The sequence below is a fragment of the Monodelphis domestica genome, chromosome 5 (genome assembly GCF_027887165.1).
Source record: "Monodelphis domestica isolate mMonDom1 chromosome 5, mMonDom1.pri, whole genome shotgun sequence".
Taxonomy (NCBI): domain Eukaryota; kingdom Metazoa; phylum Chordata; class Mammalia; order Didelphimorphia; family Didelphidae; genus Monodelphis; species Monodelphis domestica.
In genome coordinates, this window is record NC_077231.1 from 118,235,692 (window position 1) to 118,307,780 (window position 72,089).

The 72,089-nt window shown below is 37.3% G+C and overlaps 2 protein-coding genes across 5 annotated transcripts in view; both read right to left on the reverse strand.

Annotated features, from left to right (window-relative positions):
- GPRC5D (G protein-coupled receptor class C group 5 member D) overlaps window positions 1-7,478 on the reverse strand; it is an 11,254-nt gene extending 3,776 nt beyond the window's left edge. For 2 of the 4 annotated variants that reach the window (XM_056799167.1, XM_056799166.1), the window contains exon 1: window positions 4,263-7,477. In XM_056799167.1, the coding sequence (XP_056655145.1) occupies window positions 4,263-5,142 (880 nt within the window). In that variant the 5' untranslated portion in view covers window positions 5,143-7,477. Of the gene's footprint in view, window positions 1-638; window positions 777-4,262 lie in introns of all 4 variants that reach the window. The other 2 variants (XR_008912179.1, XM_001371150.3) reach the window with 2 other exon arrangements.
- Window positions 7,479-27,110: 19,632 nt separating this feature from the next.
- Window positions 27,111-57,286, reverse strand: HEBP1 (heme binding protein 1). The gene is made up of 4 exons (XM_056799168.1): window positions 56,953-57,286; window positions 47,798-47,936; window positions 45,832-46,012; window positions 27,111-27,532 (listed from the first exon to the last, which is right to left on the reverse strand). The coding sequence occupies exons 1-4, from the start codon at window positions 57,028-57,030 to the stop codon at window positions 27,361-27,363; spliced, it is 570 nt and encodes a 189-aa protein (XP_056655146.1). The 5' UTR covers window positions 57,031-57,286; the 3' UTR covers window positions 27,111-27,360.
- Window positions 57,287-72,089: the final 14,803 nt, after the last annotated feature.

The window sequence follows — 72,089 nt, forward strand, 5'->3', positions numbered from 1 at the left end:
TGGCCATTTGATAATATGGGGCTCTCCTTCTTGCCAACATTGGTGAGTTTGACAAATAGTTTTACTATTACCATATATTGTATAGTACACCAGAATCTTACCCTTAACTCCAGATAACAAGTTGAATATTGGACTCACCATGAAAGAATTATCTCATGGTAGTAAGTTTTTATTTTGGACCAGATTTCATCAGATCAGACCATGAATCATGCCATCCCAGTTCTTTCACCTCTAATAATAAATTTGTTCCAATTTATAAGAAGTTGGGAATTTTCTCCTTTCAAAATCAAATGAAGAACACAACTTCAGCCTGCCATGGAACTTTTTTATATATTTATCTTTTTCTAGCTTATATTTGTCTTATTAGTTGCACTGAACATTAATTACCATGAGAACAAAGACTTCACAGATCTTCCCCAGAACCCAGAACAGTGGCTTGAAAGGTCTTTAATAAATATTTTTGAATACTAAATGAACAAAGTTTGATTCATTTCATGGTGTCTGACTCATATTAAATTCAATTTAGCAAGTATTTATTAGATACAAGGTCTCATCCCTCCAAGCTGTCCTATACTGCCAATCTCCAGGCTCTATCTGAGCTTAGTAAAAGAAGTACAAATCTTCCTGATTTCTCATACCTTTGGTTGTTCCCTTCCCTGCTTTATCTTCAATCCTCTCACTGCACTTTTTCTGTGTTCTTTCATAAGTCCAAAGTTCTTAATCCATTGTAATCATGCAAGAAGTTGCTTCAACTATTTTAGTCTCAGTTACCTCATCTGTAAAATGAGGCAAATAGTAGCAACTACTTCAGAGAGGTTTCTGTAAAGATCAAACAGGATAATCTATGAAAAGTATTTTGCAAACCTTAGAGTACTACATAAATCCTATTATTAAATTAATAGTTATTTGACTGAATGTTGAATTGAAATTTATGAAACAGAACTTTACGAGACCCTAATAAATAACTTTCCTATTAATAATGTTTTATACAAATAGATAATCAACAGTGCTTGTTAAGCTTTTACTTTGTGTCAGGCACCATGCTATGCGATAGATAAAAAAGAAAGGCCAGTTCATGCCCAATGGAAGAAACAGCAGGTAAATAAGTATATAATATATATATATCCAGGAAAGTAACTTCAGAAGGGAAGACTAAAATAGCCAGGGAAAGGGGAGACTGGGAAGATCTGCAGAAGAAGACCTTTGAACTGAATCTTGATAAAAATCTGGGATGTCAAGAGATAGAGATGTGAAGAGAGTATTCTAGGCATTGGGGAGAGCCAATGTAAAGGCACAAGGATGATTGGTACTGCTGGACTATAAAGTGCATGGATGGTTGGGGAAGGGTGTGAAAAGAATGGAAATATAGGAATAAGTCAGACCATGAAGGGTTTTAAATGCCAGGGGACTTTTATTTGAATCCTGGGGAGAACAGGGACTTCAGAGCACAGAGAGTAACATGAGTGGGCCTATGGGAAAATCATTTTGGCACTTGTGTGGTGTTAAGATTGGCTTGGGGAGAGATTTGATGTAGGAACATTTCAAGTGAGAGGTGATAAGGCCCTCAACTATGGTGGTGGCTGTGAGTGGAGAGAAGGGACACACATATTGGAAAGATGTTGAAAAGAAAGAAAAGGCAGGATTTGGCAACAGATTTGATATGTGGAGTGAGTGATTGGGAGGAATCAAGTTCGATGCTGAGATTGTGAACCTGAGAACCTGGGATGATGGTAGTGACATCCACAGTAAGAGAGAATTATACAGTGGGAGAAAGTATTTTTCAGAGGGAATAATCTATTTTGAGGGAGAAGAGATTCCTTAAAGTTTATAACCACAAACATGACTGTATGATAATATGTCAAGACAGTTTTCACCTAGTCAGGAAGAAAAATGTTTTGGGAATCATAAAGTTGTTATAAATTTTGACTAGCACTAGTTGGCCCTTGCTAAATTGTATAATGATAATTATCCCATGGGGCTTGTGTTTTGCAGGAACACTTTAAATATTAGTTCATCTGACTTCTAAACTAATGTATGTTCTGGAACCAGGCCACTATGTATAGTATCTCCACCATGGACTCACTCAAACTATCTCAACCTGTCCAGAAACTAGGATACCATTCCTGATTCCCCTAGCCCTGACAAGCAGAGCCTTTTGCTTTCTCTAGATACAACTAGGCCACTAAGCTATTTCTTGTACTTTTCCCAACATGCCCCCATTGGTATCCTTCCTTTCTCTCTGCCCCACTTCCCACTACCTTTCTGGCACTTCTTTTATGTGATGTCTTCTCCCATTAGAATATCAACTCCTTAAAGGTAGAGATTGTCTTGTTTGTGATGTAGCCTCAGCACTTAGTATGGTACATGGAACATAGTAAGTACTTAGTAAATGCTCCTTATATCTATTTATTATCTACCCTAAATACAATAAAATCTTAATTTAGAAATGGAATTTTGAAGAGCAGATTGCATTTGAAAGTGTCCTGTGCTACTTAAGATTCCATTTCTAAGGTTTATTGCCTTAACCATTCTTCACAGGTGTCTTGGTCTGTCCCTTTAGTCATCTTTATGATTTCCTTTAAACTCTCTCCAAGTTTCCCAAGCATCTCATTAGCAGGGCCTAAAACTGGACCAAGTAGTTTTGTATGGGACTGTCCAGGGCTAAACACAATGGGAAGATTGTGTGTTATCACTCCCATTTGTGTGCTTAATTTAAAGAAAACAAAAGCAAACAAGTCAGTGCTATGTAGCTTTCTCATCAGGAGTTTATCCATCATGAACTTCAGATTTTTTTTCTGTACTTGGATATATTAAAGCTCTTTCTTTACCTTGTCACACTAGAGTTACACCATAAATGAACAATGTATAGTATTAGTGTTGGAGGCTTATTAAATTGACCTGATACTAATTAATAGGAAAATGCAAATAGGGTTTATTTTGAAGTCATATTTATAATTAGCTATGGATTTAAAACAATTTTAGGAAGCATCACCTGCAATTTCATAAATTGGTGCCTCTATGTGTTCAAGGGAAGGTTTTTATTAGTCATTGTTTGGATGTGATGAGCCTACCTTGAGCTGTACAAAATTAAGCAATTAAATTAGATGTCTTGGAGGCTTACATTCTATAAACTCACCTATAATAAATGGATTTCCCATTGAGAAATGAATGGGACAAAGTGGTAGCATTTAATACTATGAATAATCAGCCCCCAATTCCCAAAGAAGCCATAGTACTACAGGATTTTTGGGCAAATATCTTAAGCAATCTTGCTCTTGAGTCTCAAATTGTTATTCTTAGCATCAAAGGGCTAGGTCTGGAAAGTATATTAAAGGTCATCAAGTCAAATACTCTCAATTTTAAAGGTGAGAATTCTAAGACTCAAGGGGATATCATGTGACTTACCTAAGGTCCCATTGGCAGAAAACATAGGAGATGAGATTTGAACCCAGGTCCTTTGACTCCAGAGCCTAGTACCTTTTTCACTGTACTATATTCTGGACTTGTCCTTTAGTAGAAAGATGAACAAGGAGCTTGTTCTTGAATTAAAAGACAGCAACTAATCCTCTGGCATAGAAAGAAAATGTGACCCAAACGAAGGTATTTTTTTTTCCACTAAGGTTTACTTATTGGAGTTTCTATGCATGAACTCTATTTAAACTTTCTTCTTCCCTCTTAGGATAAATTTACAAGGTTAGAAATGCCAAATGTCTTCTCACAAACTTCTTTTAAAAAGATCAGATATAAAGAAGTTTCCTGGGTCTTGTGATGTTAATGAAGGTATATTGATTATTAAGTGATGAAAAAGGTTATAACCAACATAGGTTTATTACATCTTATTTGGGTCAATTTACTCTATGATTAACTGAAGGAATATCCAGAGTTATTTTTAGGTTTGATTTTTTGCAGTTAGCCAAAGCAGCTCGCTCAACCATTATATATCACAGTAGTTGCATAGCTCAAACCTGATATGACATTTGGTAAGAGTAGCTGCTTTAAACAGTTAGCCATGCACACACTCAGAGTCAAATTGTCCTAATCTGGTGCCAGTGATTCATTTCCTTTTTGGTTCCTCCATATAATACTCTATATTTTAAGGGGATTAGTTTTTTATTTACATTCTCTAAATGATCCCAAACATCTCCACTTCTATGACTGCTCTGCTGGATCTCACCTCACCTCAAATCTGCCCATTCCTTAAAACCAATCAGCTTGTTTCACTCTATTGCTCCTTGTTGTACAAAGGTCTATATGCTATTTACCTCGAGTAAGATCCTGGGTCTCCAGTTTGAAGCTCTGCTGGAAGGTTGGAGCTTGGAAGGCATTGTCATTATTACATGATCTGTAGAGATCATAGAACTCGGGCACAATGTATGTCAGCAAGAAGACCCAGGCATTGGTGACCAGGGCAATGCAGATGACAGGATCATCCCATCTGGGCTGCTGTTGTAGTTGGGGGTTGCCTCTTAGGAGCATGGTGATCCATATTACCCAGATAATGATTGAGAAGACCATAGTGATGAAGATATATGTACCATGGCACCTCCAGGCTTCACAAGGGCCACAGAAGATGGCCTTGGATACAAAGAAGGTTAGGGCCATCAGGAAGAGGACATAGGTTAAAAGCACAACAAAGTCTACATTAAGTTGATTTATGGTCATATGTATAAACATTGGACCTCGGTTCATCATGAGGGTGACATACTCGATTGCAATGATGATCTGTAACAGGCTGACACCAATAGCAATGCCCAATAGTGTTGGCCATGAGAAGGATCCTCTTCCTCGGACCAGCTTCACCAGGTTAGATGCATGAGCCAAGAGGCAGGAAAAACAGAGAGCAAAGAGGACGCCAAAGAGAAAGTAGCGTACAGGACCAGTCTGTAGATTGAGTTTGACGATGAAGGCAAAGGTGAGACTGAAGAGGCCCAACACACTCAGGAGGAAGACAAATTGGGTGGGGAGGATGTTCCATCGATTGCAGTCTTGAACTTTATACATGAGAAAGAGCAGTGCCAAGAGGAATAGAATTGTTACTACTATCCCTATGGCTGCCAGTGACTCTAGAACAATGCCCCATGCTTCTTCTGTATTACAGAGGAGATAGTAGTCATTAGTGGTCTCAAAGCACTCCGAAAACATGGTGACACTTAAGTGGCATTGAAGAGAATATTCTTCTCAGAGAATCCTGTGGAAACATGCTGATAGTCAAACTTGAGGGAGATATACCCTTCCTTTCCACCCCCAAAGAATGATTGCTAGTAAGTTAGTCATGAGAAAGGCCATTATTAACATGTTCTATTACCTAATTAAAAAAAAAAACACACACTTTGGGAGCAAAGAAGTGAAAGCTTTAAAACCATTCAGAAAACCAGAGTTGGAAATTATTTATGCCAACTTAGCTTAATCTTTTCTGTTTCTGGAAAGACAAAAAACACAAAAAAGGAACCAAACCCCCCCCCCCAAAATATAAACATATTCTGGACCAAACAGCAGGCATCTCAGAACCAAACACAAATCTATCACATAGTATTACAAGACTCATTTAGATGTGATGGTAATAACTGGAAAAAAGAAAAATGTCCCCAAATACCAAGAATCCATTCCTTTAAAATGAGAACCCCTCCCCACAAACTTATTGATGGACCTCCAACTTAGCAATCACATCCATGTTGTGCTCTTTATTGAGATCATCCCATCGAATGTTACACAAAATCTTGAATTTTTCACAAAATTGTACTTGGTCTGGTTTTCCAATTATATCTGACCCATTTTTCCTGACATTAGTTGAGATCACAGAAATATTTTCAACACTACTTTAAGTTTCTGATGGTCACTCCATCCATGATTTGTAAGAGAAGTGTTCCTAAATTTATAAAAAAAAATTGATTGCCAATAGTTTATCTCAGTTCAATTCAATTCATACTTACTAAAAAAAGTATATGATATGCTTCCTTCATTTATGGAGTTAGAGCAATGACAGAGCATCAAGATCAAGTAAAATAATAAAAAAAATTCCCATGTTGATAATACTTTTCTATTGTGAGTTGCTGGATACACACAGACAAAAGTGTATATGTATACATATACACATATGTACATAGATATACATAATAAACACATGGGGATAAATATATATATATACATATATATACATTCACATGTATTCTCACCCATTTTTTCCCAAGTCAGGAGAATGCAGTGATCTAGGTTCATAAGCCATATTTTCTTTTAACTTACCTTTCCTGTGTCCTATCCTGTCTGCAAGCTGCAGCTGTAGTGGCAGTGAAGATGTAGTTTTCAATGAGTAAGAAGAGGAAGGCCAACCTCAATGGCTTTAATCTCTCCCCAAATGGGCGGGCAAAGAGAAGGCCATCACCCAAGTTCCTCATGCAGCTAGTAAAAAAAAAAAAAAACAAAACCACCATACCAAGAGGACACACCTATTCCAGTTTCACAGCTACCGTTCTCTAGGGAAGCCCTTGTCACTCACTTGCAGATCAGAGGGTCTTGCCTAAGTTTAGGAGAGAATCAAAAACACTGGTTTCAGATTAGCTTTGAAAGACTTATAGAATATGAGCCCAAGTGAATTTATAGGATTCCAAATTCCCATGATTCTAGCAGATTCTAGGAAGATATCAGTGAACCTAGAGTGAAGACATTTCCATTACCCTCCATCCAAAATCCTAGCAGAGGGAGTCCCAACTAATTTGTTTTATCTTGTCTATAATTCAGGGGGAACAAAGTATTTCCAATGGTTCAATAAAGACCTGATATGTACTAATGAGAATTGCATCAGGACTGTACTCACCAGAGAGAGGAAGGTTTATAACCATAAACAAAGCTAGTCCTGGGCAAAATTGGGAAAAAAATTGTTTTTGCCCTTTTTGTCCCTTGGGAATCCCTCCTCTCCAACCCCCCTCCCCATTGCCTCACAGAGGCACATTTATACTGCTAGGTGGGACAGTGGATAGCACACTGGGCTTGGAGTCAGGAGGACTGAGTTCAAATCTGAGCTTAGACACTTATTAGCTATGTGATCCTGAGCAAGTTAGTTAACCTTAATTTGCCTCAGTTGCACCAACTATAAAATGGGAATAATAACAGCACCTACCTCTTAGAGTTGTTGTGAGGATTAAATGAGATAATATTCGTAAAGTGTTTAGTGCGGTGCCTGGAACATAGCAACCACCACATAAATCCTTGTTCCTATTGCCCCTGTATGTACAGGGTTCATTATGGGGAAATTACATGGATTCATCTTTCCTACATTCTCTTCCAAATTCTAGATTATCCTTTTCTCTGTACATGAATATTTATCTGTCCTGTTTCCTATTTCATTAGGAAACTGTTCAGTAAACCTGAAATGCTACAAACCAGTTGGTTGATTATTGCTTAATGTAGTACCCTTTTCTAGGACATTTTTATTTTAATGGAAAAACATAATACCCAAACACAAAGGTATAAGATTTGAACTCTTTTGTCTGGCTTCTAAGCTCTTCAGTTACATGAATCCATCTTATTTAACCAATCTTATTTTCTATTACTTCCCATTATGCATGCAATTTCTTTATGAGAGAGTAGAGTACACCCATGGGGTCTCAAACAGATATGCTTCCACCCCCCCACCCCACGCCTCTGTGCCTTTATTCATGTTATCCCAGCAAACCAGAATGCCTCCTTCATCCCTCTGAATTCTGCTCATATTCTAAGATGCAAATCCTGATCCACTTGTTTAATGACACCTCTAAGTCTACATTGAGCTCCAATTCCTCTGAACACCTATGATACATATATATATAATGTACATTATGCAATGTAACAGGATTATATTATTTTCTTTTGTTCAATAGGCTTTGGTTAGTTTTGTCTTCTTAACTGAGCTTTAAGTTCCTCAAGGAGAGGGATGTTTGATTTTATTCAATTTATTTCAACAAACCATTCCTGAATCCCTATTGTATACAGGATGCTGTACTAGGAACTAGGTAAGACACAATTTAGAGAAATTTAGAGAAGGGATGGTAATTGCTATCACAGAGCTTAAAGTCCAGTAGAAAGATATGATACATAGATGAGCAGGATAAAATATTCAAGAAATGGCTAGCAGTAATCTGGAAAGGGAAGCACGATTTCATCAAGAAGTGTTCGCTTAAATGAATTTTTTTCCTCTTTCAATGTTGCCAGTCTAGTAGATCAGAGGAAATCTGTAAATGTGCTTTACTTATTAACAAAATCTTATTTTAGTTGAAAATTTTCAGTGAAAAGAAAAGGCAATTTATTTTACTTGTAGATAGGTCTGTTGAAAGACTTTTTTTTTTTTTTGAGTGGAGTGGTAGTGGATGGGAGCCAATATTATTAGTTAGCTTTCACAATTTTCATCCATTGCTCTCTCTATGGTGCTAAGGAGAACAAGTCTAGTCCCTCTTCCACATGCGACTCTTTAAGTACTTAGAGGGAGAGAGACAGACACAGGCACAGAGACACAGAGATAGACAGAGACAGAGAGAAATAGTGAGTCTTGTAAGTCTTCTCTTATCCACGCTAAATATTCCCAGTTCCTTCAACCCATCTCCAAACAACATGAACTAGACTCTTCACAATTTTGATTGCCTTAAGGATACTCTCCAGTTTATGTATGTCCTTCCTAAAACATGCAAACCAGAACCAAACACGATACTTTAGATGCAATCTGACCAGAGGAGAAAACATGAAGGTATTACTTTTCTAGACATGAACATTCTATGCAGTATAGTGAAATCTAATATTGTATTATCTTTTTGACACCACCACATCACACCACTGATTGATATTGAGTCTGTAGTCCAACCAACCAACCAACCCACCAACCAACCAATCAGCAAGCATTTATTTAGTGCCTATTATGTGCCAGATGCCAAGCTAGGCTCTAGTACTATCATTCTCAAGTCCTTATCTGCATCCTTCACATTGATACTCAGTCAATTAAAAATCAATTAGGTTTCAGCAAAAGTATTTGTTAACTTGGTAGTATAAGAATAATTGGTATAAGCATTCTTCCCCCCCCCCCAATTTAGGTCAAGTTCTCTCCTACAAATATATACAAATCCATGGTAAGAATGCAGGTTCAGATTTAGAGAATAGTGGTAGTAAGACACAAACATAGGATATACATGTGGCAAAAGAGTTACAATTCCTCCTGATAGTCCTTTCTTGTATATATAACCAGCATTCTTCTCTGGTACACAGAATCCTCCTTGAAGCTGTCTCCCTCCTTGAGTGTCTTTCCACATCAATTGTCCTTGGTGTGTCACTCTGATTCCACTTGGATGTATTATTTCTATTAATCAAATCTCTCTGATCCTAGATGGATGCACTGTATTTTATTGGTTTAATCTCTTTAGTAACATAGTCAATAAGGGTAGGGGAGGAGAGAAAAAGAGAGAAGGGGAGAGGAGAAGAGAGAGAGGTACCAGAAGAGAGAGAGAGAGAGAGACAGACAGAGAAAAAGAGATGGACAGAGACAGACAGACATATAGAGACAAAAACAGAGTCAGAAAGAAACTAAACCTTTCATGGGCTTGGCTCCATCTGGAATCCTCCAAAATGAAATGTTCTGTCACTGAACTGGTCTATCACTTAGCTGAGCCACTGCTGAAATGTGTTCATTGTTTAAAACCCATAGCAGCTTGGTTAGCCTGTTTGGTTAGATGATCACTGCCATTCCTTCTTGACATTATAAAAGGAAACATAGGGATAGAACATCTTGTTAATATTTCAAAAAACCTATTCATGTCTACTAATTGATTGAAGTAGGACTGCCAACAGCCTCACTTCTTATCAGTTTCAGAAGGCAGAATATTAGCAGCTGATTTGGGAAAGGCTTCATATAGAAGATAATGTTCAAGATGAATCTTTTTTCTGACATACTGTTTATTTTTTATTTTTACATCTAGAATATATATATATATACATTATACAATATATACAACATAGCAATAATATAATATGTATGATCTGTTATAAATATGTAATGAATTATAATAAATATATTTATCCAAGAGTAACAAATTCTCAGAATCACTATGTCCAAAAATTTATGTCTCATTCTTTTCCCTCCCTTCTCCTCCCACTCCTAAAAGGCAAGCAATAAACTGAATCTTGAAAGAACCCAGGGATTTCAAGAGGTGGAGGTGAAAACTGAATACATTTAAGGTATGAGTGGGAAGGAGTCAGTGATTATAAAGACACAAAGACTGAAAGTGGAGTAGTTTGTAGAGGAGGAACAGAAAGTAAAGCTGGCCTATAGAATGAATGAAAAGGAGTGATTGAAAAGAAAATGGAAAGATGGAAAGAGATGAGGTTTTGAAGAACTTTAAATACTAAAAAGAGATGTTTATAGTTGACTCGAGCTCTAGAGATAATGGAGAGTCACTGGAGGTAATGAATGTGGAAGGTGATAATAGCATACCTCTTCTTGAGGAAAATCACTGTATTTTTAGGCATGGTCTCAAAATTCAAATCTAAGTCTCATATATATGTATTATATAGTATCTTCTTAATCATCTACAGTATCTTTCACTTTCCCTACTTATTTTGAAGATCACTGACAATAGTCCAATAATCATATCTGCTAATTCTTTTGGGATTTGAGGATATAGTTCATCGAGGTTAAGTAACTTGAACTCATCAAGGATAACTAGGTGCTTCCTTATTATTTCTTTACTTGTCTTAGATATTACCTTTTATTAGCTGTTTTTGTACTGTCATTTCTAGACCAAAAATCACTCATTTCCTTTGGTGAGAAACAGTTATTAATGACTTGTCAACTTAAAAGGTGGTGCCAAAGTGGAATGTCACAGAACTCCATCTTTGACTGTGTATATGATTTAGCATTTTTGTCAGAGATTTGGAATAAAAAGCACAGATGGAATGCTTATCATATTTAAGGAAATATAAAATGAGGAGGGTAGTAGACACTGAATGATAGAGGGATCCAAAAAAGATTTCAATAAACTAGAATGATGAGTCAAATCTAATGAAATGAAATGTAAAAGACATTTCAAAGATTTAAGGAATTTTTATAAGATAAACTCATGGGAAAAAGATATAAAAAGAATGAAAAAACCTCAATGATATTAAAAACTAAAAAATATTGATCTAGTTTCAAAAGCAATCAACTTAATTTTCTCATTGAGAAATCTTTATTGAGAATGATCTACATGTATACTGAGGGCATCCTTTTTGAAAATGAGAAAGGAATAGCAATCTTTGATAAATAATACTATACACAGATTACACATACATGTATACCTAGTCAATTTTTACTTTTATTTTATTTTTTAAAAAAATAAAATTTAATCTGATTGATTAATTAACAAAAATTTTCCATGGTTACATGATTCATGCCCTTTCCCTTCCCTCCTCCCAACCCCCTCCCATAACCAATGCACAATTCCACTGGGTTTTACATGTGTCATATTTCCGTATTATTGATATTTGCACTAGAGTGATCACTTAAAGCCTACATTCCAAATCATATCCCCATCAACCCATGTGAGCTAGCAGTTGTTTTTCTTCTGTGTGTCTATTCCCACAATTCTTTCTCTGGATGTGGATAGTGTTCTTTCTTCTAAATACCTCAGAAATGTTTTGGATCCCTGCATTTCCACTAATGGAGAAGTCCATTACATTCGATTGTACCACAGTGAATCAGTCTCTCTGTACAATGTTCTTCTGGTTCTGCTCCTTTTGCTCTTTGCATCAATTCCTGGAGGTCATTCCAGTTCACATGGAATTCCTCCAGTTTATTATTCCTTAAGGATAGGTCAATGAATTTTCTCTTCCTCTTTCTGGATATACTATATTGTTGATTCATTACCATTGAACTCATGGTCAACAGTACTGTAACTTATCTAACATGGGATAGGTACATTACAGCCTTCTTGTGCTTTGGAATGCTAGAAAGCACTTCAGCACTACTCTTGGTGGTTATTTTAAATAGCGAAATCATCCAGAAAGCATAAAAATGTGAAAAACATGACACTAGATATATTATGAAAAAACAAAACAAAACACTTTTTAACAGTATGAGAGCTGAAACAAAAAAGCAGAGTGTTGTCTTTTTTAGCCTCAGCTAGGAACATGCTCATTGGGAAACTAAAATCTTTTCTATTCTGCACATGCCTGTGAAAGATTGCAAAAGGACAGTGAATATTGATTTCAGGGCCACAAATAAAATTTAGCAAGTAAGCAAATTTGCAATGATCCATAATTAATGGGAATCAACTGTATATATAAAAAGCTCATTGACATTTTTTAAACCTCTCAGTAAATTTTCAATGACTCCCTTTAACAGAAGCCTCCCTTATTGTGAAATTTATACCTGCCTTATAAAGTAATTTAAGGAAAATAGAATCATATAGTGACCATGTCTAGAGAGGAGAGAGATCTGTTACATCAGCAGACTTCTGGAGTCAAGGTTGACCAATGAATCAATTTGTATTATGATGGACAAGACATGTCACCTAATTGAGTGAAAGGTTCAGGGAATATGGATTTCTGCTGATTTTTTTTATTAAGCAAAGTGCAGCCATAAAATTCTCTAATGGGAATCATACAAAGCTAATTGGCTTACCAAAGAAATAACTTTGTTCAATAATCCTCTAATTTGAATCAAATCATAAAATAGGAAGACATACTCTCTAAGAATATTTTCTGTAATAAAGGCCATCTTCTACAAGATTCAAAAGGGAAGGATCCTCTAGAAGCTGAGTTACTCTAGACTAGACAGTCCTGTTTATGGGGAGCAATATGCTAATTGTGTCAAGCCCCAGAAAATCATAGAACCTCTTCAGTCAGATCTCGTATTACTCAAAAGATATTTAATATTGCATACATAAAAAAAAGAAAAACACCCATTTTCTAGACCATGACCTATAGTTGGAATAAGCTAACACATTATATCCATCAATTTAGCACATAAGTTGGTCCCAAATTGAATAGAAGGAAGAGAGTGAGTTGGATTTTATTTGAGAAATTAATTGTCCCATCTGTTTAAAGACCCAAAGTTGCTCTCCATGCACAAGGGGGAAAAAGTTAATTAAAAATAAATAAATGTAAATGGACCAATATTTGAACTAAAAAAATTAATGCTGCAAATACAAGATGGAAAAGGTATTAGCTAGGTAGCTCAGAGGATTGAGAGTCAGGCCTTGAGATGGGCGGTGCTATTTAATCTGGCCTCAGATACTTCCTAGCTGTGTGACGTTGGGCAAGTCACTTCACACCAATTGTCCAGCCCTCGCCACTCTTCTGCCTTGAAACCAATACACAGTATTGATTCTAAGATGGAAAGAAAGAATTTTCTAATTTAAGTATTGCATGATTAATGTAACCTTATAAGGTAACAATTCTATGTTGGTTTGAAACATAGGTGTTTAAAATTGTGTTACTACAACAACAAAAACTGAGTTACTACAAACTCTTTTTGAAGCCACATATTATAAAAATGTGACTTTAACAAATATGGTTCTAAACATGGCATTAAACATTTTTCATTGACAATTGTAACAAAGAACAAACAACAAATAATATTATATATTTTATAATGTGATATAATATATACTATAATAAACATAATAAAAAAGAAAAATAAAGATTAAACTATAAGAGAGTATAAAGTTAAAAAGCAAGGGTATTTGAGAGGTTCAAGGCAGAAAAGATCATGACCAATTGAAGGAAATCATCAAAGACTTCATGCAGGAGATAGCATTTGAGCTGAATGATAGATGAGTAGAAAATCAGCATTTGAGAAGAGGGAATTCTAGGTATGGGAGTAGCAAGAAAAAAGACTCACAGGAGGATAGAGAGGAGGAATTGTGCAGTCCATTATGCTAGAGCACAGGCATGCATTGCAACTAGATGAGAAGTTCAAACAAAATTCTTTATGAGACATTGGGGGAGGGGATATATTAAAGAGGGAAGATACAGGAAAGCTTTTGTGCTCAGCACTGTGGGATACTTAATAGAAGTTTACTATGTTCGGTCAATTCTATATCTATTCTACTATTCATTATTCATTTCCTTCTCTGGATTCCTTCTTTCACCATCAATGACTATAAGCTTTCATTACTATTTGACTGAATGATTACATAGCCTCCGTACAGTTTTTTTTTTCTCCAGCCTTTACTTTTTAGGTCCTTGTCCAAGTCACCTTTCATCACTCAATCAGATTGAATTTATTTTTTTATACTTTCCTTTTTAAGAATTACACATAGAAAAAAAAATTGACAGTCATTTTCTGACATTTTGTGATTCAGATTCTTTCCCTCCTTGCTCCCCTTCCCCCCCTCTTCCTCCCACTCTCCCCCACTGTGAGGTGGTAAATAGTCTGATATAGGTTATGGCAATGCCTTCATGCTATGCATATTTCCATACTTGCATATTTCCCATGCCCTGGCAGAAGATACATATCACAATACAATAAAAAAACTCATAAAGGAAATAAAGTGAAAGATGGCATGCTTTGTTTCTGCAGTCAGATGTCAATAGCTCTTTCTTTATTGTAAACAGCACTTTTTATCATGAGTCCTAGTCCTTGGGACCATGTTTTGCTGATGATAGTTTAGTCCTTCACAGTTGATCATTATTTCTGTTAAAGTATATATTGTTTTCCTGGTTCTGCTCACTTCACTTTGCATCAGTTCACAGAAGTCTTTTCAGCTTTTTCTGAACTCAACCTGTTCTCATTTTTTATAGTGCAATAATATTCCATTAAAACTATATATCACAACTTGTTCAGTCATTCTCCAATTGATGGACACCATCTTGTTTTCCAGTTCTTTGCCATTACAAAAAAAGAACTGTTAAAACTTAAAAATTTTTTTTATTTAATCAATTTAGAACATTATTCCTTGGTTACAAGAATCATATTCTTTCCCTCCCTTCCCTCCCCCTACCCTTCCCATAGCTGACGCTCAATTTCATTGGGTTTTACATGTGTCCTTGATCAGAACCTATTTTCATGTTGTTGATGTTTGCACTAGGATGATCATTTGGAGTCTACATCCCCAGTCATATCCCCCTCAACCCATGTAATCAAGCACTTGTTTTTCTTCTGTTTCTATTCCCACAATTTTTTTCCTCTGAATGTGGATGTTTTTTTCTCGTAGATTCCTCCAAGTTGTTCTGGATCACTGCATTGCCACTAATGGAGAAGTCCATTACATTCAAGTGTACCACAGTGTATCAGTCTCTGTGTACAATGTTCTCCTGGTTCTGCTCCTTTTGCTCTTTGCATCATTTGCATCATTTCCTGGAGGTTGTTCCAGTTCACATGGAATTCCTCCACTTTATTATTCTTTTGAGCACAATAGTATTCCATCACCAACATATACCACAATTTGTTCAGCCATTCCCCAATTGGAGGGCATCCCCTCATTTTCCAATTTTTTGCCACCACAAAGAGCACAGCTATGAATAGTCTTGTATAAATCTTTTCCCTTATTATCTCTTTAGGGTACAAACCCAGCAAGGCTTTGGCTGGATCAGAGGGCAAGCAGTTTAACACTCTTTGGGCATAGTTCCAAATTGCCCTCCAGAATAGTTGGATTAATTCACAACTCCACCAGCAATGCATTAATGTCCCGACTTTGCCACATCCCCTCGAGCATTCATTACTTTCCTTTGCTGTCATGGTAGCCAATCTGCTAGATGTGAGGTGATACCTCAGAGTTGTAAAACTTTTTTTTGTGTGCAAGAAAGTCCTTCCCCTTATCTCTGATCTCTTTGAGATACAGACCCAGTAGTGTTATTGCTGGGTCAATGGATATGCATAATTTTATGGTCTTTTGAGTATAGTTCCAGATTGCTCTCAAGAATAGTTGCATCAGTTCAGAATTCCACCAACAGTGTATTAGTGACTTAATTTTCCCACATTCCCTCCAACATTTATCATTTTTCTTTTTGTCCATATTAGGAAATCTAATAGGTGTGAGGTGGTATCTCAGAGATGTTTTTAACAGACTAGCTTTATTCATATGCCTGGTCATATTTTTTATCTTTTTAAAAATCCTTCTGTGGGTTATTATTACATATGCAGTATGGTTTAAACTCACATTGTTGACCAATATTAAACTCACAGCTCACTAAAGCCTCTCTGCCCAAATATTCTATATTAAAACTATGTCTTCCATTCCATGCAGTTAGATTTTTTGGATCCAAATCCATAGATTTCACATTTATTTCTAATAAATAAAGGTGATTTCGTTAGTACTGTTCAAATTTTACCACAGACTGTCCACTTTATTTCCAAGCAAGATCTGCTTTGTCAATGTGCAAAATTGACATTTTATAGGAGTCTCTCTGAACCATTGTTTTGCCTTGAAGGTCTTTCTAAACTTAATAAAAGAAATGGTAGAACCAACTGTCCTTCTCTTCGATGTAATGGTTATTGTTGTTCAGTCATTTTTCAGTCATTTCCAACTCTTTGTGACCCCATTTAGAGTTTTCTTGATATAGATAATGAAGTGTTTGCCATTTCCTTCTCCAGCTCATTTTACAGATGAGGAAACTGAGGCAAACAGGGCTAGATTACTTGTCCAGGACTATACAACTAGTATCTGAAGTCATATTTGAACTCAGGTCATCCTACCTCCAAACCTGATGCTCTATCCACTGTGCCACTTAGCTGTCCAATGTAATGGTATTGTCTCCATTTGGTATGGCAGAAACAAATAAAAAGTTTATTTACCCCAGGTTGTCATGGTAAAAGGACTTTCCGTGTAGCCTCTCCTAGGTCTCTGTTGATTCATTTAAAAGATCATCAATCTAATAATAAAAACCTAGCAGCTATAAGAATTTAATCACAGTGCTCCATGAATGGCTAAGAACATTATTAGCCAGATAATGCAAGATTTCTGAATTCCCATATCATCTTTCTAAGACAGAACCTCTAGGATAGTCCTTTTTGTGACCTCTCTTTTCTGAAAAGGATGTGATGGAGCCAGCTTCCCTTCCAGTTAGTCATGGGGGTTCTTTCTTCTTCAATGTGGTATACTTTAATTTCTGATGTGACGCCTTTTAAGCACATGTTTCCTTATGGCCTAAGAATTAATGAGCTAATGTCTACAAAGTCCTTTGAGCTATGTAGATAAAAGGGGCAACACAAGGCATTAATTATTATTTTTTTACTTAATGATATTATAGCATTATTCTTTCCTGCTGCTTCAACAGGAATTTTGGACCACACTTCTACACACAGATATAACACACACACACACACACACACACACACTATTTCTCACCTCCATGATTCTTTATGAAGACAAACATTAGAGAATGAGACCAAACAGTGTGGGTATGGCATAATATGAATCAAAATTAAATTGTAATTCCACCATAAGAGAGCTTCTTTCTTGTGAATCTGCATATCTATTTCTTTCTTCTCACATTTTGGTAGAAATATTTTTGCTATGTCAGTGAAATCACTGTTGGATGGTTCCTTTTTGAAATATTAAGACTGGATTTTTTTTTTTTTTTGCTTTCGTACAATGTCTAGGATGGCATTATAGGCACAAAAGAAGCAATAAATATCACCAAAATAGAATGGTTATCCCTTTTTGGGGATGGTTGTACTGAGGCTTTGTGTTTGGTCTCCAAATAACTGAATTTGATCTGAAATTAGTAATATGCTTGAGGTGACTTATACTGGCTGAGAGCCAATTGTTAAATTCTCAGTGTGATCCATCTATACTTAAAAATTAGAAAATACTACAAATCATGGTTTTGTTTATTGTTTTGTTGATTGTACAGACTTAAGAAAGTGATGGAGAAAATGTTACTAGTTGATTAAACTTAAAAGTGTATTGTATATACATTTGTCTCTGACATCTAAGCCTGTTGTTAAATGTTTATCAACACACTCCTGTAATGGTAAGGGTCTTAATGAAGAGGAAAGGAGGAAAGTAAGACTACCTTTTAATAAATATGAAAAATAGAAACTAAATGTTTTCCATCTAGCTTTTGAAATTCCTTGACTTGTGAAGGTTAGAACTTCTGAATTATCAGGGATGCACATGAATAGTGCCACTTCCCCCCCTCCAGTGACAGTAGGTGTGAAGTAGTTAAGGAGCACAACAGGGTGAGGGTTGGACCCATATAGTTGACCCATTGTTCAGTGATTCAATCATGTCAATTCTTTGTGACCCTGTAGACATAGCATACTAGATCCTTCTATTGTCCACTATCTCTTGAAGTCTAAATTAATGTTGATTGTTTCCATGACACTGTCTAATTCAAGTTAGCCTCTTCTGTCCCCTTCTCCTTTTGACTTCCATCTTTCCCAACATCAGGGTCTTTTTCAATGAATCCTATCTTCTTATTATGTGGCCATAATACTTAAACTTCAGATTTAGTATTTGACCTTCCATTGAATAGTTTCAGTTATATTTTTTTAAGTATTAACTCATTTGATTTCCTTGAAAGTTCAAGAGACTTTTGAAAGTCTTCTCTGGCACCATAGTTTGGAAGTGTTGATTCTGCAGTGCTCAGCTTTCCTTATAGTCCAACTCTTGCAACCATTCAATGCTACTGGAAAAACCATAGCCTTGATTCAACGAACCCTTGTTGGCAAGGTGATATCTTGGCTTTTTAGTATTCTGTCCAGATTTGTCATAGCTTTCCTTTCTTTCAAGGAGCCAACATCTTTTGGTTTCATGGCCTCATTTGCCATCTACAATGATCTTTGAGCCTAAGAATATAAAATATGAGACTGTTTCCATTTCAGCTCCCTCTGTTTGCCAGGAAATGATGGGAAAAAGCCAAGATCTTAGTTTTTTTTTTATTAAATTAAATTAAATTAAAATTTTTAAATGTTAAGCTTCAAGCTGGCTTCTTTGCTCTCCTCTTTCACTCTCATCAAGAGTCTTCTTAATTCTTTCCTTTCTACCATCAGAGTGGTATCATCTGCATATCTGAGATTAACCATTAGCATATTTCTATTGCTGTCAATCTATTTTTTAAAACTCTTACTTTCTGTTTTAAAATTAAATCTAAGTCAGAAGAATGGCAAAGGCTAGTTAATGGGGTTAAATGACTTGACCAGGGGCACATAACTAGGAAGTATCTCAGGCCAGATTTGAATTCCTGACTCTAGGTCTGGTACTCTATCCACCACGGTACCTAGCTTCCCCTATAGTACATCTTTTCTAGAGCATTCTGAGAACCTTGAAAGTGAACTTGACACAGTGTATCCCTTGTTAAAAAAACTAAAATAAATTTTCTCCTCCATTCCCTTTTTAAAATTTGTATCCAGGTTTTTGACTCCAGGCCTAGTACTCTATTTACAACACCACTCTGCCTCTGCAATCTATATGCTATACATAAATACTATATAAAGAACATTGGTGCTATAGGAAGAGGACTTCTATGTAGAGGGTTAAGTATATTCAGTCCCATGGTAGGCTTTATTCCTATAGTTGATCTCAAACTCAACACACTCCATGAATCTTAGCCATTTATTCAGTTTTATTCATAACTATCATTGTACTATTTACATGATTGTCTTCTTTTCAATGTACCTAGCCAGGACAACCTGATCTTGTGTCTGCAGCAGCCTTCAATGCCTCTTGTACTCCTTATCACTTTCCATCTCTATTCCATACCAATTTCCATGGGTATATTGATTAGGTTGGAGAGGGAGAAGGGAATTATGGGAGATATTGACTGTGAATATGGGAATGTGATGATGGCAACACAACAGCATCAGCATTCCTTCTTACCCCACTATCTATCTTCACTGTCCTTGTTCTACGGCCATACAAGTTATATCTTCTACCTAATCAAGATCTTGATAACTGTTGGCTACAGACTTCCTTGTCACTCCTTTTCCTTCCTCAATTAATTCTATGTATGACTTACAATCTTCTTCTCCTCCCCAACTCCTCCCTTTATTCTTGATTATGGACTTGAAAAGAAAAAAAAATACCTTGTAGTATTGCCAAATAAATGCCTGGCAATGTAGCATGTTGAGAAGGTTTAATTATTTTGACATGAAGGCAATATTACTCATGATCTATTCCTCCACCTCACCACAGCCACAGATGATGATGGCTATACCCTGGACCTTGTCATTACTTACAAATATACCACCTCCATGTTCAAGAACTCTGGCTCTTATCTGACTATAATCTATTGGTTTTCCACCTCTCCCTCTGCTTTTTCCTTACCAAATACTATGACCTCCAAATCCTTGCTTACCCATTTTACTCCCAAGGTATCACTCCTGCACTAGCCACTCTGTACACTTTTCCTCATCTTACCCCCTGAGCCACTCTCTTTGGAGGTGTTCTCTTGAGTTCTTTATCTTAGATATCCTTATGTCCTGCCAAGTCTTAGCTTTGGATTATTCCCACTGTTTACTGCCTTCATTTCACATGTGCTATTGAACTTGGAGAAAGTCACCATTCTGACTGGATCTTTTACAAATTTATATTACACAAACTCAACTGAGCCCTTACTTCTAGTGGGCAATTTTCTACACCTCTCTATTCAATTTATTATCCCACTCTCCACAGTGACTCTTCCAAAGTCTTTCATTTTTCCTTAAACCCCCCATAACTTTGCCTTCTTTTATTCTCGGAGCTAAGAAACTTTCCTCCTATTTTACTGAAAAAATTGAGGTCATTTATCAAGAGCACCTTCTTTTAACCTCATTTTCAGCTGCCTTTTGCCACCGTCTCTTCCTTTGCCACCATTTCAAATGAAGAGATAACCCTGATCCTTACCAAGGTAAACCTCTCTACCTGTATAAGTAATCTTATTTCTTTCAATCTCTTCCAGCAGAATATTCCCTTAGTCATTCCCATTCTCTCACTTATTTTGGGGGTATGTGAGTGTTCATGGAAGTCTAGTACCTCTGGTATGAGAGTTTGCTGAGCTCTTTTCTCCACCGTTTTTCTCTTTGGTATCCATCTGCCACCCATCTTTCATCTCCAAGATGGCTCCAAGAAGCTATAGCATGTCTTGCCCCTGGACTATGGTGACTGGAAGAGAGGCTGAGGCAACTGTGCCTCACTTAAACCCAATTTTTGTGCAAGTCAAAAGAAATAACCATGATGCCATTTTACTCCTCTTTGAGTTTGAAGGATCATCACCACCACCATCACCACCACTCACTTATCTTTAGTCTCTTTTGGTTTACTGATCCTTTCTCTACTAAGTAAAAACATGCCTACAATACCCAATCTTCAAACATCCTTACATAATCTTTCAATCCCTTTCATTATCCAATATCTCTTCTGTGCTTGGTATCAGAACTCCTTGAAAAGGCCACCTAGTACAAAAATATTTATAGCTGTACTTTTTATGGTGGCAAAAAATTGGAAAACAAGGGGATGCCCTTCAATTGGGGAATGGCTGAACACATTGTGGTATATGTTGGTGATGGAATACTATTGTGCTCAAAGGAATAATAAACTGGAGGGATTCCATGGAGACTGGAACAACCTCCAGGAAGTGATGCAGAGTGAGAGGAGCAGAACCAGGAGAACATTGTACACAGAGACTGACACATTGTGGTACAATCGAATGTAATGGACTCCTCTACTAGCAGCAATGCAATGATCAAGGACAATTCTGAGGGACTTATGAGAAAGATGCTATCCACATCCAGAGAAAGAACTGTGGGAGTAGAAACACAGAAGAAAAGCAACTGCTTGATCATATGGTGTGATGGGGATATGGTTGGGGATATAGACTCTAAACAATCACCCTGGTGCAAATATCAATAATATGGAAATAGGTCTCGATCAATGACACATGTAAAACTCAGTGGAATTGTGCATTGGCTATGGGAGGGGGTGGAAGGAGGAGAGGGGAAGAACATGAATGATGTAACCATGGAAAAATATTCTAAATTAATTAATTAAATAAAAATTTTCAAATCACATACACACAAAAAGAGAAGAGGTCATGGCAAAAAAATAAAAATAAAAAAAGGCCATCTATAATAGGTGCTTCTACTTTCTCCCCTCATTCTCTTCTTAACTCCCTATAATCTGGCTTCTAACCTTATCACTCAACCAAAACTACTCTCTCCAATTTCAACAGCAATCTCTTAGTTATTAAATCGAACAGCCTTGGCTCAGTCTTCACTTTTCTTGAACTTTTTGCAGTAGTAACAAAGGGTGGAAGCCATGGAGAGGGAAGTTTGGCTCAATGTCAGAAAAACTCCCTAACGTTTAGAGCTACTCATAACTGGTGCTGGTGAGTCCATCACTGGAAATCTTTGAGCAAAGAAGAAAGAAAAACACTTGTTGGGTAAAAGAGATTGTAGGATATACAAAGATAGTAACAGGTGGAATTCTGGGATTGTTTCCTGAGATCTTGATATTCTCTTTTCCTATGAATTGTGATATATCTGCATCAAAATAATAGCCCTTAGGTGCCCATGAATAATATGAAAATGGGAAGTCTGTACTATTGTTCCAGGTACCAACACTCCCTCCTCTCACTTCTCCTGCAAAGTAAATGCAGTCTTAACCAACATCTTTTTGCTATGATACCCCTTGTATTTAGGAAACCTTATGACAAAGTATAGGTTGAAAGTAAGCAAATTTGACCTCAAAAGTATATCACTGAGATTTAGTGGGTGATGACTAATGACTGGGATATGGTCCTAAAAGGATATATCTTATTTTTAAAAGAACAGTATAAGGACAGCTAAGTGGCTTAGTGGATAGTCAGACCTGGAGCTACAAAGCCCGGGGTTCAAATCTGACCTCACACATTTCCTAGTTCTGTGACCCTGGGCAAGTCACTTCAGCCCCATTACATAGCCCTTACCTCTCTACTGCCTTGGAACCAACAATTAATATTGATTCCAAGACAGAAGATATGGATCAATAAAAAGGAAAAGTATAGATATCACTGGGGAGAAGTAAAGTAACATTGAAAATGGACATGTATCCATACAAGAAAATCCAGGAACTAAAGGTGGGAAAATATGGTAGAGAACATTTGGGTGAGAATAAGTAGGAACAAAAAAGAGGTGATATTGTCATTGTAGTGCTAGACAGAAAGAAGAGGGAGATGAGAAATTTAGGAAACAGATCACAAACCTTGCATAGAAGCATGAAAATGTGGTAATGGGGGACTCCAGTTATCTAAATATGGGCTAGAACTCTTTCTCTCTCTAGCAGAGAGGCAAATAATTTCTTGGCTTGTCTTTTATTCTGAATCTGATCCTCATGAAAAGATTGATCTATTGATCTGCTGATTATAAACTATGCTCAGGTGCCATGGCTCTCCGGCCATCTAGGACTGCTATTTTAATGGAGATGAACCATGGGGCAGGGAAAAATGTGCTATCTTTGGAATCAGAGGAGTTGGGTTCATAATCCCATTTCTACCACTTACTAAGTTGTATGACCTTGATCAAGTCACTTTCCTCCCTGAGTCAGTTATAAAATAAGAGAGGTCAACTAGACTAGCTGGCCTCCAAATTGACTTCCAGCTCAAAAATCTATGTTTCTCTCTTCTAATCCTCTTAAAATCCATGTCCAGTTAGTGGAGCGAGAGAGGGGAGTAAATTATAGGAATTATTGACCACTTCAACTATAAAATTGTAATAGAGGGGTCAGCTGGGTGGCTCTGTGGATTGAGAACCAGGCCTAGAGATGGGAGGTCCTGGGTTCAAATCTGGCCTCAGATACTTCCTAGCTGCATGACCCTGGGCAAGTCACTTGACCCCCATTGCCTAGCCCTTACCACTCTTCTGCCTTGGAGCCAATACACAGTATTGACTCCAAGATGGAAGGTAAAGGTTTAAAAAAAATGTAATAGAGAAGGAATGGAAAACCAAAGTCAGTCATACTTTAGCTTGTACCCCAAATTTGTAGAAAATAGATTTCAAAGGGTTCAGAAAAAAGTTAGTTAAGATCCACATAGACTAAAATTCTGTGAGAGAAATGATCCCAGGAGGGATGATCTCTCAAAAACAAAATTCTGAAGACACAGAAACAATTGCAATAAAGAGGCAAAGTTGTTTTAAAGAGATTAACATCGATACAGAGGGAATTCATTTATCAGCTTGACATTTTTTAGGGCATTTACAAAAAATGGAACCAGAAGTTAATAAAGGAAGAAAAATGCATTTGTTTTTATTAAATCTTTACCTTCTGCAGTATTGACTCTAAGGTAGAAGATCAGTAAGGGCTAGGCAATGGAGATTAAGTGACTTGCTCAAGGTCACACAGCCAGCCAAGAAGTGTCTGAGGCCAGTTTGAAACCAGAACTTCTTGTCTCTAGGCTTGGCTCTCTATCAGCTGAGCCACCTAGCTGCCCCCATGGCTAGTCATTAAAAAAAAAAAAAAAAATATATATATATATATATACACACACTTATGTAATACCTTAAAGTTTGAGAAGCCTTGATGAGAAATGCTAAAGATAATTAATTAATGCCCTCTGCCTCCATTTAAGTTGTATTAATGTGAAGAGCATAAGCAAAGGAGAGAAAGAAGAGATGAATGACAATGCTAACAGACCAGAGAGGAAGCATAGCTGTTCAGCAATTATTCTGCTTCTATTTTGAATGTCAAAGAGAATGATCCTTGAGGGGGCAGCTGGGTAGCTCAGTGGATTGAGAGCCAGGCCTAGAGATGGGAGGTCCTGGGTTCAAATCTGGATTCAGACAGTTCCCAGCTGTGTGACCCTGGGCAAGTCACTTGACCCCATTGCCTAGTCCTTACCACTCTTCTGCCTTGGAGCCAATACACAGTATTGAGTCCAAGACACAAGGTGAGGGTTTAAAAAAAAAATTAAAAAAAAAAAAGAGAGAATGATCCATGGAATGGAATGAATGGAACAAAAATGTCCAGTGGAAAGCTGGTTTCCAATATAAAGTAGGAGGCAGTAATGAACCTCAGTGGTTCTTGATGAGTTTGTCACCAGATCTGGATCACATGCCTCCGTACATATGCATTCCATCTCTCACTCCATGCCTTGTATTCCATGACTGGCATGCCTTCCCTCTTCATCTCTACTTCTTAGAATCTCTTGATCCCCTCAAGGCTCAACTCATGTCCCTCTTATTGCATGAAGCTCTTTCGGATATACTCAGATGTCTATACTTAAAATGTACCTAAAGTACTTTATATTAAAACTTATAGGATTAGGGTTGGAATGGACCCCAGAGGTCAGCTAACCATTCCACTTCCAACAGATATACATTTTTGCAGATGAGGAAACTGATGCCTAGGAAGAACAAATGACTTTCCAAAGATCACACTGGGAGGGACATCAGAGGCAGGTTTTGAACTCAGGTCTTCTGACTAGAGCTATTTCAAATGCACATGACTTAGTATCCACATGTGTGTGTATGTACATACATACATACACACATATAGTACATATATGCATGTGCTTACTTATCTGTGTGTCTATTGTTCTTCCAGAAAGCTATTTCCAGTTGTACATGTTCCAAAGTCTAAATAGGATTGCATCGGCAGAGTATGCTGAACACGCCTATAATGACTGGACTAAGTAGCCACTCCTCCATCACACACACATGTACACATATGTGTGAATATATATTTTCAAATGTAACAAATCAACACATTGGTTCTATTTAAGAATGCACTTCTTGGGGCAGTTGGTGGCTCAGTGAATTGAGAGCCAGGTCTAGAGATGTAAGGTTTTGGGTTCAAATTTGGACTCAGACACTTGCTGGCTGTGTGACCCTGGGCAAGTCACTTAACCCCCATTGCCTAGCTCTTACCACTCTTCTGCCTTGGAACCAGCACACAGTATTGATACCAAGATAGAAGGTAAGTGGTTTTTTTTTCCTATGAGGCTTTGCTTGGAGTCATTCTTACCTTTTGAGTTTGTGTTGAATGTCCTTGTCACCATAGCAGCTTTACATGGTGGGGATTCTATTTTTTGTTTGTTTGTTTGCCCATTCTCCCAGCCTGATTCCTAACTTTGGATTTGATGCTAAGCCTAGGCTCTGCATACTTCTGGAGGGAAGGTCTGGGCTGATCCTGTTGCTACTCTCTTGGAGTACTGAGTATTTTGTTATTCCAAGATCTCAGTGGTAACTCCGGTTCCGCTTAGGATCTATAAGCTTTCAGCATTCCCAAAGCCATCTGATACAGGGTAAAGACTGATCAATCCTCCTGGAGCTGAGCTCTCCAAGTTTTTGAATTTGGTTTGGGTCTGAGCAAGAGTATACTCTTGCATGACTTTACATTTATGTTGTTGTTCAGTTGTTTTTCAGTTGTGTCCAATTTCCATGCCCCCATTCAGGATTTTCTTGGAAAAGATATTGGAGTGGTTTGCCACAACTGAGCCAGGCAGAAGATTAAGTGACTTGCTCAGCATCATACAACTAGCCTGGATTTGAACTCAGGGCTTTCTGATTCTAGGTCTAGCACTCAAGTTACTGTGCCACTTAGCCGAAATGTGATTATTTTCTTCTATGAAAGAATTGGATGGCTGTGACTATGGAGAGAGATACATTCCCTACTTGTTGCTTCTCTGGTTCCACAGAATAGTTATTGATAGAGGATTGTCCTTTAAATTTGATTACCTTGCAAATATTGATTGTGTAATGAGATTAAAAAAAATTACATTCAACACAAATCAAAGCAAACTATTTTTCATTTTTGGTGTTTTTTTTTTGCTTACATTTTATGAGTCTTCTTTCACATGACCGAAATGAAAATATGTTTTTCATGATCACACATGTAAAACCTAGATAAAATTTCTTGTCATATCAATGAGAGAGGAGAGAAAGAGAGAGAATTTGGAAAATATATGTTAAAATAATTAAGATATATAAATGGGAAAAATGAAATATTATATTAAAATATTACATTCAAGTCTTTTTTTAGATTTTTTCAAAGGCAAACCACCTATAAGAGTCTGTGGCAGGAAAAAAATGCTAAACCACAAAGAATATTTTTTCAATCACAAAAATTCAATATTTATAGTTTACTTTTCCTTTGACCTAATCAATGATGGAAAAAAAGTATCTTGTGTACCACAGGATTTCCTGAATCAATTCAATTCAATTCAATAATACCAAACTTTTATTAAGCACCTATTATAGACAAGGCAATGTGATATCCAAATTAATCATAAGAATGGTATTTATTTTAGTTGTACAATGAACCACCCAAAGAAAGGAAACCTCAAAAACAAACTAAAAACCAAACCCACAGCACTGGAAGAATACAATATTGTACTGACTTTGCAGAAAGTTATGCTGTTTATCTACATTCTCCTTTCCGAGTTTTAATCTCCAGTAGAAATTTTTACCATTAAGTTAACTTAAAAAAAAAAATCATTTCCTGGAAGACTTTAGCCCAGTGAGTCAATGACTCACTTTTTCACCAGCCAGACCTCATTACGTCTTCCATAAGGCTTCATGGGAGGGTCATATCCAGTACAGAAGTAGAAATCAGTCTGGTAGTTTTCTGTTCCTTCCAGGACTGAGCGCAGCTGGGCTGCTTGATACACATAATCAGCTTCTTTGGCATAACCACCAAACTGCCTGTTGGGATAAAAAAAAGAGAGAGAGATGAGAGGATGTATTAAGAAATGGCATTCCCCAGCTCTGACAACCAAAAGAGGAGGGAATCTCGGTTCACTCTGCTATTTTTAGGAAAAACATGGGACACAAACCTCCCAAAATTCCAAAAGGAGCTGCCAGGATTTTTTGTTAACCTCATGACCATAGCTTTTCTCTGCCCTGTCTTCTTTAATACTTTCTTTAATTCAGCTCCTCTTCCTTCTCTGCCTCTTTCCCCAGCCAGCCATATGCCCCAAGGAAAGAGAAACAGCTGAAGGAAGTGAGCCCAGACATTTAATGTCTACCAGACCAACTCATCCCTTTTTTCTAAGAGTGGGAGCTTAGAAGCTAAGATTCCCACCATCATCAGCTCCAGACATAAAATCATGGATTAATAATGGGAAGGTCTTTGGGGACCAATTTGTTTAATCCTTTCAGTTTCTAGATTAGGTAAGTGATGATTCATTTTTTTAAAAACCCCTTACCTTCTGTCTTAGAATCAATGCTAAGTATTGATTCCAAGGTTGAAGAGTAGTAAGAACTAAGCAATTGGGGTGAGGTCACATGGCTAAGAAGTGTCTGAGGTCAGATCTGAACCCAGGACCTATAGTTTCTAGGCTTGGCTCTCTATCTACTGAGCCACCTAGCTGCCCTAATGATTCATTTTTTAATTTGAAAAAATTTTTGATGTTTTATCTTTATTTTATTTTAATAACAAATGTCCACCTAAGTTTTCCAAAGGCATATGATTCATGTTGTCTCCTTCTCTTCTTCCCTCTCCTCTCACAGAATTGACAAGCAATTCAATCTAGGTTATACAAGTCTGGTGATTCATTAAAAAAAAAGAATCTAAACAAACCTGAATATAGTCACAAATTAAGAATTTTATATATACTTCATAGCCTGCTCTATATAAAGAATAGGAAAAAGTAGTATCTTATAGAAGGACATTTACTACATCAGTTTTGCGGTTAAAGGATTGGGAAAATATGGTGAGTTAAAGTTTTCCTTTTTTTGATTATTCCCACTTTTTCCCTGACTCCTACTTTAAATTCTCTCCAATGGCCTAATTTTATCAAATTAAGGGTACGGTTCTGCCTTTTCTCTGAACAACTCTCATAGGAATGAGAGGAAATTTGTATTTCTGATGAGCTTTTATGACTCAAAAGTCCATTTGCACTAAGCAAATTCTAGTCAGATTCATTACTTTTGGTGGAGCTCATGCTTGCTCTTTCATAAGTGGTTAGTCATTTTTAGCAAGAACTCAACAATTTGATTATGGAGTATAAGAAAACACCCCATATTTCATCTTTAAGGGAATTCATTATTTTGACATCTGGGCATGGTTGGTAATCCTGGAACATTATAGTCTCTGAGAAATTAGGTTGTGAGTGATCCAAAGGGCAATGGAAAGATGCATGGTGCACTCAGTAAGTGACCACAGCCAACTTCAAGTGATGACCCACACTCACATAGCAAGTCCTCACTGAGGAAATATATGATCAGGAATTAAGGCAGGCTATTCAGGTAGCACAAATGAGGGACTGAAAATGTTACTATTTTTCTTGAAATTGAAAAAAAAATCAGAGAAGGGGTTCTTAATCTGGAGTCTACAGATTTCAGGTAGTCCATAAACATGATTTGGAAAAAAATTATATTTTTATTTTCACTAACCTCTAACAGAAACTTAGCATTTTCTTAAATTACAAATGTAGGTCACAAAAATATTTTAAGCAGGTTTCCATGGTATTCACCAGTCTGCCAAAAGGGTCCATGACAACAAAGCAAACAAACAATTGAGATGCCCTGACTTAGAGGTCATCAACAGATATTTATTAAATGTCTACTATAGGGAGCAGCAAGGTGGCCTAGAGACCAGAGGACCTGGGTTCAAATCGAGTCCCAGACACCTCATAGCTGTGTGACCCTGGAAAAGTCACCTAGCCTCTATTGCCTAGTTTTTATACCACTCTCCTGCCTTGGAACCAATGCATAGTATTGATTATAAGACAGAAGATAAGGGTTTAAAAAATGTCTACTATATTCCAGACACTGTACTAAGTGCTGGAGATACAAAGAAAGATGTTTCAAAATGGTGGAAACTTTCTTGAGGGTCTATGGATGGACATGGACAGGAATGACATAAGCTAAGAAGGAGGCTTCAGAGTGGGAGATCTTGGGTCAGAAATCTTGTCTCTAAGGCTTGCTTACTACCTATGTGACCCTGGGCAAGTCACCTAATCTCCATGGGTATTCATGTCTTCATCTGTAGAAGGAAGGGAATGGACTTGATGACCGTGAAGGTCCCTTCCACCTCTAAATCTGAGCTTATGGATGAAATGCTATTTATTTCCAGGAGAGGGAATACCCCAAACCAGTGACAATGAAAAGTTTAGGCAACAGCTATAGAACATGTATAGAATTGAGATGATTCTCCCTTGAGAGTAGAGAAAGAAAATGTTAGAAGAAATATTATATATGGATGAGGGCAATTTGATATTTATCTTTATTAATGAAATATCTTGAGAAAATGGCCATAAATGGTTTAAATGGTTCTTAATTTAATGTAATTCTTAAGATTACACTAATCATAAGACATTAAACACTGACAATGCTTTGCCAATGATCACAGAATTCAAAACTAGGTGGCAGCTACTTTAAAGAACATCTAGTCCAATGGATGTCTAATGGATCATATCCTCTAAGATTTCTAACAAGTAGTTGTTGAAGCTCCATTATTAGCTACAAAAAAAAATTGTCTATCATGATCTCACAAGGAAAAGTCCAATGGATATTCAGATCGCCCTAATTTTCAGGTAGTCCTTCCTCCTATTGAGCTGAAATCAACCTCTCAGAAACTACTACCCATTGATCCAAACTGTTCTCTTAGGTCAAAGCCTTTCCCAGTTAGAAGAACCTACCAGAATTTGTGCCATTGGCATAGCTTTCAAGAATTCAGATTTACCTTTAAGTTATTGAAAAAGCATCAGAGAAGGACTTTGGTGGAAGATTTTTAAAAATATTATTTGTCATTATAAAATTGATTTAAAATATTTTTAACCTTTACCTTCTATCTTTGAATTGGTACTAAGTATAGATTCCAAAGCAGAAGAACAGTAAGAGCTAGGCAACTAGGATTAAGTGACTTGCCCAGAGTCACACAACTAGGATGTGTCCGAGGCCAGATTTGGACACAGAATCTGTCCCCTCCCCCATTATCTAGGTCTGGTTCTCTACCATACAGAGATACTTAGCTGCTCCTAAAAGTATAATTTAGAAAACAAAGTGATTCCATTTTTACATCAGAAGACGTTCTCATAATTAGCAACTGCTAAAAATGGCTAGCATACACTTGATGTTCAAACCATGATGTGCTAAAACTCAGACAATAAGTCAATTATTTAATTGTTTTGACAAAAACATTTTTCTCTCTGTTTTCCTCATTGCATCTTGAAACATGCATCTTATTTAATGTTCTTATAGCACGTTATGAATCTAAACTCATTATTATAAATTTGTTGTTATTCAGTTGTTTTAGTCATATCTGATTCTTCATGACCCCATTTAGAATTTTCTTAGCAGAGATACTGGAGTGGTTTGTCATTTCCTTCTCCAGACAATTTTAGAGATGAGGAAACTGGGACAAATGGGGTTAAGTGATTTGCCCAGGGTCACACAGCTAGTAAATGTCTGAGGCCAGCTCTGAACTTAGATCTTCCTGACTCCAAGCCCTGGCTCTATCCACTGTGCCACTTAGCCGCACATTTATGATACCACTTTAAAATTTTGTCTTTGTACTAGATGTTATTTACACGCATACAGGATCTGTGATTTTATTCTAGCAGAGTGTAGAAATATTGCTTCAACCACCTCTAGTCCCACTTCATCTATGACCTAGGAGTTAAATTTTAGGGAAGGAAGTACTTAAGTTTTGCAGATGTTATGACACATGTCTAGGGTTGGTAAAGATCAAAAGCATGATGTGAATTCAGGTCTTTCTGTCTTGAAGTCCAGCACTCTATTTACCTCACTAAGCTACCTCTCCTTAAGAATGTAGAAATTCTTTATAGCTCTACCTCCCAAGGATGCTATTCATTATACACCAAACAAAAAACCCTGGTAGCTTCCAAATCCAAATCAACAATCTTTGAAAGCCATAGGAAGTTGCATAAGTGTCATCCAGTAGTTACGCATGAAAGGAGACCTGCTTGTGCTACTGACTCAGCTTATGATGATCTTGGACAAGTAATTTCACCCCCTCTCTGCCTCAGCTTTCAGTGTGTAATGGGAATAATAGGGTACCTCCTCCAAAATTAATGAGGGTGTTTTGAGATTGAACTAGATAATGCCTACAATTGCCTTTGAATTCCTTGAAAGAAATACATACATTAATGCATACATACACATATTAATTACAAGACATTATTATTTATGCCTGGCTTACATGTCTATTAATCTTCTTCAAAGACATTCTCCTGGGTCATTGTATTTCAGTTGACCCAATGAAAAAATCCAATGTGAGTAACAAAATGACCAAGTGACCAAGAAAACCAAGGAAGAACACACAAGCTATTGATTTTGTAAACACAAGAGTTAAAAAGATGGACTATTGTAATGGGAAAAGGATAGAGATAGGATAAGATTTTTAAAAAGTGGAAGCACATACTAGGAACTCAAGGGAAAAGATTTTAGTAGGCAGAAGGTAGAAGGCAGGAGGAACAGTTTGGAAGTGACAACTGCTAGAGCAGTGACTTTCTGTAGGAGGTTGGGTGCTTCCTATCCTGAAGGGTGGAGGAAAGAGGGGCTTGTCGAAGCTTATTTACCTCAACCTGACTGTGGAGGAGTAAACCCCTAAATCATCTTTGGAGGTACTCTATTTGACTGAGAAACACCTAGAAAAGGATCTGACTATACCTGCTGTGCTTTCCAGAAGGTTTTTATCTAAAAATCTTATCAGATAGGCTTTGAGGTTTTACCTCAGGGGTCAGACCCCTTGGAGTGAACATAGCCATTTGAGATCAATCATAACAGTTTTTGGAGACAGCTTTTGAAATAAATCTAACTAACTTTGGAGGGTCATATATAGTCATAGCTTAGTCAGCTTTTGGGGAGTACCTAGATAGAAATAAGGAGCTGGTAAGTTAGCTAGAAGACCTGAAGGCTCCCTCTTGCGAGAGACTAGCTAGATCCTTTAGAGTTAGGGACCCCTTGTTCTGATCCATCAATTTGTAGCCTCTCTTATAATAAAAGAGATACTGGTTGTTTTTTTAATATCAATTGACTCCAAGGCATTTGTGCAACTGGCCCAGTGAGAGAAAGTGATTCTGTTTCACTCTCACTAACCAGAGTTTAGAATACCCAGATATCATAGCTGGGTATTTAGGGGAATCCCTAAGTGGTAATATTCTATCCACTCTAGGTCTGGGTCTCCCTTTTATATCTTTTTTTTCTTCTAGTTGGCGAGCCAGCTAGGAGTCAAACCTGGAATTTTCTGATTACTACAAAAAGAAAGCCAAGTCAGATATTGATGAGAGATAATAATGGATTATACTCACAGGAGAACTGGTAAAAATTACTGGTCAGTGGCAGTAAGACTATCAAGGGCAGGAGTAGAAGTGGAAAAGAAAAGAGAAATGTAAAGGAGAAAGCATGGAACAATGGAGAGGATGCTGGATTTTATAGTTAGAAAGCTTGGTTCAAGTGCCAGTACTTGTTGAAATTCTAACCCTACTACTTCCTGCTTGCATGTTGTTAAATAAGTTGGGTTAGGTGAATTCTGAGATCCTTTTCTACTCTAAATCTATGACCCCAAGTACTAAAATCCCAAGAATGACTTCCCACACACCAACCATTTCAATGCTAATTCTTCCTATACTTTGAATAAGAAATTTATTTGCTGCAAATACACAAAATGGATCCAAGGACAATGTGAATATAGTAGCATGTTTGATGTCCATGATGTCCTTGTCCATGATGTCCATGATGTCCACTGTTCTCTATTTTTAAAAACCAAACAACTAGCAACACCATAATGCCAAGAACAATTGATATATACAACCGAGAAACCTCCAGGGACCCAGTTTAAGCTTGCTATGGTTTTGCCTAACCTTACATTTTTCACTATTCCTGAATAGAACTTTGATTTTCAAGCCAAAGAAGGATCTGTACCAAAACATCCTATTAGTCACTTGATATACATGGAAAACGTCAACTTACAAAGTTTCACAAAAACAAAAACAAACAACATATCAAGCAGCTAATACATTACATGGAAACTTCATCCAGTGGTACCAAAATGTCATCTGATCTGGTAAGTGTAAAATTTTCAAGCTAAGAAAGCTCTGAGCATGAACTGAGAAAAGTTCTATGTAATTATGTAACTATGTAACTACATAGAACCAGTGGGTACAATATAGGTATCCCTTCCACATCACAACTTTCCCCATTGCAGTTTGGCAAAAGAAATTAAATGGAAATTTTGGGGGAGTTTTTTAGAAACCCAGATGATGTAAGAAGACACAGAAAAGTTTAGAAACACAGAAATGCAAGTAAATATACATATAGTATTATTGTGCTCAAAGGAATAATAAAGTGGAGGAATTCCATGTGAACTATAACGACCTCCAGGAATTGATGCAGAGTGAGAGGAGCAGAACCAGGAGAACATTGTACACAGAGACTGATACACTGTGGTACAATCGAATGTAATGGACTTCTTCATTAGTGGCAATACAATGACCCTGAACAACTTGGAGGAATCTATGAAAAAGAAAAAAAAATCACTATCCACATTCAGAGGAAACACTGTGGGAGTAAAAATACAGAAGAAAAACAACTGCTTGAATACATGGGTCGAAGGGATATGGTTGGGGATGTAGACTCTAAATGAACATCCTAGTGAAAACAACATCATTGAAATAGGTTCTGATCAAGGACACAAGTAATACCCAATGAAATTGTGCATTGGCTGCAGGAAGGGTAGGTGGAAGGGAGGGAGGGAAATAAAGTGAATATTGTAACCAAAAAAATTAAATTAAATTAAAAATTAAAAAAAAACAAAATTAAAAAATATATAGTAGTATATATATCAACATATTGTACCTCTTAATAACCAAAATATACACAATTTCTTTTTTAAAGTCAAAATAAGTAAAGTTAAAGGTTGCGAGAATGTGAAAGGCAGCAGTTAACACATAAAGTCTAGAAATGTTAATATTGACATATATATATGATGACCAAATACTTAACCCAAATTTTAAAATAAGCTATTGCAACCAGCCCATAAAAGAAAAAGAAAAAAATTCAAACTTTTCTGGTATGAAAGGGAGGTCAAAATTTTTATGTGGCTTTTCCAGATTGTGGGGGTGCTGTACCCCTATACCCCTGTGATGTGAAAGGGATACCTGTACCAAAGATCTGTTTGTAGAATTTGAGGCCTCTGAAAGCAAAATCCAGAAATGATACTGAAGACAAAATGATGACAGAACAGTACTTGATGTCTTAAATGATTCTGAAACTAAGATGGGCACATTTAGTTTGGAATTAAAAAAAAATACCTTTTGTCTGATGGTATAAACCTGACTAGTCAACTGAGATTAAGTCAATTGAGATACCACAAATGAATAAATTTTTCAAACCCCCACTATAGAGCAGACAATGAATATAGTTCAGTCTTTAAGAGATTTATTAAGTTTACCCCTATGACTGCTCTACTACCACATCACTATGATGATAACAATTTTGACTCTGATGATAAATGGCAAAATCAAGATATCCTGGCATTTTAGAAATTGAATTGAACTTTTGTCAAAAGTCCTACCCACTATCTCCCTAAGTTATTCAGTGGTCCAAATCAGGGATTCAACCACTTAAAGATAAATCTATAGCATATCATTTTCTTTAGGTGTTTGACAATAAAAAATTCTTAACTTTTTCTATGTGTACCATGAACCCCTTCACAATCTTATGAAGCCTAGAGATCTTTTCTCAGAATAATGTTTAAAACATAATTAAATAATCTACATTAGATTACAAGGGCAGCCAATTATGCTGAAATGAAAATATAATTTTTCCCCAGCCAAGTCCACAGAATCCCTGACATCTATCTATGGACTTTTGGGGGTCGATGGACCACAGTTCGAGAATCTCTGCTTCAATAAAACCAGTAAATGCTCAGGAATGAAGAGATCAGCATGGAAAATACTAAAATCTTTTCTTTTCCTAACTTGTCTCCTTTGCAGTTTTTTTTTCTGTTGTAACCAAAAAGGAAATGGGTGAAGGAAATAAAGCCCAAGTTAGAAAAGATGATAGTATAGCATATCTGTGGTCTATAAATGATCATTGGTCTTTTTCTAGGAAGCTTAACATACATCTATTATAAGTGAAATGATATGATCAGGATTTGTTTATTAGGGACACTTTAGTTCAAATGTCTCCTCCCTTGCTTAGCACTGTTGATATAAAGAACACTTCCAAAATGATATAAAACTAATTATGTTTTTAAAAACCAATAGTCCAATTGTGAAGTCATGTTAGAAAAATGACCCGAAGATGCAACATTTTAATACCAAACCCAGTCTATTATTGAGGGCACTTCCGTTTAAAAAAACAATTTTACACCTCAACCTTTTCATGAAATTCTGTCTTTCACAGCCACCAGTAATTATAAAACTTGTCCTACAGAACAGGACCCAGCATTTGGTTATACAGTGCCCCCCAGTGGGCATTTGAAGAATGGTCAATGTGACACAAAAAGTCAGAGGAAATCTCCGAATTTGGCTTTCTTCTGAATTTAAAATCTAAAATAATTTGGTAGAAAGTAGCCTGTCATTTCATTGTTTGTTTGCCTTCCAAGAACCCTGTTTTTCATAGTTTTATTTCCATATTTCTGGAGGACCACATTGACAAGATACTTTTGCTCTGCCAAATCAACTCAAGGTGTCCTCAGTAGACTTACTGAATATCCTTCCCCTACTATGGCTGAGTAAATCTTTTATTTTTTGTTGTTAACTGTTGAATGTTCTACAAATGTTCCGTTTTATTCCAAATTCTAACGTAAAACTTCCAGGGGTCTTAATTAATAGCATTTAAACAGAAAATATAGTCTATAACATATAACATGTACACATATACATAATATACAAAATATAATATGAATGAGAAACTGTATGTCATAAACATGCAATATGCATTCTTCAGCCATGTAGCTCTTCTTGTGAGAACTCTTAGCCCAATCTTTGAATGGTCATGGACCTCATTGAAGAGACCCTGCAGTATTATGAGGAACAAATGGTTCTGCCATTTCCCATCATTACAGGGAATTCAGTGATGTACTTTTTGAGAAAGGATGTGATTTGAGGGTCTCTAGGAAGTAGGTCAGAGCCATTGAACAAGTTTAAAGTTATAACTAAACATTTTGGAACCAGGACAAGCAGTACACAATGCCAGTAGAAGGTCCATCACGAAACATACTTTTGAATCAATTTTGTAATCATTATTAGCAATATTATCTTACTTGCCAACTTGCCATTTAAAAAAAAAAAGTTACTATATAAATTCTCATCTATCTCGATTTCTTTGTAGCAACTGCCACAGTCTACTAATCTCTGTTCTTGGATACTTTTCCCTCTGGGCTTCAGGTCTCTGATTTCTCTCATTTTTCCTCCAACAGGAAAACATGAGAAATAAGAGAACATGTGGAAGTAAGAATTCCTAGATAGGAATGAGGAAAAGCTATTCAAAGTGATTGAGTGGGAGAATAGGAATGGAGAGAAGGAACAGCACCAGCTTCCTCGCCTTTATTCAGGTGTGGATTGGGAGGTGTTCAATGAATATGTAACAAAGCATAGGTGATTGACATTGGTTGAAATGGTAATGATGACAACTTATAGGGTGGATAAATCTAACCCACGCTTTGCAAATGAGTTTGGCTCTGTGCTGTGTTAATAAGTTTGCCTTGGCAAAGTGTTACAGACAAAAGAGTGGTTGCCTTAAACTGTGATCATAAAATATGGTGTAAAGATAATTTTTAGTGTCTTGATTTTATATAAAAAATAAAGTGGTTGCCATGGGAAAAATTCCCAAATATGAAATACCCAAGTCAGCTGGATTTTATGGAGATTTTAATTATTACAAATTAAGGAATTAATGAAAGAGAGAAAGAGACAGAGTAAGTGGAAATAATAGAAAGGCTAGGGCCTAGGCCAATGGCCTAGGCCTTTTCTTTTTAAGAGAGAAAACTGTCAGTCTTTAAATCACTCACCACAAGATCTTTCCAAGCAAAACTCTAGTGTTCAGTGACCCAGCTATCCCAACTAGTCTGAGCTCTAACTCAGCTACCAAAGCTGAATTTACTTCAGCCACTGAGAGAGAGACCAGCCTCCAATTCAGCTCCAAAGCTGAATTCCCCTCAGAGGCCTTCTGACCTCCTTTTAAAGAGAATTTTCTCCTACGTCAGCTCCCCTAAGTTTCTACATCTACTGTAAAAAATAGACTAGAACTCTGGACTTCAATCCCCACAAGCCCCTGCTCCACTTCCCCAAAATGCTTTGTAATCTCATGCAATTCTGAGGTGGGCCGAGATCGAGGAAGGATTTAAGCTGATTACAAAGGCTTTTGTGGTCTCTTTTTGGACTTCCGTTTTGGAGCAGAGGCATCTCTTCCATGATGTGAGATTATCTTGTCTAGGCCACTCTGGACTAGGCACGTGTTTCTTATCCTGTCTTTTCTTTAATCCTTAATCTTCAATAAACCTCTAAAAAATATAATACACCTTGCAGAGAGAAACTAATTTCTACCTGCCTCAGTCTCCCCTAAATTTTAGCTGTTACACTACCAATCACAGTAGACATTTTCCAAAGGACTGACCATTCTTAATTCACACCTGAGTAGACTAAAACTTTTGAGTAATTCACACCTGAGTAGACTAATCTTGTCCTTTGCAAGTTGCCTGATTAATTTGATCTTCATAGGTACTTAGCACCCCTTTGTATTAGATCTAAAAACAGACCTAGCTTAAGGGTTCTTGCTTCACTTTAAGTATGGGTTGGGGACTTTGCATTGTTCAATCAGGAGTTTACAACTTTATCTTCCCCTAAAGTATGCCTAAGTATGGGTGGAGTAATGTTAGAGTTCCCACCTACATTCCTGACTAAAGTCCCTTCATTGAAAAATAAGGGGATAGCAGCCTTAACCAAAAATGTTCTAAGGTAGAGTCTGAGAATTTTTAAGATTCACAAGTTTGAGAAATTTTAAGATTCACAAAAGGCAGTGTGGCTAAGTCAAGAGCCCTTTCAGGAATCACACACTGCCCATCCAGAGGTCTGACCATGTGTTTGGTAATACAATATCAATACATCAATCATATTTCTTAGATGCGAATATGCCTGGAATGCTACACCTCCTACATATATGATCCTCCCTTTTAGTCTCTTTTGCTAGATTATCTGTATACCAGACCCAGCAGGTTTTTCATGTGCCCTCTTCTTTGTATACACATGCTCTCTCTCTGTAATCTCATGTTTCTATGGGTTAGATTATTATCTTTAAGCAGATTTATTTCCAGATCTATATCCAGAACCACCATCTTTCTTAAGCTTTAGTGTTAAGTCAACCAATGCCTACTGAACATTTTGAACTGGAAGTTCCATAGACATCTCAAACTCAACATGTCCAAAACAAAATTCATTATCTTTTCTCTGAAATCTTCCTTTCTCCTGAATTTCTACATTTCTATTGAGGGTTCTATTATTCATTCAATCATTATCTTAGAGTTGGTCTCATTCTTTAGTTAATTAACTGCCAAGTCTTGTTGATTCTACTATGACAACATATTTCACATCTTTCCACTTCTCCACCCTCACAAAATTACCATCCTAGTTTAGGCCTGTATCACTTCTTGACTGGAGTACTGAAATAACTTTCTAATACATCTTCTTTTCAGATGGTCTCTTCTCCAGTCTATCCACTATAAAGTTTTCAAAGTGATTTTCCTAAAGCATAAGTCTGACCTTTACTCAAGATTATTTAGTGACTCCTATTCTCTCTAGGCTAAAAAAATCATTTGACATCGAAATTCCTCTCTGACCTGATTCCAACATATATATACATATATATGTATACATATATATATACACACACATTATATACACACACACACACACACACACACACATATATATATATATATATATAGTTTTATTATATACGTTACTCCCCTTCACAAATTCTGCAGTCTAGTCAAACTAGTTTTCTTGTTCTTTGAACACTATAGTTCCTCTTTTACCTCTGTCTTTATGCTTCCTGGCAGAGGAATTATGGACTAAAGATGCCAAATAAGAAATACACTGTCAGCAAAGCCAATGTGCTGTTTTATTTACTTGACTCTACTTAGTTGTTTGTGGGAATTGCAGGTTGAGTTGAAAGATAGGGATAAAAAAGTATCAAACACAAATACACACAAAACAAAAAGTTCAGAAATTTTTGATACTGCTCTGTCACATTTAACATACACTTTAGAAAAGCAAACAGTATTTGCAAGAGAACTCTGTGGGTTCAGATATAATCTTTTCATTTCACTCAATAAAATCAGAATGAAAAAAGAAACCATTCCTCAAAAAGCATCCCTAAAGCCTTCAAAATTAAGCTTAAGTGCCATTTTCTATTAAAGGAGGCGGCTGGGTGGCTCAGTGGATTGAGAGTCAGGCCTATTGACGGGAGGTCCTAGGTTCAAATCTGGCCATAGACACTTCCCAACTGTGTGACCTTGGGCAAGTCACTTAACCCCCATTGCCTAGCCCTTACCACTCTTCTGCCTTGGAGCCAATACACAGTATTGACTCCAAGATGGAAGGTAAGGGTTTAAAAAAAAAAAAAGGGATAGGGAAGGTAAATACATCCTGATAAAAGGGAGTATAGACAACAAGGAAATATCACTAATCAACATGTATGCCCCAAATGGTATAGCACCCAAATTTCTAATAGAGAAACTAGGAGAATTGAAGGAGGAAATAGATAATAAAACTATATTAGTGGGAGATCTGAACATAGCATACGAATGCAGAAAAGCAGAAATAATTAATACAGCCTTTTCAGATCATAAGGCAATAAAAATAATGATCAGTAAGGGTACATGGAGAGCCAAATCAAAAATCAATTGGAAATTAAATAATATGATTCTCCAAAATCAGTTAGTCAGAGAACAAATCATAGAAACAATTAATAATTTCATTGAAGAAAATGACAATGGTGAGACATCTTTTTAAACCTTATGGGACTCAGCCAAAGTAGTACTCAGAGGAGAATTCATATCCCTGAGTACATATATTAACAAATTAGGGAGGGCAGAGATCAATGAATTGGACCTGCAAATCAAAAAACTTGAAAGCAAACAAATTAAAAACCCCCAGGTGAAAACCAAATTAGAAATCCTAAAAATTAAGGGAGAAATTAATAAAATTGAAAGTGATAGAACTATTGAACTAATAAATAAGACAAGAGGCTGGTACTTTGACAAAACAAACAAAATAGATAAAGTACTGGTCAGTCTAATTTAAAAAAGGAGAGAAGAAAAGCAAATTGACAGCATCAAAGATGAAAAGGGGGACATCACCTACAATAAAGAGGAAATTAAGGCAATCATTAAAAACTTCTTTGCCCATTTATATGGCAATAAATATGCCAATCTAGGCGATATGGACGAATATTTACAAAAATACAAATTGCCTAGACTAACAGAAGAAGAAATAGAATTCTTAAATAATCCCACATAAGAAAAAGAAATCCAACAGGCCATCAAAGAACTCCCTAAGAAAAAAATCCTAGGGCCTGATGGATTCACAAGTGAATTCTATCAAACATTCAAAGCACAGCTAATCCCAATACTATACAAACTATTTGACATAATAAGCAAAGAGGGAATTCTACCAAATTCCTTTCATGACACAAACATGGTACTGATTCCAAAGCCAGGCAGGTCAAAAAGGGAGAAAGAAAACTACAGAACATTCTCCCTAATGAACATGGATACAAAAATCTTAAACAGGATATTAGCAAAAAGACTCCAGCAAGTGATCAGGAGGGTCATTCACTATGATCAAGTAGGATTTATACCAGGAATGCAGGACTGGTTCAATATTAGGAAAACCATCCACATAATTGGCCATATCTACAAGCAAACCAACAAAAATCACATGATTATCTCAATAGACGCAGAAAAAGCCTTTGATAAAATACAACACCCATTCCTATTAAAAACACTAGAAAGCATAGGAATAGAAGGGTCTTTCCTAAAAATAATAAACAGTATATATGTAAAACCATCAGCCAACATCATCTGCAATGGTGATAAACTAGAAGCCTTCCCAATGAGATCAGGAGTGAAACAAGGATGCCCATTATCACCTCTATTATTTAACATTGTACTAGAAACACTAGCAGTAGCAATTAGAGAAGAAAAAGAAATTGAAGGTATTAAAACTAGCAATGAGGAGTCCAAGCTATCACTCTTTGCGGATGATATGATGGTCTACTTAAGGAATCCTAGAGAATCAACCAAAAAGCTAGTCGAAATGATCAACTTTAGCAAAGTTGCAGGATACAAAATAAACCCACACAAGTCATCAGCATTTCTATATATTTCCAACACATCTCAGCAGCAAGAATTAGAAAGAGAAATCACATTCAAAATCTCCCTAGACAAAATAAAATATGTAAGAATCTATCTCCTGAGGCAAATACAAGAACTATATGAACACAAGTACAAAACACTCTCCACAGAACTAAAACTAGACTTGAGCAATTGGAAAAACATTAATTGCTCATGTGTAGGATGAGCCCATATAATAAAAATGACTATCCTACCTAAACTTATCTATCTATTTAGTGCCATATCAATTGAACCTCCAAATTTTTTTTTTTTACCGAATTAGAAAAAACCATAACAAAGTTCATTTGGAAGAACAAAGGGTCAAGGATATCCAGGGAAATAATGAAAAAAAAATACAAAAGAAGGTGGCCTTGCAGTTCCAAATCTCAAACTATATTATAAAGCAGTGGTCATCAAAACAATTTGGTACTGGCTAAGAGACAGAAAGGAGGATCAGTGGAATAGACTTGGGGTAAGTGACCTCAACAAGACAGTCTATGACAAACCCAAAGACCCCAGCTTTGGGGACAAAAATCCACTATTTGACAAAAACTCCTGGGAAAACTGGATGACAGTGTGGGAGACATTAGGTTTGGATCAACACCTCACACCCTACACCAAGATAAACTCAGAATGGGTGAATGACTTGAACATAAAGAAGGAAACTATAAGTAAATTAGATGAACACAGAATAGTATACATGTCAGACCTTTGGGAAGGTAAAGATTTTAAAACCAAGCAAGGGTTAGAAAAAAAATCACAAAATGTAAAATAAATAATTTTGATTACATCAAATTAAAAAGGTTTTGTACAAACAAAACCAATGCAAACACAATTAGAAGGGAAGTAACAAATTGGGAAACAATCTTCATAACAAAAACCTCTGACAAAGGTCTAATTACTCAAAGTTATAAAGAGCTAACCAATTGTACAAAAAATCAAGCCATTTTCCAATTGATAAATGGACAAGGGACATGAATAGGCAGTTTTCAGATAAAGAAATCAAAACTATTAATAAGCACATGAAAAAGTGTTCTACATCTCTTATAATCAGAGAGATGCAGATCAAAACAACTCTGAGCAGATTGGCTAACATGACAACAAAGGAAAGTAATGAATGCTGGAGGGGGTGGGGCAAAGTTGGGACATTAATGCACTGCTGGTGGAGTTGTGAACTGATCCAACCATTCTGTGGGAGTAAAAACACTAAGGAAAGGCAACAGCTTGACTACAGGGGTGGAGGGGATATGATTGAGGAAAGACTCTAAATGAACACCCTAATGCAAAAACCAATAACATGGAAATGAGTTTGGATTGAGGACACATGCGATACCCAGAGGAATCACGTATCGTCAATGGGAGGGGTGGTGGGAAGGGGGGGGGGTAGGAAAAGAAAATGATCTTTGTTTCTAATGAATAATGTTTGAAAATAACCAAATAAAATAATGTTTAAAAAGAAAATAAATAAATAAATAAATAAATAAATAAATGAAGGACTAGAACTTTCAGTTAATCTCTTTAATTTCCACCAGCTACTTAATTTGTTTTTGACACCATAACCATTAAGTCCCATCACAGGGTACCCTCTGGAGTTTTTTCTCTCATCTCCCTTTTCAACTTCCTTTTGTGTACCATCTTCCTCCATGGGATTGTAAACTCTTTGAGGGCAGGAACAGTCTTTCTTTTTCTTATTTCTATCCTCAGTGCTTAGCACATAGCAGACACTTGGATGTTTATCAACTATTGACTAAACATCCCTTGAAGATTTGGAACTTTGCTGAAAAAGTAACTAAATTGTGCATATATAGCCTTTGACTCAGCAATACCTCTAATAGTACTACTGGGCATAAACCTCAAAGAAATCAAAGAAAGAGGAAAAAGATCCACATGTACAAAGATATTGACAGCAGCTTTTTTTTTTTTTGTAGCTCCAAAACTGGAAACTAAAGGGGTGTCCATATATTATGGAATGGCTAAGCAAATCATTAGAATATTATTGTGCCACAACAAATGACAAAATGGACAAACTCAGAGGAAACTGGGAAGACCAAAGAATTGATGCAGAGTAAAGTGAGTAGAAACAGGAAAAAAAATTTATACAATAACATAACAAGAGAAATCAACTTCAAACAACTTATGCTGGGAGCCATCAAAGAACACGCTGTTTGACGCGATCACATGTGGAAACCGGGGACTGCAAAGCAGCTCACAGGAAGGATGGAAACACCCACTGAAACCCCCCTAAGTGACTTTCCTTATTAACATCTCCTTATTATTGTAATTGCTATGATTATTATTCTTACTTAGCCCCAGTAAAAATAGATGAGAGCAACATGTTTGCAGGGTTAATACAGATGTCCCTCTCTGTCCCTCCAGGATATTACCAGGAGATCCCACTTACAAAATTAAACCTAAGGATTCTTATTTACCCACTTACATAGGACCCTCTTTTCTAGGCATAAACACTTCTGGTAAATCTGTGCTCTGAGTTCCCCAACTATATATGGGTCATGTTGATTCTACCCTCTGACCCTGAACTTAGCAACAACTTCCTTTATGTTGTTAGGTTCTATGGAAGCATATATGTTGACAATGAAACTGTACCAAGTAGATGTGTGATTATGAGGGTATAAAATAAAGCCAGGCCTCAGCCAAGGCAGAGCAGTTTATCCTGTGAATCCTGTGCTGAAGGTTGAATGTGAAAGCTGTGTCCCACCCATCATTCTGCTGACACCATTCCACCCTCCCCCCCCAAGATCCTATCCCCTGTGGGAGGCTGGCCCACCCCACAGCAAACTTAGTGGGAACAGCCAGGTAGTTTAGTGGATTGTGAGTGAGACCAAGAGGTCCTGGGTTCAAATCTGACCTCAGACACTTCTCAGCTGTGTGACCCTGAGCAAGCCACTTAACCCCCACTGCCTAGCCCTTATTGCTCTTCTGTTTTAGAACCAATAAATACACAGAATTGATTCTGAGATGATAGATTTTGATACTGGGGTTAAAACAAGCTGCCCACTGCAGACAGAAGTAGCACATTTTTGTATAGACCAATGAGGGATTTTGCTTCATTTGACTACTATGAAGACTTAATTTTTCTTTTGTTACTATTCAGTTAGTTGGTAAGAAGCAAGTAGAAATAAGAGAAAACAAATACTTGTAAATTAAAAAGCATAATTAATTTAAATTTTAAAAGTGCTTTTTGAGTAGTTCTGAATTCTCACAGGGGATATTTTTCTTTCTAAAAGAACACAATAATTACAATTTTTTACAATAATAACATTGTAAAAAGAAACAACTTAGAAAGAATTAAGAACTCTGATCAATACAAAGACCAATCATAATTCCAGAGAACTGATGATGAAACATGTTTTCCATCTACTGCCAGAGAGTAGATAGACTAAATATGCAGAATGAGACACATATTTTGGGAAATCACCAATATGAGAGTTTGTTTTGCTTGACTATGCATATTTATTACAAGGGTTTTTCTTTTTTGTTTCAGGAAAAGGTGAGAAAGAGAACACAAATGCTTGTTAATTATGTTTTTTAAAAATAAAACAACATCATTTAAGGAATTAAATTCTACTTCTTTTCTCTGAAAATAAAACAAAACAAAACACCACCATTTTGGTCTTACTTGGAGTAGACAGTGATGCTTCCCCTCTCTTCTAACTTAATGCTATTATCACTGGGAATTGGAGTATCAGCTTGAAACTGGCTTGGAATCCGGAACCAGACCTTCACTTTCCTCTGCAGAGAGCCATCTTCCTGAGGGAATACAGCAAAGGAGATAGGGATAGTCATCCCCATCCCAACTTCTAAAAATGAAAAACACAGAAACAGCCTCAGAACCAGATGTTAGTTATAGCACCCAGGCTGATGATGAGGCTAAATCTTAAAAACTAGTCTATGATATAATGAACATTGATAACTAATTGTCTTAAAGTCTCTTTCCTTTCTTGTAATGGAGCTGACGCTGAATACTTTAGTTATAAAATTCCAAATAGCACTGGATGGTGTATTTGTAGCATGTCTACTCATGTGTGCAACAATATAATGATGATAGCAAGGTGACGATAGTGTCAAGAAGAGTGTGGGCTGAAGTCCCACTTAATACATACCCAAAAGCTGCATGACTGTAAGTACTTATTATTTTAGCACCATAGGCAACTCTCTAAGAACATAGGCTACAGATGAGCAGCCTAACTACAACCAGGAAGGGTGTTTACATCCTGGCAGAGTCCAGTTACTTTATACTGATGAAACCACAGATCCTTATTGTATTCCTACACCAAAAATTAAATGGTGCAATTTTAGCCAATAAATATTTGCTTAATGTTTACTGTGCATCCAGAAGTATGATATCTTATTTTTGCATAGCACTTCACAGTTTAGAAAGTGCTTTCAAATATATTATAGTATGCAGTGCTCAGGACAAGCATTCTTATCACCAGAGACATTAAATAACTCACCCAAGGCAAGAGAATTATCAGGACTTCCAACTTCTCACACAAGATACGTTCTGCTACAAGATACTGTCATTATGTGAAGGAAAATATTTTTACAACTTTCTATCAGTCTGTGTGCATTCTAAACTCTTTGGTCTTAGAAAGTATCACTGAAATGACAAGTATTTTCTTTCTAAACCTATACTGTCTAAACCTATTTCTGTCTTAGTAACAACTCTAAGAGGACAAAGTCTAGGCAAATGGGGTTAAATAACTTGCCCAGGGTCACACAGCTAGGAAGTGTCTGAGCTCACATTTGAACTTATGTCCTCTTGACTTCAGGTCTGCTGCTTTATCCACCGTGTTACCTGGCTGCTTTGAAATCATAAGCAGTTTCTTAACCACAGTAGTGTAAATTTTAAAAATTAATATTCAATACTCCAAGTATTGTATTTAATAATATTTATTAATATTTAACTTGAAGCAAAAGGAAAATAAAAGACTAGAGAAACAGATAGAGCTCAGCAGCCTCCCACGTGGAAAAGAGAGCGAGGGAGGCATTACCCATGGCTTAAAAACCATACTGTAAAGGATGCATGTAAACAGAAAGGGAAAAGGGGAATTTTGGGATGAGGGAAGAATTCTGGGAGATGAAGTCCAAAGGATACAAAATTTCCACTTATACAGTAGGTTAGTAAGAACTCCAGTAGCAACTTAAAAATTAAAATAGCTCCCCTTTTTCAACTTGTTCAATGTCCCCAATTCCTGGGTTTTCTGACGAGGAAAACCCATACTGGAAGTTATAAATGGTATCATCATTGTACATCCATCCATCACAAAGGAAATTCAGACTATTTTGTTAGCTGATGGTAAGAACTTGGTGGTGCCTTTATTCCTTAATGACTGATAAAAGCTTAAGATTTGTTTTTCAACTTTGTAGATGACATAACTCCAAGAGGGGCAGCTAACCTGGTGGATAACAGAGGTAGGATGCAAAAAGTTTGAAAACTGAATCCAGTAAAATCAAATAGGAATAAAATAATTTTAGGGCAGGCTGCAGCTCAGTGGATAGAGCACACAGCCTGAGGGTCAGGAAGACCTGAATTCCAATTTGGCCTCAGATACACTAGCACTAAGTTCCCATGTGCCACTTACCTTTGTTATTAGAGCCTCCGACATACTTCAAAACTTTGGGCATTGCTTCCTTTAAGGCTTCATCTACGGGCTTATCGATCACTTCTACAGTAGCAAACTTTCCACCTTCACAGGCCCTTTCTTCATAGGTCACCTCTTCCTAGGAAGACAGAACACATCATAATTAAGGGAGAACAAGCCTCAAACTGTAATCTATCTTGACAAAATAAAGCTTTGGCTATATGAAACACAGACCTGTACAGAGCAGTGATGGACGGAATGAGAAAAACTTCAGTGAAATGCCCAATGGGGACAATTAAAGACTCATCATTTACTGGTCAATGCCTTGGAGGCCTTAGAATGAGAACTGAGAAGACACCCATCAATTGAGGAATGGCTAACAAGTTGTGGCATATGATTGTGATGGAATCTTACTGCATTGTAATAAATGATGAGCAGATTAATTTTTTTAGAAACCTGGAAAGATCTACATAAAATTATGAAGAGCAAAATGAGTAGAATCAAGAGAACTTTACACACTGCAACAGAAATACTGTTTGAAGAATAATGTGAAGAATAACTAGGTGGCTCAGTGGATTGAGTGCCAGATCTGGAGTCAGGCAGTCCTGGGTTCAAATCTGGCTTCAGACACTTCCTAGCTGTGTGATCCTGGGCACCATATTTGACCCCAACTGCCTGACCTTTACCATGCTTCTGCCTTAGAAGCAATACTTGTATCAATTCTAGATAGGTAAGGTTTTTTTTTTTTAAAGAATAACTTGTATATGTACACCTCCAAAGAAAGAACTGATAAATAGTAACAATCAAGGCATAGTTCAATGTATGCACATATCTCTTTGTCAAACAAAGTCTTTTCTGTTGTAGGGAATAGAGGACAGGAAGAAGAAACCTAGGAACTTTAATGTAACAAACAAACAAATAAGGAGAAAAAAGAGAAAAAAGCATGCAATTTATCAATCTAAACTCTTCTTTATTTTCAGTGATGGGCCAACTGATTTGAGAGCAATTGATATAGCTTTAAAGTAGCCAGGTGGCACAATAGATAGAGCACTGAGCTTGGAGTCAGGAAGACCTTCTTCAAATTTGATCTCAGACATTTCCTAGCTAGGTGACCCTGGGCAAGTCACTTAATCCTAATTGCCTAGCCCTAACCACTCTTCTGCCATGGAACTGATATTTAGTATTGATTTTAAAGGTAAGGGGTTAAAATTAAAAAGATTTATTGGAACACAGCCACACTCATTCATTTCTATACTGTCTGTAGCTGTTTTTGTGCCACAAAGGCAGAGCTGAATAATTTTGGGACTCTCATTCTTGGCACACAACAGATGGTAATGATGTAGTTATAACTTGACTATATTTTGAGTCCCATGTGTGTCACTGTGTTGCAACATTTTGCTTGCTTTTATTACCAGAGCATATTCATATGATCTGAATCATCCTGAAGATTTGTTGAGCTTTGGGGATCATGATTCTGTTATCCAATTAGTTGTCTCTGCCAGGTTTGTTTAATTTGCAAATTTGATTAGTATGCCATCCATATTTTTATCCAAGCCATTTATAAAAAATATTAAAGAGAATAGGACCATGCACAGATCTCCTGGTACATTCTCCTAGGGGTCTCCTTCCAAGCTGGTTTGAAATCCTAAATTACCCTGGCCATCCAGCTCGTTCCAAATCCACCTAACTGAATCATTGCTTAGTACACATCTTTCCATTAGAAAGAGAAACACACACACACACACACACACACACACACACACACACACACACAGAGTTTATAAATGCTTTGGTAAAATCGAGACTGAATTCTGCTAATCTAACCTATTTTTAAAAACAAAAATGAGTTTATTTTGATATGACCTGTTCTAGAGTCATCCTCGCTCCAAATCTTCCCTAGGTCTGCTTTCCAGTTTTTAGCTAATGATAGTATATATCAGAAAACTGCAGCTAAAGAGGATCTAATAGGTCATTTGTTCCAATGCACTTATTTTCTAATTGAGGAAACTGAGGCAGAGGAAGATTAAGTGACTTAACCAGGGTCACAGTAGTATTTGATGTTGGATTTGAACTCATGTCTTCCTGATTCCAAGTTCGGCACACTATCCACTATGGCACAATGTAGCTGCCTAAGGAAATGTATATTTAGCCTGGAAAAAGTTTTATATATATATATATATATATATATATATATATATATATATATATATATATATATATGTTTGTTTTTTTTTCTGGCAGGATATGTATGTGAAAAGCCGTCACAAGAAAGTGAGATAAGACTTTTTCTGTTTGGCCCCAGAGAAGAAAACTAGGAGTAGTTGCTGAGACAGACTCACATATGCCAGAAGGTAAAACTTCCTCACACTGAGAGCTCTCCAAAAGTGGGATGGGTGGGCTCAGGAGGCTGTAGGTTCTCCCTCACTGGAGGTCTTTACTCAGAGGTTGGATAAATAGTTAGGGATATTGGGGGTGGGGGGGTGGGGATTCTTGGCCAAGTAAGTTTCTTGTAGCTAACATTCTGTGCTTCTAAAGTCACTGCTAATAATTGCAATGTACTCAGGAGTATTCGCTGGTATGTGGCTAGGAAGGAGAAATGCCTTGACTTGAGTGTTCTGACCCTGGATTCAGTGTTCTTTGCACTCTACCACACCAGCTGCTCAAGGCCAACACAGGACGCTGGGTACAGTCCATGAATTTCCTTGGGCAAAACAAGTGTCTAGTGATAAGGCCAACAGCAACATATATTCCTCCACCTATGCCCAGAATCAGTACTTAACATCTGACTCACAAGAACAGAAAAGGGAGGACTAAGATAATGACACATTGGACAAGAAACATCTTTAAGTTGGGAAAGGCTTGTTGGTTCCTTTCCTAGGTGGTAGTAGAAGCTCTAATGGGTACTTTCTGCCTTCCATGTTATAAAACTTTCCTCACAACTACCTTTTAAAGCAAGTCATGCCCTTCTTTTCACAGAGAAAGGTACTGACAGCTCAGGGACTTGCCCAGTCATTCTCCTGGGCAAAGAAAGCCAAGAACATTGTCTAGTGCCCTCAACCACCATAGGTAACTACCACTTTTCTATAGGTGTGATATATAATTTGGGCAGAAAATCTCAAGTTTATCTATATGTGTCTCCTTTATTATTCTGATCTAATTGTGTCCAGAACACAGTTAAGTATCTACATGAGACAACCCAGGATGCTGGTATTCCTGAGGGGACAACATCACTTCACTCTACAACAGTTGCTTCTGCTGCTGACACTTTTGGAACAAAAAAATGCCATTACAACTGGCCATGTGGTCCTTCGTGGGCACAGTTGCCAAAAGGCACAAAAAGAAAAGAAGAGAAAAAAAGAAAGAAGCAAGAGAAATTAAAATACTGATCCAGATAAAAAAGTTGAGAGGTGGGGATCAGTGTTTATTACTAAGCTTATACTTTCACCACTGGTACTGATGTGCAGTGGAGTCATATTTGTGATTGCCTTTAATAAAAAAATGGCTCATGACTACCTATACTGTAGAGAAATAGGGTCTTGAAGAGGCCCAGCTTACAGGCAAAAAGAACCACGTCTGACACGGATTAGTACTAATAAAAGTTAAGTAGTACAGTATAGTGATAATGCCTAATTAAATTTTTCTATTGATGGCACCACCATCTTCCTAGTAACAAGGATGGAAGCCTCAAAACCACCTTGAAGTTTCTAGATTTAATAATGAATATATTCAATATTCTATATTCAATTCACTACCCCAACAATATCTGTTGAATCCATCCTTTCCTCTCACACTGTCAAACCTACTGTATGTCCAATAAAATCACTATCCTAGACTACTGTAATAGTCTCCTAAAACTGATCTATCTGCCCCCAGTCTTTCCTCTCTATATCATGTCTACCAAAACAATTTTTTCAAAGGCACAGATTTGTAAGTGGGATTTTATGCTGGGAATGCAGGGATGGTTCAACATTAGGAAAACCTATTGCTCTATCAATAACAAAACCAACAGAAACCAAAAACTTTTAACAAAATTCAACTCCAATTCCTATTAAAAATACTAGCAAGGCAGCTAGTTAGTTCAGGGATAGAGAGCCAGACCTGGAGATGGGAGGTTCTGGGTTTAAACCTGGCCTCAGACACTACCTCACTGTGTGTCCTTGGGCTCATTATTACCCCTAAAATTCAAAATTGTACTAGAAATGCTAACTGTAGCAATAAGAAAAGAAAAAGAAATTGAAGGAATTAGAAGAGGCAACGAGCAAATAAAGCTATGACTCTTTTGCAGATGACACTAATCAAACAATTAACAACTTTAGCAAAGTTGCAGAATATAAAATAAGTCCACATAAATTTTTCAAGAGCAAGAGATAAAAAGAAAAATCACATTTATAATAACTGATGACAATATAAAATATTTTGGAGTCTACCTGCCAAGACAAACCCAGGAACTATATAAATCACAACTACAAAACACTTTTCACACAAATAAAGTTAGATCTAAACAATTAGAAAAACATTAATTGCTCATGGATAGGATGAGCCAATAAAATAAAATGACAATTCTACCTAAATTAATTTATCTATTCAGTGACATACCAATCAAACTACCCCAAAATTATTTTATAATTCATTTGGAAGAACACATGGTTAAGAATATCAAGGGATTTAATGAAATAATGTATGAAGGAAGTTGGCTTAGCTGTACTGGATCTCATGCTGTATTATAAACAATCTGGTATTGGCTGCAAAATAAGCAGTGGATCATTGGAATAGATTAACATTCAAAATGAAGCAACAAATGATCATAGTAACCTAGTGTTTTACAAATCCAAAGATCCAAGCTTTTAGAACTCACCAATCCAACAAAAACGGCTGGGAAAATAGTATTGCAGAAACTATGAATAGGTTAATATCTTACACCATATACCAAGAGAAAGGTGAAATGGCTACATGATTAGAAATAATGGATGATTTCAGAAACAAATTAGGGGGGGGGCATGGAATAGTTTACCTGTCATATCTATGGAAAAGAGAAGAATTTATATCCAAATAAGACATAGAGAACATCATAAATAGATAATTTTGACAACATTAATTTGAAAGGATTTTTGCATAAACAAAATCAATGCAACCAAGATTAGAAAGGAAGTGATAAATTGTGTGAACAAATTTTATAGCAAATATTTTTGAGAAAGATCTCATTCTCAAATATGTAGAAAACTGAGTCAAATTATAAGAATACAAAGCATTCTCCAATTGGCAAATCATCAAAGGATATGAATAGGCAGTTCTCAGAAAAGACATTGAAACTATTTTTTGTCATATGAAAAAATGCTCCAAAATAACTATTAGAGAAATTTAAATTAAAACAGCTCTGTAGTACTACCTCACACCTATCAGACTGACTAATATGACAAAAAGGAAAATGATAAATGTTGGAAAGGATGTGGGAAAATCGGGACACTAATACACTGATGGCAGTGTTGTGATCTGATACAACCATTCTGGAGAACAATTTGGAACTATGCCTTAAAAGGCCATAAAACTATGCATACCCTTTGACTCAGTGATACCACTATTAGGTCTGTATCTCAAAAAGATCAAAGATTATGGAAAAAGACCTATTTGTACAAAAATATTTATAGCAGTTCTTTTTGTGGTGGTAAAGGGCTGGAAACTAAAGGATGTCTGAGGAATTGAGAAATGGCTGAACAAATAGTGGTACATGATTGTAATGGAATAATACTATTTTGCCATAAGAAATGAAGAACAAGATGATCACAAGAACAAACATGAAAAGACTTATATGAAGTGTTGCAAAGTAAAATGAAAAAAAAAACAGGATAACATTGTACATAGTAACAGCAATAATGTATGATGATCAACTGTGATTGACAACTATTATCAGTAATGCAAGGACCTAGGACAATACCAAGAGACTCCTGACAAAAAAGGTTATCCATTACCATAAAAGGAACTGATGAAATCTGAATGAAGTTTGAAGCATTCCCGTTCTTCATTTTATTTCCTCCATGAATTTTTCTCTAGTGGTATGTGTCTTCTTTAACAATATGATAAATATGGAAAATGTTATACCATAACATATGTATAACTTATATCATATTACTTGCCATCTTATAGAAGCAGGAAGAGTGGGAGGGAGAGAACATGTATTGCAACATAGAAAACAAATATTAAAAATTGTATCAACCTATAATCTGGAAAATTTAAAATTAAAAAAACAAAACCAAAAAGAAGGGCATAAGTTTGAAAAACTTTATGTGGTGCCCTGTTACCTACAGAATAAATTACAAGTTAGTCTCCCATTCTTTCTGTCTGTTGATAAAGTGATGGACTTGGAGTCAGGAAGACCTAAGTTCAAATTTGGCTTCAGATACTTATTAGCTGTGTGACCGTGGGCAAATCACTTAATCCTGTGTGCTTCTCTTGCTTCTCTGTAAAATAGTAACATTATAGTACCTACCTTGCAGGGCTGTTTTGAAGATCAAATAAGATAACTGTGAAGTGTTTAGCACACAGTGCCTGGCACAGTAAATGAAAAATATTATATGTCAACTCTTATTTTTTATTATTGTTTGTACATAGTTGTTTGCTTATTGTCTTCCCCAAAAGGCTGAGGTCCTTGAGAACAAGAATTGTTTTTTTCTTTATATCCTTAGAGCTTAGAATGCCTGGCACATTCCAGGCACTTAATAAATGTGTTTGATGGACTGAGAGGCTTTAAGGAGACCCTCCACAATCTGCTTCAAGCTACTGCCCTAGCAGCTTATGTACTATTATTCTCCTTTAGACATTGTTCTCAGTTCTGCTGCTGCTCCTGTTCCTTCCTGATTTCTCAACACTTGTTCACATAGTGCCTGAGAGCACTCTCTTCCCAACTCCCCGTCTGTTGGTCAGTCAGTCAGCAAACATCTATAAAGCACAGTCTAATGCAGAGATTCTCAACCTCTCAATTTGTAGCAATGAGAATAACATAATACATATCAGGTATTTACATTCCAAATCATAACTATAGCAAAATTACAGTTTTGAAATAGCCACCAAAATAATGTTTTGGTTTGGGGTCACCGCAACATGAGGAACTGTATTGCAGGGTCACAGCATTAGAAAGGTTGAGAACCACTGGTCTAAAGCAAAGGAGTTAAAATCCTTTTCCTTCAGATCTAGCTACTCCAAGAAGTTCTCCCAGTCCCTCAGGCTCTTCCTCAAATATTCAAGGGGAATTCACACCCTCTCTTTTCTATCACTTTTCTATTACTCTACCTTGGAACGAACTTTCTTTCTTTCTTTCTTTCTCTCTTTCTTTCTTTCTTTCTTTCTTTCTTTCTTTCTTTCTTTCTTTCTTTCTTTCTTTCTTTCTTTCTTTCTTTCTTTCTTTCTTTCTTTCTTTCTTTCTTTCTTCTTCTTTCTTCCTTTCTTTCCTTTTCTTCCTTTCTTCCTTCCTTCCTTCCTTCCTTCCTTCCTTCCTTCCTTCCTTCCTTCCTTCCTTCCTTCCTTCCTTCCTCCCTTCCTCCCTTCCTCCCTTCCTCCCTTCCTCCCTTCCTCCCTTCCTCCCTTCCTCCCTTCTTTCTTTCTTTCTTTCTTTCTTTCTTTCTTTCTTTCTTTCTTTCTTTCTTCTTTCTTTCTTTCTTTCTTTCTTTCTTTCTTCTTTCTTTCTTTCTTTCTTTCTTTCTCTTTCTTTCCTTTCTTTCTTTCTTTCTTCTTCTTTTCTTCCTTTCTTTCTTTCTTCTTCCTTCCTTCCTTTCTTCCTTCCTTCCTTCCTTCTTCCTCCTCCTCCCCTTCCTCCCTTCCTCCCTTTCTCCCTTTCTCCCTTTCTCCCTTTCTCCCTTTCTCCCTTTCCTCTCTCTCTCTCTCTCTCTCTCTCTCTCTCTCTCCTCTCTCTCTCTCTCTCTATCTCTCTCTCTTTCTTTCTTTCTTTCTTTCTTTCTTTCTTTCTTTCTTTCTTTCTTTCTTTCTTTCTTTCTCTTCTTTCTTTCTTTCTTTCTTTCTTTCTTTCTTTCTTTCTTTCTTTCTTCTATAGCTCAGTGGATAGTTCAAATCAGGACTGACCTGAGTTCAAATCTTTCCTCAGGCACTTAGCTGTGTGATGCTGAAAAATGACTTAGTCTCTCTGTGCTAGTTTCCTCATATATCACATAGGGTTAATAACAACACCTACTCATTTAATCTTTGCCTACCTCAGTTTCCTCTTCTCTAAAATGGAGTTAATACCTAGCTCTTGCTATTGTAGTGAGGAGCAAATCTTTAAAAAAAGAGGCAGCTGTAGCTCAGGTGTTAAGAGCATGGCTTGACGTCAGGAAGACCTAAGTTCAAAACTCTCAGATACTTCCTAGTTGTGGGACCTTGGGCAAGTCACTTAACTTTCGTATATCTAGGCAATAGCTAGGCAGTTCAGCAGATAGAGTGTTGGGACTGGAGTTAGGAAAACCCAAGTTCAAATCTGGCCTCAGACACTTCCCTGGGCAAGCCACTTAACCCCCATTGCCTAGCCCTTCCAGCTCTTTCTCCTTGGAACCAATACACAATATAAATTCTAAGATGGAAAGTAAGAGGTTAAAAAAAAAAAGGCTTTGGATGTTCTTATGAAAGTTGTTATTGCTTGTAAGCCCCGCAAAGGCAAGGAACGCATAACTTATTCATCTGGGTATTTCCAGGTCCCAATTCCACATTCAGTAGTCAGAGGTCCTTGATAAAGGTTTGTAGAAAACGAAAATGTCCTTTGCCCTACAGGGCAAAATCCATCTCTACAGCTAGCATTGCAAGAGAATGTAAATGTCAAGAGGCTGCATCAAGGGGGCACGGCAATTTACCAAACTGATTTTCTCCATTCAAATTAAAACTTACATATAAAATTGTCTTCCATTCCCTTCTCTAAATGCAATTTAATTCGGAATCGAACTGGAAGATATTCAGGGACCAAAACCAAAATATGTCCGGAAACCTTATATCATTGCTTTGGTTTCCCCTTGTCCCTTTCCCTCATACCCTCCAGTCCCTCCAAGCCCCGGGTGCGATAGAACGCCTTCCCCAAATCTGGTGGTCAGTTTCTGCTTCCTCATCCAACCTGCAGCTTCTGATTGGAGGAAAAAGTGGAGTCTCTCTTCCCCCTTTCCTTAGCAGCCCGGGCCTCCTACCTTCCCCCCCGTGCTCAGGACCTGCCAGGGCCAGGTCTCCATGGTCCCAAACAAGGAGTTCTTTATCATGCCCAACATCACGCCGTTGTGCTGTCTCCGCCACTGCCCGGGGTGCCACAGAGGACGCTGGCACAAGAATAGCCTTTTTCTGACTTCGGTCACGTGATATTCTGTCCCCTGCCCCCAGCGGCCAGTCTCACCCAGAGGAGCTCCAGGAACTTTAGGGAGTTGGGGTGGAGCCACCAAATCGAGTGATCGGGGAGGAGGCACTAATTAACTCAATACTTGTTGGACCTCACTACAGTTTCGGGTGCTGGAGGAGGAAGAATAATTGGCGACGGGGTAGGGCTGCGCTCCTCTAGGAAGAATGCCAGAAATTTCCCAAGCCCGGGTCAATCTTCTGCTTTTGGTCTTAGAAAAAGGAGTTAGAAATTTTTCTTTCCTAGTAATTTCTTGGGTTTAAGTAGATATGGAAACAGATCCGTCTCTCTATCATGCAAAGAAAGAGATCATTTTGGGCCTAAAATAGTCTCCCATTCAGAGTCTTTCTGTACCTATCGTTCCACCCTCAGACCTCCTCAGGTTTACTCTTGCTACATGGACTGGATCGGGGAAAAATATTTCATTGCTTCCAAAGATTCCCTCAAATTATCGCCCTGTACCTTTCCTCCCTTTCTTAACCAAAAAATCCTAGAAAATGCTTTCGCTGCTACCTGCTCAACTTCTACTCAGACCTCAACCTTTTGCAGTCTGGCTTCCAATGTTATATGACTAAAACTTTTCCTCCAAAAGTTACCAATGATATCGTGTTGACAAATCTAAAGATTCAGCCCTCTCCTTTCGCGCCCTCCCTCCCTCCCTCAATCTGCTTCCTTCTGGACCCATCAGTACTTGTTGATTACCTCTGGGTTGCCTTGCCACTCACTACTCTTCTCTTGATATTCCTTTTACCTGTTTAATTGCTTCTCAATCTCTTGCTGATTCATTTTATAAATATCATGCCCTGTAATATAAGGCTCTTTCCTAGCCTCCACCCCCTCCTTTCTCTCTGTTTCTCTGTCTGTCTGCCTCTCTTTTCTCTGTCTCTTTCTCCCTCCTCCAGTTTCTATAGATTTGATTCTCCCAATGCAGTCTCTTGCTGAGCTTCAATCCCATCACCATTTTTTTTTCTACAGCATATTTCAATATGGGCAAAATGGAAGCCATTATCCTTGTCCTCTTCCAAGCTTCATTACTTCAATGGGAAGGCACCATCATTCTCAGTCTCCTAGACTGTTACTTTGGCATTATCTTGTTCTCTTGATAACAAGAGAACTCTTCCTCACCTTACACACCCATCACTTGCCAAATCTTGCAATTTCTACCCAAGACCCAGCTCTCACATTTTACACCTTCTTTCTACTCACACAACTTCCATGTAAGCCCTTATCCCCTCTCATCTAGATAATTGCAATAGACTCCTATTTGGTCTTCTTCCTTCAAATGTCTCTCTCCTGAAGTTCATCCTCTACCCTCCTGTTCTAGTGACTTTCCTTAAATGTATATTTGGCCATGTCATCTCCTTGTCCAATAAACTTAGAATGAAATAGTAACTCCTCCTTTGAGCTTTCAAAGCCTTTCACCAACTTCTCCCAACCCTACTTGCCACTCTTATTGGACCTGAATCTCCCTCCCACACTCTGCTCCCACATCACTATCCTCTTAACTACTTTCAGGTAATTCTCAATCTCTTGTAAGTCTCTGTGCCTTTTCACTGACTTGTCCCCCATGGGATGGTGGAATGTATAATCTCCTTACATCTGCCTCATAGCATCCCTCTCTGTGTGACAGCTCACACGCCTTCAATATGAAGCTTTTCTTGATCTTCTCAACTATAGTGACCTCTCTCAAACTATTTTCTATTTAATAACTTAATATATTTTACTAGCATTTATTCTCCTTAGATTTATTCTGCATACACTTAAGCATGTCCTTGTTTCCTCCATTATAATGTAAGCTCTTTGAGAATAAGGATTGTTTAATTTATTGCATTTTTATCCCCAAAGCTTATCACATAGTAGGTGCTTAATAAATGCTTGTTGATTAATTGACTGATGGATCTACAATTTCATCTAAAAAGGTACTTATCCCATTAAGTCAGAGCCACAACACAACTATGAGGATCCATTCTGTGGAAGACATAAACCAGTTTCTTCCTCCATCTTAGGGACCATGCCAAAATCAAGCTTGTGAATGATGGTATCACATTCATTTCATTCTGTTCATTATAATTATAAGCTAGAGTGGGGCAGTTGGGTAGCTCAGTGGATTGAGAGCCAGGCCTACAGATGGGAGGTCCTAGGTTCAAATCTGGCCTCAGACACTTCCCAGCTGTGTGATCCTGGGCAAGTCACTTGATCTCCATTGCCTAGCCCTTACCACTCTTCTGCCTTGGAGCCAATACACAGTATTGATTCCAAAATGGAAGGTAAGGGTTTAAAAAAAAAAAGATAATTACAAGCTAGATTCTTGTGAATTTTCTGGAGTTGACCAGAAATATGTGAAAAGAGCACTAGCTATAGAAGAGGAAAGCATGGATTTGATACCTTAACATTTCCCTCCCTTTCCCTTTAGCAGCTAGGCCTTGGGGTGCTATACCTCATAAAAAGGCCATTTCCAACTGCCACTCTTTTAAATACAACCCTCCAAATGATAAAATTTGATTTTAGCGAAAGGTGAAGAAAAAAGACTTTTCATTACCCTCAACATAAAGCTGGTAGGAGCCTCAGAAATCCTCTTGGAGTATGGTCTAGCTGGGATTATATGGGGGAGCCCATTTACATTTGTTTTCCTACAGTAATTTCCTTTGTGAGCATTAAAAAGACCTGAAAGGCTATGAACATAGTGGCAAGAATAGCCACTACTGGAATTACTAGGGTTTTAGCAGCAACAGCAGAAGGATTGGGCTTGTGGCAGGGAAAGCAATGACATCTATGAGAAAATTAAAGCAATTGAGAGAATTGGGAAAGCAAGTGGTTAATTGTGGGAACTGAACAAACCATTCTGACTCCTTCTTCTGACTGTGTTGGAGCTACCTTAGTTGCCTTTCTATTCAATTATGGGTCTAGTCTAAATTCTGTCTTATGAGAAAAGTTTATTTAATTGTGGGAATTGGGAGAATTGCATTGTTTAAATCTAGCCCAGTGTGACTGGGAAATTGGACCACTTGTATTTGCTGCTTAGAGATCCTAGGATGCACTGACCTGAAACACAGTCAGATTCTAAGATTGATGTAAAGAGTTTTCTCAGAATTGTACATCTCAAGAAGCCTATATGTCATATCAGAAACTGTGATTGCATACTGATACTTGGGAGTAGGGAGACACCCCTTTCCCTGAATTTAGGTCAATGTACTTGTTTGTTCTTCCCCCTCCCAACTTGGAAAGGCCCTGATCTTTCATCCAATTAGATTTAATGTTGTATTGTTTCCTTTTAATTAATTGGTCTTACTTAACTAAATGTTTTTACTACAAAAAAGTTATTCTTCTCCTATTTTTCAGTCCTAAACTGAGGGAGGGACTTGGTCCCAATTTGAGCAATTGGCATGCATTGCTTAATAATTGATATGCTCAGATCACACTTTCCTTTCCTCAGTCATTTCGTCTTTTGCTCGTTACACATCAGAGAGAGTTCCCCAGAATTAATATCCAGTTTGGCTCTTTGATAGATCAATGCCCAGAGCAAAGAGGAAATCCAAGAGAGCATCATCTAGGAAAGCAAACCTTTGTGGAGAAAGAGCCAACCAGTCCTCACCAACTACCAACTAACTGTTACATCCAGGGTAGGCAAGCTGTCCTAGGTGGAAGAGCAAGACACTGAGAGAAAAAAGGAGATATTATGTGTCAGGTGAGTCAAACTACCATAACTACTTCAAATACCCTCTTCCCTTAGAATACTATGGAGGGAGGGGAACTGGGTGGCTCAGTGGATTGAGAGTCAGGCCTAGAGACAGGAGGTCCTGGGTTCAAATCTGGCCTCAGACACTTCCCAGCTGTGTGATCCTGGGCAAGTCACTTGATGCCCATTGCCTAGCCCTTACCACTCTTCTGCCTTGGAGCTAACAACAGTATTGATTCCAAGATGGAAGGTAAGGGTTTAAAAAAAATACTATGGGGGAGCAACTAGGTCACTCAGTAGAAAGAAGAACAAGACTTGGAGAAGGAAGGTCCTGGGTCCAAATCTGACCTCAGACACTTCCTAACTGTGTGACCCTAGGCTAGTCATTGCCTAGCCCATACCACTCTTCTGCTTTAGAATCAACACTTAGTATTCTTTCTAAAACAGAAGGTAAGAGTTTAAAAAGAAAAGATCTGAATAGAGACATCTTAGGAATGTTAGGAAACCAAGAGTTTGGGGAAATAGCAATATTCCCTTCCTCCAGATTATCAATTCTTCTTCCAGCCTACTCTCTCTAGCTTTGGAACAAAGCAACAGCTTTTGTGGATATGGGATCTGGCAAATGCTTCTGCAAATTGCAATGATTCCATCCCCCAAAGTCTCTGACACTATCAAATGCCTAAATATCAAAATAGATATGGTTTTATCAGTGATAATGACATTAAAGAATAATTATAGCCTAAGGACCATGTAGTATTTCCATTTGAGTCATAGTTTAAACCTCTTATATGTGTTGTCTACCCCCTATTTGAATAAGAGACTCTTGGTGTTCTATTTCTATTCTCAACACAAAGCACTTTGCACATAGTAAGCATTTAATAAGTAATTTTTCATCCTTTCATTCAAAACTGTTTCATCAGTCGATCAATAAACATTTATTAAGTTTCTACTATGTACCCAGCACTATGCTAAGTGCTGGGGATTCAAAAAAGGGGCAAAAGAAAGTCACTGCTCTCCAAGAGCTTGTAATTTAGTAGGAGAGAGCAACATTCAAATATATACACTCTGTATACAGGATAATTAATGAATAATTAACAGAGGGAAGGCACTAAAAGTAAAACAGGTTAGGGGAGGCTTCCTGGAGAAGATGAAATTTTAGTTGGACCTTAAAAGAAGCCAGCAAGATCAATCATCAGCAAGGGAGGGAGAGTACTGCAGTGATGGGAGAGGAAATTCCCAGAGCCAAGAAATGGAGTGACTTGTTGGTGGAACATCCAGTAGTCTAGTGTCACTGGACCACAGCGCACATGGTAGGGATTAAGATATAAGAAGCCTAGAAAGATGAGAGGGTAGGTTATGAAGGGCTTTGAAAGTCAAGCAGCATTTTGTGTTTGATCTTAATGTAGCCAGAGAGAGAGAGAGAGAGAGAGAGAGAGAGAGAGAGAGAGAAGGGAATAGGGCTTAAATACCCCCTCTGTTTAGGCTGGGCCAAAAGGCCCAAGCCCTTAGATAGCTGAGGCAAAGAAAAGAGATCAGTCCCTATCACTCACGTGACCAAAATGGAGAAACAGTCTCAGGGGCCTCCACCTCCAGCTTCCTTCAGAGCAAGCTTCTCAGAGCACAATCTCTCAGAGCAAAACCTCTCCAACCTCCTCTCTAGTCCTCAGACCCCACTATCTTTAAGGAAACAATCTAAGTTCCCTCCCCTCAGTTCTCACATCTACCAATCACTGTCCATGTCTTCCCTGTGCCAATGGTGGCTCTAGCTTAACCCAGGACCGCCTAGAGGTCTGCCCCCTTTGCACATGTCTGTTGAAGGTCATATTCTCAAATAATTAAATCTTGATCCTTTGCTGCAGCCCTTCCTAAATCCTGTTACTCTAAGTAGGGTAGAAATTGTATTTTCCAAGACCTCTGTCATTCCAAGTATCTCTATTGTATCAATTCTAAAATCAATAATGACTCAAAGAACTTCCTGTTCTATGCTTAAGCATAGGTCAAAGCCCTTTCCATTGTTCAGCAAAAGGTTTCTGTCCTAAAGTAATCTTAAGTAGGGAGGAGAAGGACCCTCCCATGCCAAGGGGGGGTTCACATTCCAATAGACTATCAGTAGGAAATTTTTCAAGTATGAAATTTCCCAATGGTGAAATTTCCAACATTTATAAGTCTAAGAAATTTTAAGGTTTACAGGCTTTATCTTCTCATGAACCCTTCCTACCTCAGGATGAACTTGCTTTCCTGGGCCTGCTTTCCTGATTCATGAGTTCCTGTCTGGGCTATTCAAACCTTGAGGATCCCTAACAATACCCATTTCATTCTGTGTTCAACTTAGTTTCAGCTTTCTCTCCTCACTAGGCTAAATGAAAACATATTTATTAAAATCAGAGGAGAAAGTAAAAATTAAAATACACTACTAATCATCTCCTGAAAGAAATATAAAAGAGAAAACACTCAGGAATTTTGTGGTCTAAAACTAGAACTTCCAAGTTAAAGGAAAAACACCACAATCAGCCAAAAAAAGGGAGGGGGGAACTTAGGTAGTAAGTCAAAATCATAGAAGATTTAGTGCAACTCCTTTAAAAGAGAGAAAATATAGGAAAACAGTATACCAAAAGGTAGAGGATTCAGACATATTGAAGAATAATTTACCCTGAAAAAGTGAATATAATCCAAGAAATTAAAAAAAAGTTGTTTTTTTTTTAACAGACTAGAGGTTTATTCAGCATCCCTAGTAAAAAGATGGGAGCTGAATAGAATTGAAATTCAAGGACAAGAGTCAAAGAGAAGTTTAGAAAAGTAAATACATTTGAGTTACCAGAGTTTTTCCCTCTCTCCCCTTTCTCTAATAATATGGGATAGACTATATTTTTATTGTTTCATTTTCAGCCCTGCTTGACTCTTCATGTACCCTTTTAGGGTTTTCTTGGCAAATATACTGAAATGGTTTTCCATTTCTTTCTCTAGCTCATTTTCAAAATGAGAAAACTGAGGCAAACAGGGTGAAGTGACTTGCCCAGGGTCACATTGATATTAAGTGTCTGAGGCCAGGTTTGCATCCAGGAAGATATTTACCAGGATATTTTCATTAAAAAGTGATAAAACCAGGATTTGATTGATCTAGAGGTGACGCACAGCTCAAGTTGTGCCTCCCTTGTGTAGCCTCTCGCCAGCGGGAAGCCACAAGATAAGAAAGATAGAGAAAGGATAGTAATTTAGGATTCTGAGAGGGGCGTGGCGGAGCCAAGTTACAGATATGAGATGGCAGAAATGAGTCAGAAACCAGGCCATATTGATTACAAATGAGCCACAGCAAAACTCCAATCAGTGGACCTCTCAAAAGGCTAATTCCGTCCAATGATCCAAATTTAATACCACACAGGTCGGAGACATGATAGAGAAAAGAAAGTGCCTGGCTGAAGGCCAGGTCCCAGGTGAGAGAGATAGAGAAGGAAAGGAATGCTCCAGTAAAGACAGACATAGGTGAGAGCTAAGATCCAAGAGAAGGCAGAGACTGCTGTGGCTCTCCTTTTAATCTCTTTAATATTCAAATATAAACAATACATAGGGATGATTATCATTGGTTAATGACAAGGTATAGGTGTGGTTTATCTTAGCCAGGTGAACACAAAGAAACCTGTTTTCCCGCCTAACCTGGGGAAAGCTGGGATCAAGGGTCAGAGGCTTTCCTAGTCAAGACTGAGCATGCTCTCTTCTAAGCCACTCTGTACATTCTGTTTCCCTTGTCCATAGCTAGGTATGGACTGCTACACCTTGACATAACTTTCTGGTCATCTGGCTGTGTTGACCTTGTATGGTCTCAGACTGAAAGAATTTTCTGCATTCTAATCAGATCCATGAGACAGGAAAATATGAGTGGAAGTGAAGAATAGATTTGGGAATTCTCATTGGTGGTTAGAAAAAGATAAAAAATTTGTCTTATTAGTAGCAGCTGGTGGTATCACTGGGCTTGGAATCAGAAAGACCTTAGTTCAAATATGATCTCATATATATGCTAGTTCTGTGATCCTGGGAAAGACACTTAACCTTTGTCTCACTTTCTTAAAATGGGTAGAATAATAAAACTTAACTTGTAGGGTTTTTATAAGGATCAAATAGAATAATATACGTAAAAGCTATATATACAAACTTTTTCTCTTATTACTACTTTGGAAGGAGAATGATTTCCTTCACTGCAGAAGCAGTGGGTAGATGGATTTTCATTGCCAAGAAACTGTAAGGATAATTTTAGGGTTGTGACCTAACTAAATTAATTTCAGGTCACTAGGGGATATCCCAAATAAAATACCCAAGTCAGCTTGAATTTTATGATGATTTTAATTAATATAGAGGAAAGAAATTAAGGAGAAGGGAGAGGGAAAGGGTATAGGATTTCTCCTGCCTGGCCTGTGCCAGGCAGACAATTAGAGGCTTTTAAGAGGATAGTGTTGGAAGGTAAAGGAGAAAGGAATCAGCCTAAAACTCTAAGAGGGCTCAGATAAGATGCCTGAACCTGAACTAGCTACTCAGATTCTCCCAGTATAGTATCAAGGGAAACTTACCACCAAACTGGACAATAACTTCAGCCATGCCAAGATGCCAGAAATGCTCAGCATGCTACCAGCCAGAGCCACCTCTCTGGGGAAAGAGGCTGAAGACAGGAAGTGATGCCAAATATATAGACGGTTTTACATCACTTTCCTGTGTCTCATCTGTACCAATGGTAGCTTAAGCTTGAATTAGGATAGCCCAGGGATCTGTCAGCTGTTTCTGCACATGTCTATCAAAGGTCATCCTCCTAGATACTTAATCCTTAAGTATGGGTGTAGACATTCCTGATTTTGTTAGACTAAGTAGGGTGGAGTAATGTAAAATTCACAAGACATTCCTGATTTTGTTAGACTAAGTATCTTCATTGTTACAATCAGGAGATAGCTAAATCCAATCTTCGCAGCACTAGGGTGGCTTCATGAGAAGTTCAAATGAAAAGATGTTGATTCACTTCAACAACGATTCCTGAGAATATTGTCTACTGCAAGCAATGCTGAGCCTTCTACAGCTAAGTTCCATAACCTAGAAGAGTTCTATGAGGACTATTTTAAAGAGTCAAATGATTCAGTTAGAGATCTAGACAGGGATCACCTTTTGTCTCTTTTTAGGTGGTTGAGATTGAGAAGATTTGCATGTGGACCCATAAAATAAATTCCTGTTATACCCAATTATCTTATTCAATTCTATAGATTAGGAGGAATTCCTAATTCTTTTTTTTAAAAAAAGTTTAACTATATTGAATTTGCATATATTCTCTTTAGCCTACTGCACCTTATATGTTCTGGGTGGAGCCCTCTAAGGATGACTTTGAATTTTATTTATAGGTCCTTCCCTTCCATAAATAAAGATGTGAACCCATAAACTGATGAAATTTCCAGGAGACTGGAAGAGTTGTGACTTGGGCAAAGACTATTTTCAGCATCAATTTGTTATCTGGGAATAAAGGAAGGAGGCATAGAGTCTGCTGCCATATTAAATGGGAAGAAAGCAATGGAGACACCTGTAAGGAGCTTTAGATACGGTTCTTGAAACATGGGGGTGATAAAAAGGCAAATGATGGCTAGCCCATGAGTGCTAGTAAAACTATATAGAAAAATTCAGCCGTAGGACAGTAAGGGCCCTTAAAATCTATCCAAAGTTAGGGCATGCTTTAAAAGTCCTTTGTCCCTTGGATCATTTAGAAGAGGCTACAGAGGGCAGGCCCTGTAAGGAAGTTTTATGAGCTCTTGAAAATCAGTATATTTAGCAGTTTCTAAGCAGGATCCTATGGGTAGGACCAAGTGAAAATCCTGTAAGCTGCTAATCTATGGAGTTAATACCAAATAATATTGGGTTCCCAGAGGAATGAAAGGTATTTCCTCTCTAGTGATAAAAATGAAGGAATTTAGATTATTTCATCATAACAACTCTCTTTATAGCAATCCTGTGCTGTCCATGAGGAAGGCAGATGGCAGCTTATGGTAGACTATAGGGAAATAAACAATCATTATACTTAACATTACTGTTGTTCCCAATGTCATAGACTTATCAATGTCATAGACTAGGTCACTTATGCCCATGGTATGTGATACAGAATAATTGACTTAACCAATTTAAAAAAAATCTCTTTTCTTTGGCCAAGACTAATCAGAAACAGATTTTTTCTCCTTGGAATGAATCCAGTATATTTTCACTGATCAATCCCCTGGTGTCCCTGAACTCTCCCTTATATTGCTGCATTTTGATGAGCAGAGAACTGAAAGAAGCCAAGATATATAACACTAGGCTGATGACATAATGTTGACTAGGCAAGATTTTGCCAAAGTGGTAGAGGACCTGAATAAGAGGAGTGGCCCAGATGAGGAACAAAAGATGGGAAGTCAATCCTAAGAAAACCCTAGGTCCAGTCCATTCAGTAAAGTTTTGGGGAATACAGTGGGTAGGGAAAACCAAGAGGATTCCAGAGTGCCTGGGCCATGTCAGGGAGGACAAACACTTCCCGTATCAGGGCTTGATGAGTCCTTTTCAGGGTTGTTCATTCACATTTGAATGTAAATGGGCTGAATTTACCCATAAAATGGAAGAAAATAGCATATTGGATTAAAAAGTAGAATCCAACCAGCTGTCACAGTTAAAAGAATGGTTGCCATAAACTGTTACAGACAAAAGAGTGGTTGCCTTAAACTGTGACTGCAGAAATATGATTTCAAAACATTGTCTTGAGTTAAATCAAATATAAATTGGTTGCCAGGGAAAAATTCCCAAATATGAAATATACCCAAGTCAGCTGGGTTTTTATGGAGATTTTAATTAATACAAATAAGGAATTAATGAGAGAGAGAGAGAGAGAGAGTAAGAGGAAACAAAGAGAAAAGGGCTAGGCCATCCCAGGCCAGCCTAGGCCCAAGCCCTAAGAGAGAGATCAGTCAGTCTTTAATCCACTCACCACAAGATTTGTCCCAAGCAAGATTCTAGTGTTCAGAGAGACCCACCAGTTCAGCGCCTGAGCTCCACTTCAGCTTCCAAGGTTGAATCCCCCTTTGGCAAGCTGCCCTCCTCTGAGAGAGGTCTCAGAGAGAGCTCTCTTCTCGCAGCTTCTGACCTCCTTTTAAAGAGAATTTTCTCCTGTGTCACCTCCCCTAAGTTCTCACATCTACCAATCACAGTAGACGTTTTCCAAAGAACAGACCATTCTTAATTCACACCTGAGTAGACTAAAACCTCACACCCCTTTTGTTAAGGCTTGTCCCTTACAAGTTTGCAAGTTGCCTGACCTTCATAGGTACTTAGCACCTTCCTAAAAATAGACTTAGCTTAAGGCTTTTGCTTCACTATAAGTATGAGTTAAGTATTTTTTTTCATTGTTCAGTAAAGAGTTTACAACTTTATCTTCCCCTAAGTATGCTTAAGTATGGGTGGAGTAGAGTTCTCACATTCCTGACTAAGTCCCTTCATTGTTTAAAATGGGGAATGTTCTTAACCAAGTGTTCTGAAGTAGGGTCTGAGAATTTTTAAGATTCACACAGCCAAAGATAGATAGATAGATGGATGGATGCATGATGGATAAGTAGGTAGAGGACAGATATATATATATATATATATATATATATATATATGTATATATAGATAGATATAGATATACTTACAAGAAACATACTTGAAGTATAAAGATTCATATATTTAAAATGAAAGGCTGCAGCAGAATTTACTATGCTCAGGTAAATTATAATAAGCAAGGGTAGCAATCATGATGTCCAAATAAGGCTACAGTTAAAAAAAAGATGGTTAAGAGAGTCAGAAAAACTACATTATGCTTAAAGTTAGCAGAGATAATGGAATAATGTCAATATTTAATATGAGAAATAGTTTTGTATAGTGGATGTGGAGCTGAGATTAAACCCAGATAGACTTGGGTTCGAATTCCTTTTGCTACTTCTTGCATGTGACCTAAGGTAAGTATTTAACTTCTCAGTGCTCTAAGGCAAATCTCCAATACTATAAACTAGGAATACAAAGAAAGGCAAAAAAGTTGATATTGGTTATAAATGCAATATTGTGCCAAATATTTCCATATTTGTTACATTGTGGAAGAAGACACACATTTTAAATATCTCACAAAAAATAAAGTGAAAAATAGTATGTTTTGATATGCATTTAGATTCAGCAATTCTTTCTTTAGCGATAGATTATACTTTTCATCATAAATCCTTCAGAATTGCCTTAGATCACTGTTGCTAAGAATAGTTACCACAACTTATTCAGTCTTTCTCAAGCTAATGGCCATCTCCTCAGTTTCTAATTCTTTACCACCACAAAAAAAAAAAAAAGCTGCTTTAAATACTTTTGTATTTATGGGTCCTTTCCCCTTTGCTTAAAAAAAAAATCTCCTTGTATACAGATCTAGTTAGTGGTATTGTTGGATCAAAGGGTATACACAGTTTTATAGCCCTTTGGGCATAGTTCCAAATTGCTCTACAGACTAATTTAATCAGTTTACAACTCCACCAACTGTGCATTACTGTCTTGATTACTCTCCAAGATTGATCATTTTCCTTTTTAGACATATTAACCTATCTGATAAGTATGAGAAGGTACCTCAGAGTTGTTTTAATTTGCATTTCTCTAATAAATAGTGATTTATGATATTTAAAAATTTTGACTATATATAGCTTTGATTGCTTTGTCTGAAAACTGCCTTTGGCCATGTATCAGTTTGGGAATGATTTGTATTTTTATAAATATCAAAATACTAAAAAAAAAAAACCTATAAAACCATAGGGATAAGGGGATAATATTAAAGAGCCCTGGGAAGAACAACTTCTAAAAAGTAAAACTTTAGTTGGGATTTGAGAAAAACCAAGAAAAATGTAGCATACCAAGTATGTTAGCATCTTGGAAGTATGGCTGATGTATTGAATTGTATCCTGTATATTCATTTACGAAACACATGGTCAGATCCCTTAATGTTCATTGTATGGAAAAGGGCAATCCAAAGGACTAGCCCAAAGGACTAGCAAATTCCTGGGCTGGGTGTTGACAGCCACAGTGCCCTGGCTCAAACTACATTCATTTACAAAGCTTGGGTTTGATTAATCTCTTTGATTCCATCATTGTCAATTCTACCAATGTAAAAACCTATATCATGTCACGTATTCATTAATCACCTCCCACTTGACATTCCTAAGGTCCCCAACAAAGGCTGGGGAACATGTGTGAGCCTCCTCTTCTCTTACACCTCTTGCTCTCACAGCCCTTGCTCTTGCTCTTGTTCCTTGCACCTCTTAATCTTGCTATGGCCTATAATGGCCTCCTCATGTCTGACTGATTGATGTAGTGCAGCTGTCCCGCACATTTTCCATTAATCTCTTGACCACCTGGTCCATGGGGGATGTCCCGGAGTTCTCAGTTCCATGCATGTGCTCTTGTTTGTCATACTTACAATTTCTCCACTTGCTTTCTCTTTCTAGAGAGGTAATTATGGAGCAGGTGTTTTAACTTGTGGTCTCTGAGTCTTTATTCCTGCATCTCTTCCTCTGACTGCCTTATCTATCTTACATCCATATTCCTCTAGCCTTCAATTTCCTTCTCAGGTCACCACTCACAGATAAATTATATAGGAACAGCTGGCAGATCCTATACAAAATATATAGCAAAAATATAGATGGTGATTTCCATGTGACCCTTTTAGACCTAGATAAAACTAACAAAAAGATAAATAGGAAAAAAAAGGTCAAAGACCTGAACACACTTTTAGGAAAGTCATATATATTATCTCTGGTGATTACAGAATGGGAATAGAAAGGAATGTACATATTTCTCAACTATGATGAAACATTTACAAAAATTGGCCATATGTAGGACTTTCAAACCTTATTAACAAATATATTAATGAAGAAATAGTAAATGTCTTTTCCTAATTATTATACATAAAAGTATAATCAATAAAGGGTTTCTGAAAAAAAATCAAACAAATGGAGACTAAATTATTTAATCCCACAGAATTGGTAGGTTAAAAATCAAATCATTAAAAGATAATTTCATGCCTTTCTCTCTCCTTTCCCTCAAGGAGCTGGCCTCATCATGAAAGACATTTTAACCAATAGAACTAGGAAGTATATGGCAAAGAGACTTCTTTAACATAATCAGTTTGTTATAGATGTCCTTCATCTGGGAAATACCACAGGGGCTAAGATTGAAATTCGTGAAAATCTGGCCAAGATGTACAAAACAACTCTAGATGTTATTTTTGCTTTTTGAATCAGAATCCATTTTTGTGGTGGCAAAATAACAGGCTTTGGCATGATTTATGATCCCCTTGACTCTGTAAAGAAAAATGAACCAAAGCACTTACAAGGCACTGCCTTTATGAGAAGAAAAAGATCAAGAAAGCAGTGAAAAGAACTAAAAGAATGGAATGCAGAAGATCCCGGTGCTGCAAAGGGGAATGGAGTTGACAAAAAAAAAAGAATAAAAGGCACTTTCAATAGTGTTTATCCATGATAATAATATGGCTTTTTTTTTTTTTCAACAGGCTATAAATAAACTATGTAAAAACTTAAGGATGAGATAGTTTTGTTGTGGGAGTGAAGAGGTATACTCCTGGGGTTCCTGAAGGATACCTTTTGCAAGAATGCAAGACTCCAAAACTTAGCTTAAAAATAAAAAGAGAAATTTATTAATTTAGAGATTAATGTTGAGAATGGCCAGGAGAATGGTACAGGTGGAACAGCAAGATGGAAGGCTGCTCCTTGGGAGGACAGCATGGATGGAAAAGCTGTCCTCCAGACGACATCAGTCAACATCAGTTCTGGGGATTTTATACTCTTTACCACAGATGTTGTGTCATGGTGTGGTCATGACTCTAGAGTAGTAAACCCTCAGGCATTCAGGAGGGGTTTGGTTATCTGACAGGGGTCTGCCTGGAGACATAGGGAATGACCCTCATAAAAGATTCCTTAATTTTAGGGAACAGACAGATGTCTAAGATACAGCCCAATGGTATCGAGGTGTAGCTTGGAGGTGCATCTCTGTCCATCTTAAATCTAAATGAGGATCAAAGGAGGACAATTCTCTCAGGGTCCTATAGGGGCCATTGGATGTTTTAGGCTAGGAGTCATGTAAGGGAGCAAAGGAATTTCCCTGATAATAGTTTTTGGGTGTATATTGCCCATGTCAGTTTGATTAAAAAAAATGATGATGAGACAATATTTGAATACAGCCAAAGAAATCCTTAG

What these genes read in the sequence shown, in the direction of transcription:
- HEBP1 (XM_056799168.1), bottom strand. Translation starts at nt 57,030, where the DNA reads ATGTTGGGCATGATAAAGAACTCCTTGTTTGGGACCATGGAGACCTGG. An exon ending in TCCTGAGCACGGGGGGGAAG is followed by an intron (nt 47,937 to 56,952) that starts GTAGGAGGCCCG and finishes CTGTCTTCCTAG; the next exon opens with GAAGAGGTGACCTATGAAGA. An exon ending in CGGAGGCTCTAATAACAAAG is followed by an intron (nt 46,013 to 47,797) that starts GTAAGTGGCACA and finishes TTTCATTTTTAG; the next exon opens with AAGTTGGGATGGGGATGACT.